Raw genomic sequence first — 67,677 nt, forward strand, 5'->3', positions numbered from 1 at the left:
TGTCATTCTCCAATTTTCCATTTTGTTTATATATTAATCTTTAGATCATCAGCTCCAAACGAGTTTGGTGTAGTGGGAGGGGGCTTAGGCCGCTACTCAGAGAGTTTAGGTTCAAATCTCATGAGCATCACCCTTGGAGCAAAACTGAAGCGTGCCAACTTCTTGAGGGCAACCATAGTTTTACTAGTAAGTATGGCAGGCAGAGCCAACACGGCTAGGTCTATGATCCTGAGGGCTGTTTCTCTGTGTAAATATCAAAAAATTGTCTATCATCATCATCATGTTTGCAAATTGGTTAACGTATTTCAAAGAGGTATCAAACTTTCCATGAAAAAATTAAAAAAGTTATTAATAAATTCTTAAAATCATATTTGGTATTTTGCCATAAATTCAATGACAATTTATTTGAAAATTGGACTTTCTGTAATTCCTCCAAAGACAGCAAACTGTAATTACTCGGCTAATATCCAAGTCACAAAGACACCGATACAATCCGTGACTCGATAAAAGTATGAACCCAAGTTTGCAATTATGAAAAACATTTTATTAAATATTAAAAATATCAAGAATATCTTTTTTCACTGTGTTTGTAGGCTGAATTTGGAGCAGATTTGAGATCCAAACGAAGCCCAATTTAAGTACATGACTATAGCGTGGGTAGTGTTTGGTTATGTTTATGTTTGTCATCTTTTTTGTAACGCCCCAAAATCTCAACTTGGGAAAATCCTTAGATTTTAAAAAAAATAAAAAAAAATTATTATGCAAACAGAAAAACCATAAGAAAAAAACAGTTGAAAATTTTGAGCGAGTTATAAGGTGAACAACAAGAAGAAACATTTCATTACTATGATTTTACAAAATAAGACAGAAGAAATTATACACAATTTCCTTTTACAAAAAGTCTCTCAAACAAGAGATTTTTCCAAAACCAACTGCCAAGATCACAAAGGTCTAAAGTGTGAGTTTAATTCTCCACCGTACATCGATCGCCATTGCACCACTAGCAATCATCACCTGCATCTCTATAAAACGGGGTCAATACTCTTGCGAGTTAGTGAGATACAATCCATAACTTTCCATTTATGAAAAACATAAGCAACAATCACATGGTACACTACTATCAACAATGGCTAATCACAAGTAAATCTAACATGATGAAACAATTAGAAATATTTGCAATAATCGACAAGTGCAACTATAAGCAAAAAAAATACAACTTTAGCAACATGATCAAAGGTAAGCAATAAGAACATTATCAAGCAACTAGCATGCTTACGTGATTGATAATTAACATTTCATTGCAACAGTGGATATTTCAACAATTATAACTATGAGCAGAGAAATACAACTTTAATCACAAAGTTAATACTATGCAATGAGCGATCTCATTGTGTAACAAACATGCATCTAGATTGATAACTCAATGTAATTAAGCAATTTAAGCAATTAAACGATTTAGCAATTGACTATGATAGAAACCAATAACTCATAAGCCAACGGTTAACGCATAAGTTTAATTGCTCTATCTTGATTACCGCTTTAGGTATGCAAAGGAACCTCACATTCTACGAAAAATATCACCGACATCTATTATTTCAACTTATGTGAATGTGCAACCAGGCAGTTTATCTTAACTATGCTTATCTAATAACATTTCCTCCATCTAAGGTACTTAAGTCCATCTGGTCTTGTGTTCTCCGCAGAGCAACACGAACAACATGATGAGGTCACACTTGTACATTCACGGGCTCTAGCACAACAAGCCAAGATGAACACTTTGCCGATGAAGGCGACATCAACATTCATCATTTAGGGGTGTATGACATTCTCAAACAAATGAGCTTGACTCATGAGGTGGGTCTATCGCCCACACATAACTCACCACAGAGTTTCAACATTCAACAAGTCTCAACAGACAATTATACCCCTACAATATGCCCCATATCCCCTTTACATTTTTAGGACGAATCAAGTGTCAAATGTGCATCATATGTCAAGTGTACATATACACGAATTCGTTTAAGCATTCATCGCATACTAGGAAACATCGTTAAATATAAGACACTTGATTAATAAGCATGCTCAATTCAACACGTTTTCGTTCAGTGACATGATGTTAAAGTGGCAAGTTTTCATTCATACTATACTATTGATGTTTTTATGTCATATCATGCTCATATGTATACTTGCAACCGTGTCAAGATGTGCGACAAGTGCACATGACATAAGTCATTTCATCACACATACTGTGCAAAACTATAATACTTGAATATCATATTTATAAATCAAAAATTTATAGTTGTGCTTAGAAGTGAGCGTGATATATCACATTCATGTGGTAATAACCTTCATTTGGGTTCGAAGTACGCTATTTACATGAAAATGTAAATGCAGCCAAAATGATGTCATAGGTGCAGTGAATTGGTAGCAACTATATGCTAACCAAGGTATAATTTAACCGCCACAACAGCGGCAACCAAGGTATTGTGAAACTATCGACATCATCAAGCATTCAGTAGTATATTTTCATGATTCAAAATACATGTACTATATCATTTTAAGCAAGACATATGGTTTTGCACATGCTTCTATAGACAATTCACATTTTGGTCGATGCAATTACCATCCGTCACATGTTATGAAATATCCGATATTTGTTTCAATGAAGTGAGCCTCATTCGTATAATTCATTCTAGTGACAAACTATGTGATTGCGTACTTTATTTCAATGGCATGTATGTGCAAGTACTGAAGGTATATTTTCAGAAATTGTCAAGCACGTGATATTTCGAGCTTGTTTTACACAAGTTACCATAAGTATTGAACCCGCAAGGGAAGATCAATATCGCAGTGAGAGAAGCACTGCCATACATGTGTAACACGCGGAAAAGATACAACAAGGACATGATGCCTTATATGTGCCAAAGTATGGGGAACAATACATTGTGCATAAGGTGCTGCCCAAGAGCTCAATGAAGCCCTCTACTGCAGGAAAATTTATAACAAAAAGGGGGCTGCCACGTAGCACCGCCATTGCGAGAGGTTGCAACCAACAATGTGTTGCCATACACCTTCAAGCATGCTGTCAATCGCAGCGTTCTACCTTCTGCAACGGTGCCAAAAATCATAGGTTTGATGCTGTGAGCAAAAAGTTGCTACAGGACTTGTTATCGCTAAAAATTTGTTGCGACTAAGTGTGTTGCCCTAAACTTTATTTCTGCTGAAGAATGGCATCATGCATGGTGCTGCCATACAGGGATTTCTTGCAAAAGATCGACGGCAAGCTAAGTGCTGCCCGATACACGTGCTTTCTGTAGTAACTGTGGTTCACATCCCCAATCTGCCTAGCTGTCGTATGTGAACAAACGCATTCGAGAAGCTTGCTTCATACTAGGGATCATATTTCACAAAAATGGCAGCTAATGGAATGAAAAAAAAAACATCTCACCGTGCTCTTTCGGAACTTCAATAGAAAAATGTCAATCTCCTCTTTGCTATATCGTGTAGGGTGGAGTCCCTATTTGTGGTACCCAACCCTATAGGCATCAAGTAAAGGAGAAGAAGGTGGGTGATGGAGGTACGGTTGGTGCCAATGGAGGCCTCACAGTTGGGAGAGAGAGGGGAGAGAAAGCAAAAATCGCCTCTTGCTTCTCTCTCTTTCTTTCTCAAAAGATATAAATATGTTAGGGTTTCAAGTGGATGGCTAGGATTTAAGATCCAAAATAGATGGTTTGGATGTATGTCACACCCTTCTAGGCGGTGGCATACTTGTAATATCTCATTCTAGCCTCCCACTTAGGGGTGGCAATCATGTCGGATTGGCGGGTCACCATGCCTCAACACGAACCCGATGTGGCAAACATGAACCCGACCCATTTATTAAACGGGTAACCCAACACGACACGGTTAACCCGTTTAATAAACGGGTCGGGTAAATAGGTTGGCGGGTTAGCGGTCGGGTCGGGTTCAGGTAAACGGGTTAATGGATGGGTTGGCGGGTCGGGTTCGAGTAAACGGGTTAGCGGGTCGGTAAACGGGTTGGCAGACAGGTCGGGTTTCGGGTAAACGGGTTGACCTGCCCACCTAACTCGTTATTAAACGGGTTGTCGGGTTGGCATACCCCAAACACGAACCCAACCCGTTTAATAAACGGGTTAGGCGGGTCCACCCATTTACGACACGAACCTGTTTAAGCCAAACCCGAACCCAACCTAATGAGACATAAATGTATATTTTTAGTGAAAAAGATGGACCATGATACATATTTTTTGAATCCTTAATATATAAAAACATAATTTTAATTATTTTAAAATATTAAAATATTTCTTAATAAAGTATTTAAAATTATAAATAATGTCAAACGCATGCCACAACGAGTTACATGTCTCCATGTTGTATCATGTCACCTAGACATGAGACCCCAAATACGTGTCCCCTGTGACCTAACATTTTTTTTAAAATAAATAATATTTGATTGTGAATAATGCTTACTTTATAAACAATAAACTAAGTACGAAGAATGGCTGTAAAATTCTAAACAAAAAAAGGGACAAAGTCCATCGGAATCCAAATATGAGTCGTATGCAATTTTGACTATGTGAAGTTGTCGTGCTTTTTGTGATAACCATGCTCTGAGTATGGTCATAAAAAATGCTGACCCTAATAATATCCGATTCAACCCGAACCCAACCTAAGCAATATGCGAGCCGGGTTTCGGGTCTGCTTTTCTTTTTTTTTTCAAAGGCAAGCTGGGTTTAGGCAGACAACCACCAGTTTGGGGTGTGAACCTGCGACGTCCCCACCACAAGGAGACGCGCACTGATAGCTCCTACCAACCATGCCGAGCCTCGTTGGTTTCGGATATGCTTTTTGCGGAGTACCCAACCCGTAGACAGCCCTACTATATCTAGGGATGGCAGTGGGGCGGGGCGGGGGACAAGGTCTCCACCCCCGCCTCCATCCCCGGCGGGGAATGAATTTTATCCTCCATCCCCGCCTTCATCCCCGTTTCATGTCCTCCATCTCTGGTTCAAACGGGGATGAGGCAGGGCGGGGCGGGGATATTGCGGGGAAAAGTGGTCGGGCGGGGATCATGGCGGGGACGGGGCGGGGTGGGGAAAAGTGCACATCCATCTCCGCCTCCACCCCCGAACGGGGATGGATTTTAACCTTCGTCCCCGCCTCCATCCCCGTTTCATACCCTTCATCCCCGGTCCAAACGGGGCGAGGCGGGGCCCCGCTTTCTCTGGGTCCACTGCCATCCCTAACTATATCCTACCTAAGAAACTGGATTGAAGCATGCTAATGTCAAATAGTTTTTCACTTGACATCTCCACATGCAAATTTCAGACTGGAAACTTAGTCAATGTCATGAAGTGAACTTGTACCAATATCTAAGAAAACGTTGTGATCAAAAGTAGCAATGCTACCAATGGGTGGGGGGGGGGGGCTCAGCTTGTCTGGTAGGAGCAGTTAGTGTGCGTCACCTTGTGTTGGGATGTTGCACGTCACCTTGTGTTGGGATGTTGCAGGTTCAAAACCCAATGGTATAGTTGTATAACTGGTAAGGGTCAGCCCAACCAGCTCGCTTTTCAAAACAAAAAGAAGTAGACCAATATTATTATTTTTCTTTAAAAAAAAGAGTAGCCCCAAATGTCTTATGTTTTGATGACGAGGAACCCTTGACAAAGCGAAAAAACTCCCGGTGGCTCCACAACGACGACCACCTTGCCTTACCTGACCTACCTCTGAAACCCCAATGTCCTGTTGTGGCGGCCATGTAATTTTGGGCTAGAAGGAAAAAAAAAATGGTGAAAATGTCTCAACTGAGATTGGATCCCAGTCACACCTTACGTGGCACCACGTGTTGCTGTGTCATAGTCGTTCCAGCAATGGGTGTCACCATTGGCATGCCTACCACCATTGAAATTTGAAACTATATATGTTGGCGGGTCAGCAGCAATACTGGTGGATATCTGGACCGGGAGGGCTGTCAACGTATCCGGCTCTAACCCTGATCCACATAAAAATACTCCCTCAGGCCACAATGCTACCTGTTGTGTCACAAAGATACGTAGACACAATGACACGTGATATGAGTTTCACTTGCAAGTTTGAAATGTTCTGAAAATAGGACACGAGATGTTTTAATTGTCAATATAATTTACAGACAAACTACAGGTTTTAACGTGGATCCGACGTACACTAACTCGAATCTAGGATCCAGATCAGAGCAGAAAACTGGAATAAAATTCAAACAGCAATTGGATTCTATTTTTCAAGGGAAAAAAAAAACGTCGATTTTAGTTTGGATATCTAACCGAAACCAATCCATTTCACCCCCTTTTCTCCAAAGCCCGTCAATCCCCGATTCGAGTCTTTCGAATTGTATTGGAAATCTCGAGCAGATACTTTCGCTTGTGAATCGGAGATGTGGGCCAGAGGGCAACGTAAGCAGGTAAACGACAACAAATCGCCATGTCATCTCCTCGCTTCCCGTGCGGGTTTTTCATGGTCTGCACCACTCAGTGGGGGCCCATCTAACAAGTCAATCGCCACGTGTCGATTATAGAATTCAAAGGATCATGGGACCACATCATTTGAAAGGCGTGGCGACAGATATGTTTGGATGGATTAATTTAGAAACAGCCTTACTTACTGGAAAAATTACTTGGTCACCATCCATTCAAACCTGAAATGTCCTAAATACCCTGCGTCATTTCTTTTCTCTGGTATTGTGGCCAAATTCACTTGTGGTCTTGTTCAAACCAGCGTACTTATCGGCAATATTTTGCTGCAAGGTGGGTGGCGTAGTGGGGGTGGGGGCCCTGCCCACTAGACGGGTGGTCAAGGTTAGATTATCAAAAGCATCTCTTCTTTTTCTTACACAGATAAATCGCCTCAAGCGCAGAGACCTAGTCGTGCTGGCTCAGCCTACCGTAATAAGGTCTCTATCCATGTCGACCTAAAACTCCGAGAGTTTACTCTACCCAAAAAGTCATCAAACTTCGGCTTATGCAAGGGGTGACGCCCATGGGATTAGAACCTAGACTGCCCATCAAAAGGTATAGGCCCCATCCCACTATGCCAAAGCATGTAAAATGAGAGTTGCATTAGGCATTGAAAGTAGCTCTCATGTTTTTGTTGCATTGATCAGGGGCCGCAGAAATGCACCTGCGAAAAATAATCCTCACTTTTCCGTGACATTCAAACGGGCCCTTAAAGTGGGTAAATGTAGGTTCATGGATAGATTTGATGTTCAATCATATGAGAATGCAACAGTGTAGATGTGAGTGAGGTTTTCGGAATACCCACGGATTTATTGGGAGGTTACGGTCATTTAGTAAAAGTAGTGAGGGTTCGGGAGATTGCGCTTCCTCGGGGCTGGTGACGTCGGATGTCAAGTCAAGATTGCAACACGTCAGCAGTTCACGGGATCAAAGCTCCAGTTTCAACGAAATTTGGAGCCCTCACATCAACACGTTCAACAGATGAAAGGGCCCGTTGTTTTCCTTAATTTCCGGTTATCGTATCAATTAAATTAATATAATCTAGCAAGACATGACATTAATTAGTAATTTTGGATAATCTATTAATTAAATAATTATGAGTTTCTTTCTTGTCTAATAAATTAGTTCAGCTAGCCAGCCAACTTATTTAGGATGCACTTGAATAATTTAGACATCAATCTTGAATTTTAGATCCCAGGATTAAAGATATACAATACTTTTGGAATACCATAGATCCGTTTATCTCTCTAAAAATGTGAATACCCAAAAAATATTTTGGTGTATTAAAAAAAAAATATTTTGGTGTGTATTTCAGGTTCATGATTTGTTTTTAACTGGTATCAGCATTGCCACCGCGATATACGCATTAGATATCCAAGATAGAGTATATGCGAACTGAAATATGAGAACTAGAATATAAGAAGACAACCCTTTTTTTTGCAAATCATATGTATGCGCTTGGCACGGTGAATTTTTTAGGAATCAACCATTGGATCATGTATTTTCGATGAAAAATGCAATATTTGAATGCTTGATTATTTATGAAGATTATGAGCCATTGATTTTAAAGCCTTAAAAAAATCTTGTTTATGCATTAAAATCTAACGATTCAAGAGAGAGTTCTTATAAAAACCGAGCATGAAATCATTAAATACTGAATATGTTATTTAAAAGGTCTCACATTCAAAAAGACAATTGAGAAAAATGGCATAAAAGAATGAGTCACAAAAAAAAAAGCTAAATAATACCTACGGCTTTAATTCGGTTTTAATTTTATAAAACTGGGTAAAACACAAGGACATATATATGAGATTTTTCTATGAGACACAAGTTAGGATGTACGAACAATGAATTTCAGATTGAAGAATCATCGTGATCTCAACCCAAGATCCGACCCAATTGGATCCATAATTGAGTTTTTTGAAATTTATTTTTCTTTAAATATAAGTTTTCGTGTTCTAAACTCTTCTAGGTGTCCTGCAGTGTTCCACCTCTCCTCCTCAAACAGTAGTATCCAAAACACCTGGGACAAAAACCAAAAAAAAAAAGAGAGAGCAGAATACTCGAGATAAAACTCTTGTTCAGACCACCTCTGCGCCCAACCAGCAGTATTCAAACAAAACTGTTTTACATAGTTCTGTCTGTGCAATAAAATGCCCCTTTAGGGTGCGTTTGCATAGCAGGACAAACACCACAAGCACAGGATACACAACATTGTCCTGGATTCAGCAGTAGCACGCAATGCATCCCATGTGGCACGTGTTGTCTAGCATCATCAAATGCGATACACACCGCATGTGGGACAGCTTTGTCCCCAGTGCAGGCTTGTATGGTGAATCTTTTGTGGATAGAGCACCCCCGGTAAAGCACTTTTTGAATTTGTAAAATAGGCTTCACAAGCATAAGCTGAAGCTTGATGACTCTCTGGGGTCGAGGGGTAAGCCCTCAGTGTTTTACTCTGACATAGACAGAGACCTTAAGTACAAAAGGTTGAGCCAGTGCATCTAGGTCTCTGCGCCTGGAGCGGTTTCTCCGAGTAAATATAAAAAAAACAAATTTCTTTTAGATATGTTCTACATAACTAAATGCAGTGCAGAACAAATGAATGAAATGCATGCCATACAAGCTTTAGGTTTTGATCTCAAATCTTTAAAAATGTTTTTTTTTTTTTTCTTTTGGTAAATGAGGCCGCTTGAATTCAGAGTAATAGGTCTAGAGTTCAAATCCTATGGCTTCCAGCTCTGAAGCAATTTCTTTTTTTTTCTTGTAAATGAGACAGCTTGGGGTCGTCCTTGCCTCAGCTTACTACAAGTAGTAACATAACTTGGAACACTTGGAGCTCGGCTTGTTAGGCTAAATTGTAACTCTTGGAACTGAATTGATGATGTATATAGGTAGGCCAAAAAAAGGCAAGTGGGTTAAGCACTACCTTATCTTGCTCCTGATATTGACACTGGATTATCCTGACTTGTCCCCTCTTCTAGATATGTGGGAACATTCGTATGCTTGCTAAAGAAGTCTAACTTAGATGCCTTCTCCAAAACAATATCCTTTGTGCTGGTATGTTGCCCTACTCCAAGATAAGGGCGGGTAGGTGTATGGCCCCACCCACCTAATCTAAACCACCATGAGTGGTGATAACCGTTCATCTCCATAGATGGAGGGCTATCCACGCCTCATCTGATCACAATGGTCTAAGCTTTGACAGTTTGATGAGAGGAAACAAAGGCATGTATCTTAGAGGATGAGGTTATGGTTGCCCCTTTTCTGTGCCAAGCAGGGTGGGACCCTCTTGTCCATAGTGTTGAAATTCTGGGAAAGGCACATCACGTGATCAATATTTTTTTCTGAAAGGGAATCTCTTGGGTCTCTGTATAGGACCAAACATGGGCTCAGATGATCAGATTCCACACCCACCACCCAAGACAAGGGACCATGGAGAGGGTGGACCACTTTTCACAGTCAGTGACTCAGTATCAATGGTGGGTCCCTTGTACTGAATGGTGGGTCCCTTTATACAATAAATTATAGTAGCCTGGAATCAGTCCCTTTATGTCCTACTGAAGACCTAAATGTGGGATCCAAGCATAAGTTGTAGATTTTTTTTTTTTCTGATTATCCAAAAAAAATTTGTTTTTATCACATTAATGTCATGATAAAATGCAATATTATTTCAAAAGTGTTATTTTAAAAAAATATCAATTTTTAAGTACTATCTTGGCCGTGGAAAATGTCAGCAGACTAACCATCCCCATAGAAAAGGAAATTGCAACAGTGGAAGGGTAATCAGGTTGAGTGGAATTCACATTTCACTGGGGATCCTGAGAAATCCTGTGTTTGGTTGTTTGGGTAGTTGGTATTTGTTCTCTTGCATGTTGTTCGAAATGCCAAAATACCAAATTGCTACTTGAAATTTTCCATCCAAACGTGCCAAGAGTTGGAAACCCTAATGTTTGCGAGACCAGAATCGGATTGGAACACCCCAAGTAATTTAAGAGCTCAATGGCTTGGGGAATCCAATTCCACAGGAATACCGAGTATCTGGATCCAAACAGCGGATTTTCTGCGACAGCCTAAAGGGGCATTAGGCCTATTTCTGCAGAAATGTGCACCATCTGTGTGGGCCCCACAAGGTGCTCCCAAACATGGGATCTGGTTTCCGACCCATTGCACTATCCCATGAAATTCCACGGAAACAAAGTCAGATAAGACGAGGACGGGTAGGGATGTAAAACATCCAGGGTTCGGGGTCGGATATCTGATCAAATCCCAGTCAATTTGGTGGAGATACTGGTATCTAATTTACCAATTGGACTTGAATCTGGTTAGAATATTTCTGCATCAGAATCTGAACCTGAGTCTGACTTCATATCCGATAAAGTCCGACCTGATTACACGTAAATATGAACATAACCTAATTGGATCCAGGTTTGGTAGATGCACTTTGAGTCCCAGTCCGATTAACCTGGATCCTACAATATCCGACCCAAAAATTCATTTCCACTGAAGGTATTCATGAGAATCCTTTTGCAGGGGACCACCTTGCACTCATGACAAACACGCCATATAGCATTTTTTTGAGACAATTGTGTCATGTTTTCTGCGTGCCGTATTGTGAGCAAACTGCGTGCAGCATGATTCGAGGAACACATCTTAGGCTGCATAACAGATATCGGCAATATTCTGAATTTATCACCATATATTTAATGACAATATCTTCATAAATTCAAAATATGAAAGAATTTCAGTTACAAATTTATCATGATCTTAATGGGCTTTGAGTTTTACTATTTAATTTTTGGTTTTTAATCGACCATGATACTAAGTCACAAGCAAAGCTTTTTTTGAACTCTTGGTACTCACAAGGATGTCCATGGACGGGTGGGTGCAGGGGACAAGCTCAGTCTTAAATTTTTTCCCTTCATCCTCGCATAGGTTTTGATTTTTACTTCCATCAGTTCATTCTCCATTTCATTTCCACTCTAAATGAGACTAGTTAGGATGGATCCCCATTTACTCTCGGTCCACTATCATTCCTATGCCACTAGGTTAGACTTGTTAGAGGAAGGAGAGATGAGAGAAAGGGGTCCTAGAACTTAAGGTTAGGAAATGAATATATATATATATATATATATAAGATTTAAATTTTATTTTATAAAATTTTAAAGGTATATTAGTAATTTTAATAATAGGTATTGGGGGTGGGGGCGGCAGGGGAAAGAGTAAGTCCACCCCCACCTCCATCTCCGCACGAGTTTTGATTTTCACCTTCATTCGCCATCCATTTTCGGTTTCATTTCCTCCATCCCCACACCAAATGGGGCAGGTTTAGATGGATGCGGTTTCTCCGTGGTCCACTGCCATCCCTACCTACTCATGTGTTTTGGTGCCAACACAAATCTAAAATTTCAAACTTTCCGAAATTTTGAAATCCTAATGCTCTTATATATTTGGAATTCTTGGTATGATTTGAAAACAAACAGAATTCTGGTCTGTGTGCTAGTCCGTAGACTTTAAAAGAATTGCATAAACCAGCCGGATCAATACATGCTTGGATCCGTATACTACCATTTGAAGTGAGTTTGAGAAGCCAATGTGTGGAGTGGAAGTAGGGAAGCGAGTGTTAAAAAGCAGTATGAATATAACGGTGAAGCGATTATGCAAGTACATGAAAAATGAAAAGGATACACATAAAAAATAATACGAAGTTCTAGCTAAAGCAAATAAGAAATGACGTGAAAACAAGTATAAAACCATATAAAATCAAAACATGCAAGTTTGTTATAAAAAGTATGTGATTTTCTAATATAAAGAAACATAGGAAATGAGGGAAAAGCAAATGAGAAGTGACAAGAAGCCATAGAGAAATATTAAGCCAGTGACATAAAATCGATTTGGGAAACAAGGGCAAAAGCGGGCTTCTTACTTAAGGCGAAACAAGTTTCTCAAGCTTTCCTTTCTTAGAGAAAAGTTATGAGGTTCCTGTTTTCTTATGTAGCAAGAAGCTTCGGGTAACTATGCTATAAACAATCCAGACTCAACCATAATTCCCTCACACCTTTGCTATAAGTCCTAAACCAACCTTAGAAAAAGATCCATATCCACTTTGTCCAGCCTAACTGCATAAGTGGGAACTCTTTTGAGTAATTCTATTAAAATATTATATTAAGTGATAAAAAACAAAAGACACTGGTATATTTGGCCTTCCTTAAAGAGATACCATATACTTTAGCAGAAGAAAATGTAAAGGCACGTAATATGCTGAGCCATACTTTTTGACTAAAGCAGTCAAAGAGAAATTATATAATGTTAATTAGTTGACCATCATTAATATACTGGTACATGGAAGAATATAACTACATTATGATGCTTAATCACTTTTTATTTAAAAAAAAAAATAGTAAAGAATAAGTAATAAATTCTCATTAACCCCTTGTCACCTGGTAAGGACAAGAATTAATTATTATACAAATTGAGTTTACTAACTTGTCCTGCTTTGTCGATTACGTGCAGCGATGGTTATCTTTGTGGACCCACGTGGGTTCATTATATAGTCCAATAGAGAAAGGACCCAGCCACAGGGCTTCAGCTTGGTGCAATGGTAAGGTGCTTGGGCTGTCAGCGTCGAGATGCTGGTTCGAACCTTTTTAAGGCCCATTTCTTACGGACCCACCCCAAAATGCACACTCGAGAATAGGAGACCGCAGGGAGTGTGGGCCTTTAGGGTGTGTTTGACTCCCTGTCCAGGTTAGGACAGAACTTGCTCAGGACACACTGTCCTGAACAGTTTTTTTTAAAGTGTACCATCCCCACCATTCTAGGTGAGAGGGTCAGTACACAAAAGAAAACTGTGTGCTGCAGGTCTGCGGTCTGATAGTAAGCGTGTGATGTGTGTCTGCAGTGTCCTGCCTGATGCGTGGGATGCACAATCAAAGATGCCCTTAGGGGAAGGATGGGCCGAGCTTGAAGAGCTCCAGCCAAGTTTGTCACTGCTGTTGAGACTTGTGAGCCTTGTGGACAAAGATGTGGATCGCTTAGGGCGTGTTTGAAACACAGGACAAGTCCCTCTTGGGGGTTTGCTTTGTCCCCACAATGAGATGTCCCGCATTTGAAACACACTAGTGTATAGGGTAAATGGTCCCACTTGGGAGGCTTTGTCCTGAAATCTCAGAACTCAAATGTCGTACTCATAGGGCTCCAATTTTAGGTCCAACTTTTGTGTTCCAGACAAATTCCGTGGGCGCCTTTATCTCCTGACGTTCTCCAATTCATATCAAAGATGTGTTACTGTTTGGGAACTGAACTGAATACTTATTATTTATAATCAGCCTATCAACCTTATTTTATGAGTTCAAATGAGCTCTTGATGAGCCCAGCGGCTCAGTTCGTTTCCCAGCCCCAGTGACTAAGCTCACAGATAGGCCTACTTAGCTGAGTCAGCAATCTTGGCATGGAAAATAAGACCAGTATAAATATCACAGGGTCCAGTGCCAACGGGATGTTGACAGTTTTGTACTCTGACTTTTTAAATGGCAAAATTGCCCTCCACATACATATGAGCTCCTTTCCCTAATAAGTTTTATGTGCATCTCGTCCTATAATATAAAAAAAAATGCTCTAAATTGAATTTGCCTTTTTTCTAAATCAACATATTTTAAATCATACTCGCAACAGCAAAAAGTGGCACAAACATTAGAGCTGCAAACGGATATGATATGGTTGGATATCTGATCTGAAATCAACATATTTTTTGGATAGGAATCTTTTAAGTAAAATCCGAATGTGGATTTGGGTCTGTTCAATCGGATCACTTTCAGTTTCGGATCAGATTCGAATCAGCGTTTTAAGTAGGATATAGAGTTGACCCAAATCAAAATCCAACCTGAATGCATTTTTTGTTGTTGCATGTATATAGCTTGCTTTGTTCGTTTTGGTTTTTTTCCAGATCCAATATTGCCACAGGTATTTCAGATTCAGTTTCAATCTAACCTCCACAGATTTGATTCGGTTATATTGTTTGCATTTCAGATTCAGATTCAGATTCAGATCTGACAGGATCTAGCCCAAATCCGATCCATTTGCACTCATAAATCTCCATTTTGGGATTTTCTGAGCAAGGGAAAATCTCGTGATGATAGTTGGTTTTTTTCTCAAGAAAATATCGGTTCATTTGAATTTTAAAACATATAAACAATAGAAGGAAAACATTAAAAATATGAAAATGTATAAAAACTTGTTAATATCGCAGTCATATCTTGTTAAAATAATGATATTTGGAAATAAACTATATTTTAAAATATCATGATTTATAAGATGTCTGGTTTGCAAATACCATGTTATTTTTATAATATGACCGATATTTATTATCATGGGTAGAATAAGTGATGCATGAACCATGAAGAGAGAGAAGCCAATGTTTAAGAAAGACCTTACTGCATGAAGACATATAAGTTTCTTGAGATAAAGAAGCAAGCTTATGAAATCATTAAGTGACCCGGTTCTTGGTGAGGGTTTCTGGCAATGTTGTTAGTATCGGTATCTGCCAAACGATTCAGGTGAATGGGCCCATATCGATTCTCAAGTGAATCATTTTTATATTTATTAAATAATAGCCTAATCAGGTTAGTATCTATCGATTTTCTGCCAATACGATAAGTATCGGTCGATAAAGGCCGATTCAGGCCCATACTGACAACAATGGTTTCTCATCATAAAAAAACAAAACAAAAAAAAGAAGACAATTATGTTCTAAAAGAAGCTTCAAATATGAACGGGACAATGGAGATAGCTAAGCGTATACTTGCAGGTAAAGTATACTCTTTGGTTCACCATATCTATTTCTTTGAAAATTACACTTAACCAATTTGGGTGCATCCACCATGGCCAATGTACTTTCCACGTAATAAGATAAAGTATAAGGTCATATTAATGGGATATGAGCTTATATATAGTCTTTACATCGGTTAATAAATGCTAAATCACGTATCTTATTGTGCTCTACTAAGCTAACCAAATTAGCAAAATGGACCTTGTTGTTGGTTCTATTGTTGCATACTCTACTACAAAATATCGCAATGTTATATCAACCGTTCAAATGGTCTAGAGAAACTTTATGATTTCATCTTCTTTTTTTCCCTAATTTTTATCTTTATTTTGATGTGTTTTTTTGTTTAAACATATTGATTTTCAATCTTTTTTAGATAGAAAACACAAGAACTATACAAATTTTGAGTTTTTTTTTTCAAGAGACACCAAAGGCCGTTTTATTCCTTTTGTCATTTACGAACCAGCAAGAACTAAATCACATGGCATGGTATAACTGCAAGACCAGAAATAATTTAGGGGTGAAATAGTCTTTTGAATCCCCCCTCCCAAAAGTCACGGGGCCCTCTTGTAACTATAGGCACATTTGGAAGTAGGGGTGGCAAAACCTGACATGACCCGCCAACCCAACCTGCCGGCCGACCCACCAACCTGACCCGCTAACCCGCCAACCCGTTTACCCGACCCAACCAGTTTATTAAGCGGGTTGGCGGGTCGTGTGGGGTTACCCGTTTAATAAACGGGTCGGGTTCGGGTTGAGGTATGCTGACCCGCCAACCCGACCTGATTGCCACCCCTATTTGGAAGTGGGAAAGATATAAGAGAAGTGATACAAGTTGGAAAAAAACGTCAGTTTTTTCAAACGAAAGAAATCTTCTCTTTTGAGAGAGTTTTTCTAAAACAGACTTTTTTTTATAGAAAATATTCCTCCACCTTGGGGGGTGGAAGAATATTTCCTATCAAAAAAAGCCTTTTTTAGAAAAACTCTTTAGGAGTTAATTTTTCTTTAGTATGGAAGAGTCGAAAAAATTGTACAATTTTTTTAACTTGTTTCAAGGAATCTTTTCTATGAGATTTTTTCTAGACTAGGGCACGAAGCCCTCTCTCACCCTTCTTTGGCTTTGCTACAGCCAGAGTGAGATGCCTCCTCAGGCAGCATCCTACTCCTCGCAGCATCCTCTTTCGACAAAGTCCTCCCCAGTCGCCAATACTCCCTTTCTTTCTTTTTTTTCTGTTGTCGTTCTCTCACTCCCTCTTTCTCTCTATGTTGTTTTCCTCTTGTAACATTTATCTGCTCTAATAATGAATAAAAATATTTTGTTATTTTTTTTTTAGAATGGAGAAAATTTTCTTTTCACTTCTTTATTCATGCTGATTAAATTTGTTCTAGCTATGCTAAAAAAACTCTTTTCTCCAAGGAATATACATATTGAGGGTTAAATTTGCTCAAATATGTTGATTGGTTTATATGCGAAAGGTATCATATATTTGATTGAGGCTTAATCTTAAAATTCTTTTCATTAAAGTATCTGTCAGCTTGATGCTTGTTCATGCGTTTCTTAAATCTTTAGAGTTGTGAATCGTGTTTGTTCTTTGTAGGCATCTCTTTTGAGATGCCATTGATGTCAAATAATTTGTGGATCATTGAGTTGTGAATCTTGTTTGTTCTTGGTAAGCATCTCTTTTGAGATGCCCTTGATGTCAAATAATTTGTGGACTATTGAGTTGTGAATCTTGTTTGTTCTTTGTAAGCATTTCTTTTGAGATGCCATTGATGTCAAATAATTTGTGGACCTCTGTTTGACAATTGCCCGGCTTGTTTTTCCTTGCTTCTTTCTTTCTCTTTCATTTTGTAATTTCAATTTTATGTTTTTCTTTTTCTACAACAAAAATGCATTTTTGATGTCTGAACTCCTCCCTTTGATTCATACCCAATTGTAATTGATGCTTTGCATAATCCTGTGCCCATAAAGTTATGCAGATTAATTGCTATATGCAGCTCTTTGAAATACCCCCACTTTGGTTGCCTGATCAAACCCGCCAAAATAAGCTATTATGACCTAAAACAAGAATATACATATGGACAAATTTTCTAAAAGCTAGAAAGCATTTTAAACCTTTTTTTTATATTTTTAAATGTCAAACTTAATATCATGCACTTGAAAGTTAGTAGATGATGCAGTGAATGACTCAAACAGTAATTTTGCAAATTTGAATGCAAAATATTAAAGAGAGAAAAAAATTGACTAGCAAGTTCAAAAACTTTTTAAAAAATATGATGGAGGACATGGTTTTTTTTTTAAACAATAAAACTAATATTTTGATAATTTAATGTTAAAAAATGCATTTTATTAGTGTATTTTTGTTTTATTAAAAAAAAAATGTATGCACAAACAAACAAACTATTTTTTTTTTTTTACTATTTTTCTCTGAACAAGTGAAAAGTTTTTTAAAAGAAAAAGTTATCATATCAAAACTTCTCATAGGTAAAATTTTCTTTTCATCTTAGTTTTTCTTGCTTCCAAACGTGCCCTATGTATAAATACCCCTAACCCCCTGCCACTCTCAACTTCCTCGGCGTTTATCTCTTCGAGTTTTTTTCTTTCTTCTTCCCTCTCTCTCTCCTCGCTTCCCTGCCGTCTCTCTCTTCTTGGATTGAGAGGGAGGAAGGGAAATCTCTTCCTCTCTCTGCTATCTCACTCGCCCTCTTTACGCTCTTCGAATCCTCCGTTTTTTCATCGATATTTTGGTTCGTTTCTAGGGATCCTTTCTCCCGCCATTTCTTCTTCCTTGGTTTGTTACTTTTCTTGCTTCTTTCTTTAATAGTTCTTGTTGCGGGAGGGAGGATTCCGTCTCTGGAGAGGATGAAGTACGTTCTGGTTTCCGGCGGAGTCGTGAGCGGGCTCGGCAAGGGAGTGATGGCGAGCAGCATCGGTTTGGTTCTGAAGGCGTGTGGTCTTCGTGTGACATCCATTAAGATAGGTCTCTCCTTCCTCTTCCTCTTCCTCTTCCTCTTATGCAAGGTTTTTGAAGGGGGAATGGAAACGGAACTACGGGGAACAGTCGTTATGTTTCGATATAAGAATCTTTTCCAGGGTTTTGGGTTTGAGTTTTCGGGTTTCTTGCGGTAAAAGCAAGAAAACTGTTAGGATAATGAACGTTTTGAGCTTTATTCGTTTTTTCTTTGGGAAGAAATCTTTTGAAAGGAGTTTTAGAAGATGTCGTGTTCTGGTAGTGACGAATTTCGAAGTTTTCAGTGTATTTTTTAATTTAGTTTTATGAAAATTTAAGACTTCTCTCGTCATTTTTGGTGAGGTTGGAGTGTTGTGCTCTTGCATGATGATGATGTTATTTTTTGTTCATTTGTTTTGATTTCTCTGAAGGATTTCAGTTATCAGAGTCGTTTGCGTCTTAAATCTCTTATTACCTTCCGTATTCTCCTTCTTTATTTCATGTCACGCTGAAAAGCGTTTGGTTTGATCGGGCCGATTAGGGGGGGAAATCTCTCCTTCTCGCTCGTTCGTAATCTTCTTCTAGGTTTTTGGAGCCTTTTGTTGGTTGAACATCTTTCAGTGTCTTGAATTTATTATATTTGGAAGATTTGGGTTTTAACCTGTCCAGAAAGGTAAAATGTCGTGGTAAAGAAACAATATCTCGATTCTCTAGCCTCGTTTTTTTATTTTCGGTTTTCTCTGTTTTGATCTGGTTGTTGAAACGTCCCAAGCGCGTGATTGCTTCGTTGTAAAAGTAGTCCAAAGGATATTATGCTTGTGATTCGCTGATGCGGTGAAGTTTTATAAGGAACATTTCTCAAAGTCTTTAAACTTTATTAAAGGGGCATTTTTCTTTCTATTCTTTAAGTGGCTAAGTCTATTCTGCATATCTTCGTCCGATTAGTGTTTGAAGATTTGAAGTATGATGCTATTAAGAGCTTTTCTTCTTTTTAAAGCATTTTACATGGCTACCACTCGTCTGTTTGTCATTGTCGTATTATTCCAAGTTAAGAGTCATAGAGTGCTGAGTTGATGAATGGCAACTTTTTATTGTTAAAGTTTTTTTAATTTAATTTAATTTTTCTTTGGTGGTAGAATATTTAATTAAATTGGTCAAATGGTATGGTTCGTTTTCGCCGCGTGCGTTTTCTTGTAGGCGATGTATGAACTTTATTTAAAAATTGTAAGGTTCACTACTTTCTTCTCCGTATAAAATTTTTTATGGGATTTCTCTTGTATCTTTATGTAATTATGTAAAAAATAATTTGTTTGAGCTTTACATTTCATATTTTGTTTCAATGGAAAATTACTCTGCTTTGTCTTTTTGAAGTTTTGAGAACAGTTGAACACTGTGATGACGTTGTTCCCTTTTTATAAATTCCTGTTGCTCTTCTGGGGCAATTCAATTCTAGTTTCCTTGCGAAAGAACCACAGTGGAGTGATGTGGTTTCTCTTACTCTTAATATAAGAATGTTTGGAATCTGAGCATAGGTGATAAGAATTGTTGCTTACCAAGCAAAATCTTTATACTTTTTTGTCAAGGTAGCCTTTTATAACTTTTCTATCCGTTTGGTGAAATAGTTGAAGTTTTTGAGGTTTTTCTTGGCTTCTTTAGGCAAAACAAGGACAGTCAACCCACCTCTACTTTCTGTTCCGAAGATGGACGTGGGGACTAAATCTTAACCAATTGTTTCACATGTCAATGGTGGTGGTCCCAAAATGCACCTTTTTAACCCTGCCATACTGTTATGTGAAGGTTGGTTGAGTTGTGATGTCAGATCTGGTTGGTCTAAACGTAAAGGATCAACTTGTTTCTTCACATGGTCTGGATTTGCGGGTGAAAATGAGTGATCAAACAGGGAATGACCATGTGCAATCTTTTTTACGGTGTACTTGTTGGGTCTTTGGTGAAAGGCTGGGGCCTTTACAGGTAGGTGTATCACTTTTGTCATTTGCTATTTCCCCTGCTGGTGGTATGCCTTTTTGTTTGTTTGAAAAATCAGGCAACCTGCCGTACGAGACTGGAATTTTACTTTGAATGGAACCCATTTCTTTAGTTTTCCTCTCACTATTTAAAAACAAAAAGTAAAGTTGGTATTTTTTTAGTGTCTTGAACTAGAAGTTTAGAACAAAGTGCGTTTGTTCATAAGGGACATCTCTTATGCTTGCGTTTTAAAAATCCATGCCCTTTATTACCACTTGACCTTTTACTGTTGATCATTAAATTTTCAAGTGCTTTCTTCACTTATGGTTTATGATCAATAACCTTCTTTTTGTTAACCGTCAAACAATTTAAGTGCATACGACTTTTACTTGTTCCTAGTTTGGTCGTTCCATGAGTCAAATTATTTATGCTGTTCCAAGATCAAGGGTTGTTCCTGTGCCCACTCTCGCTCCTTTCTTGCTCTCTGTGCTGAAACATTGTACCCATTTTCCTTTTTTTTGCCATGATTTACTGTGGCAGTATATTCTGCAGCCTGCTCGCATTATAAGTGTCTTATTTGTCTTCAAACACTTCTCATTTCCAGTTTTCTCCAGAGAAAAAAAATTATACAATTATTAGTATTTCTAAAGCTACGAGAAAAGAAAAAGAAAACATTCTTCTATTTCTCTATTGAAGAACTTGTATAATTTTGCCATGGTTTTGATAGTTATTCTGATCTTTCAGAAGTTGCTCTTTACATTCTGTAATTGTTTAAAAAAGAAAAAAGTTATGGTGTTGTCATTACTGAGTTTTAAAGTCTTCAGTTATTGGAACATCAGAAGAGTATGAAAACATGCCTGCGTGTTATTCCAAGTGAAATGCATCGTTCAATGACTGGGTTTTGCTCCATTAGAGTTGTGTTACATTGTGTGGCAACAAGGTCTGTAACTCTGTATAGTATCAATTGTTAGAAGCTTGAACTTACTAGCACATGGATGATTTTTGGAATTCTGCAGTAAAAAAAATGTTCAGTATTTCTCTTTGAATATTCATAAAACAAGAAACTAATTTAAATTCACTTCTCTAATATGACCGGCTTCTTAAGTGTACTTTTTATTTGGATTTTTCTTATTGTTTTATTGTTAGTTGAAAAAAAATCATTTTATTATTCTTGAAGGAATGCTTGTCTAATATTGACATATTGATGTTATTTTTGCAGATCCATACTTGAATACTGATGCTGGAACAATGTCTCCTTTTGAGCATGGAGAGGTGTTTGTTCTTGATGATGGTGGCGAGGTATGTGCAGAGAGAAATTTATTACTTTGCTATTTAGGTTTCTCATAAAAACATGATCATGTCTTTTATATTATGTAACAGCACTCCTCAAAAAAATTTTTTTTTTGAGACAAACATGCACACACACACACACACTCATATATTGCAAATTATTACTATTGGAACTGTGTCTGTGAAGTCAAGGCTTGTGAACTTGAGAAATTATTTCTTTTTTCTAGCCCGAAATGAGAACCAAGGAAACAAGAAGGATGTCACATCCTTTTTGTTGACAATCATGTAGTAGAATTTCAGGATTAGAGTCAAGAGAATGGATGTTTATCTGCTTTATCAGTTATCTTTTTGTTATATCTGAAATGCATGGAATTATAGTTTTTTAAGCCATATAATTATGCTGATGTATACTAGATTTTTTTTGAAATTCTATGTTATTAGCATATTTAGAAAGTATCACTATTTTAGGAATATTATGAACTTGGTTTAATTATAGAAAATTGCCTGTGCATTGAATGGGCTCCATCTGCATCATATGATGTTTAGAAAGAAGTATTCTTTTTGTTCCCTCTTTTCTGCAGAAGGAATAGGAATTATTTGTGGCTGTCATCCAATAAAAACAATGGTTGCGTCCTTTAGTTGGTTAGAACCTGCATGTGCGTGAGCAAGTGTGCATGTTGCTGATATTTTGAAAATACCATGATATTATCACACGATAAAATTTAAAAAACCTATTTAAACGGTGAAAGATTGGGATATTTCCAAAATATCAATAATTTAAGAAGAGCACTGATATTATAACTAGATATCAGTAATTATGTTCTTTTTTTTTATTTTAAACATGATTTTTCTTAATTCTTAGTTTCATCTTAAAAGCTTTTTAACCTTTACCTCACATTAATATCTTCAAATGTCAAAAAATTAAAAAGAGCAATGATATTATAGTAATACTCTAACTTTATTCCAGTAATTTTTTATGTTTTTATTTTAATCATGATTTTTCTTAATTCTTATTTTTATATCTTACAATTATTAGAACCTTTAACTCACATTTTGCAAAATAAAGTTTGCTAAAAATAGATCTTTATCTTTTGTATTACTTTCATATTTTTATGTTTTGTAAATGCCAAGATTTTCTGCAAATTTATAGAAAGTTTCTTTGATATCCCAGAAAATTGCCTTGCATAGTATAATTGAGGCTGATATATATATATATATATATATATATATATATATAGAGAGAGAGAGAGAGAGAGAGAGAGACTAGAACTACTGTTTAAAGTTTGAACCATGATTTTCATGGATTTTTTGTCTTCTCCCTTAAATCCAACCATACGGATGTGATCTACATGCTTGTTTTATAAGAACCAGCTCTTAAATCATCTGATTATGATGCATAAACAAGTTTTTTTAAGGTTAATGGCTCATAATCTTCAAGCATCCAAAAGTTTATATTTTTTCATAAAAAATACACAATCTAACAGTTGATTCCTAGCAAATTCACCATTTTGAACACATCTACATGGTTGAATTTGCAACAAAAGTGTTGGAAATGCTCAGTTCACATTGGTAGTTCTCATATTCTAGTGAATATATGTGTGCGTGAGTGCAGGTGAATATGTGTGGGCGTGTGTGCGTGTTTGTGCGTGTGCGCGTGTTCATGTGTGTGTGGGTGTGTGTGTGTGTGTATGTGTGAAAAATTGCCCATGAATTAGCTCACCATAATACTCTTCGAGGTATTTCTGAATGGAAAACATGCAAACCTTGATGTTTCATGATTTACTAGTAAAGATGGTGGTTACCTATGCTAGTATTTTGAATAGTTGCCTCCTTGATATTCATGTGTTATGACTTTCTGTTTTGAAGGTTGACCTTGACCTAGGAAACTATGAAAGATTTTTAGATGTGAAATTGACGCGTGACAACAATATAACTACTGGGAAGATTTACCAGGTATTGTTTGGTTAGTCTTGTTCTTCCAATAATTTATTAAACACATGCACCAACATTGCAAGTTTCTATGATATAAATCATACTAACAACTAGTCATATTCCTTTTCATTTGTGACTTCTAATTAATTGGTTTGCTTGTTTGCAGTCTGTCATTGACAAGGAAAGAAGGGGTGATTATCTTGGCAAAACTGTTCAGGTCTTGATTAATATTGTTCATCATGTTGTTATTTCAGTCAGACATTCTTTCCACACCATTTTCTTAGGGTATTCTGATAGAAGATCTTTCATTAGGCTGTTGCCCATCTGTTGGATCCTGCGCGTCAATGTTTACCTTGTTGCAGGTTGTTCCTCACATTACAGATGCTATTCAGGAGTGGGTAGAGCGTGTTGCCAGGATTCCTGTGGATGGAGAGGAGGGCCATGCTGATGTCTGTGTCATAGAATTGGGGGGAACAGTTGGTACGAGAGGATTTCTTTCAGCTATTTTAGTTCTCATTGGAACTTATAGTATGATATTGTCAACAAGTGCTATATGCAATCATTAAACAGCCTTGACAATCCTATTGTTGACCATGCTTATCTTCATAGTCTATTTGGACTTTGTGTTATATAAGATTTTAGATTTTTTCCTTTCCCTTAAGCTCATCAAAGATGTCATGGAAACGTTAGCAATAAGATACTGAGCTTTATGATGAGATGAAAAACACTAGGGAGAAAAGTGCACTGAAGCTTGGTTGTCATTATCTGTATCACCTCTAGTGGGTGGCTAACAAGATAACAGAGTGTTCTCTGTGTAGGGGATATTGAATCAATGCCATTTGTGGAGGCTCTACGTCAGTTATCATATCGTGTTGGTGAGAAACACATTATTATTTTTAATAGTTGCAAATTTTATGGATATAAAACTAACGGTCTCTTAATCATCTTATTGTCTTTGTATTGATTATTTTACAGGCCCTGGTAATTTCTGTCTGGTCCATGTCAGCCTTGTACCTGTTGTTAATGTTGTTGGCGAACAGGTAATTTGGATATAATAACCCTTTTGATCTGTATGTGGAGACTCAGTCAGCTCTTAAGTGTATAAATAAGTTTTGAGAATCGGCGGAGTCGCACAGAATATGTCAAACATTAATTCTCTGCGACTTCACTGATTACTCCTGTTATGTCAGTTATTGTGGGTCTTTGTGATTTCACTATTGCGAGCTGCCCAAGCCTTCAAGTTGTTTCTGCTCTTACCTTCGTTATGGAATCCTATAGATATGTATGTACTGGTGTAACCTAAGTGTGCATTTCGGAAGTTTTTGATTTAATACCTGGTATATTCTGACACCAAATTGATTTTTCTTCTTTAATTATGTTTATAGAAAACAAAGCCAACTCAGCATAGTGTTCGGGAACTAAGGGGGCTAGGATTGATTCCAAATATTCTTGCTTGTCGCAGTGCCAAGGTCTCTCTCTCTCTCTCTCAGGGTATAATATAATTGACAACATTTAATAGATGCAATTAGAGTATTACATCCGTGAAGCAGTTCTGTCCCATCCTATCCATTGTTACCGTACATGCCTGCCATTTAGTGTAATTAAAATGATCATATGTAATTATAAAGTGATGCAACTTGGTTATTGTAAAAAAAATTGATAAAATGATGATTTGTATCTATAAGGTGTTGCCACTTGGCTATTGGAAAAAAAATGATATATGTGATGCTTCTAAATTCTGACATGGGATGTTCCATGAGGTTGTCAGGTTTGGGCATCAATTGTTTGATGATGGAACCATCCACCTGTGCCATTCATATGTTTTTTCTGATGCTGGCTCATTCATGTGGGTTGGATTCTTATTCAGCAGGTGAAACGCTCTATTGAGCTCTGCCCTTTGATTCTGGAAGCATAGCTAAAGCACTCTAAGTGGATTTGCAACCTCCAGAGCATGCTTCCATTTCAAACACATCTGAACCTCACATGCATTGAATATGTGGACATCAGAGATGCATGAAGGGACATGATAGAATACAGAACTTTCTGTGAATGTAGTGGAGGATTTCAAGTGAGCTTATCATTTTTTTAGTATGGGAGGATTTATCTACTGGGTGCATTAAACATACTGAAATGATTAGATTGATTTGAAAACTTGGAGATTCCACTGTGGAACTTTTCTAGTAGAATTTTTGCTTAACTACCAAGCATCGTATTGGTGTGTGTGTGTGTGTGCTGAATGTTGATTGATTGTTTTGTACAGCCACTGGAAGAAAATGTGAAAGAAAAACTCTCTCAATTTTGCCATGTTCCGGTACAGTGCTCAGAGCCCTGATATTGCCTTTTACCTTTATGGCCAGGTTGTTATACAAGGGAAGATTTAGTTTTTTGTTGTTTTTAATTGTTTGTCTTAACAGGCTGAAAGTATTCTTACTATTTATGACGTTTCAAACATCTGGCATGTACCTCTGCTGCTAAGAGTACGTGAGATGATTTAAACTCTTATACTAGAATGAGTGAAATATGACACTTGTTTTATTCTCCATCTTCCATTTTATCTTTTATGTAATTTTCCATTTAGTGACGCATATGCTTAATGGTCCTATGCAAACTTTTTCATCTTACACAAAGCTTTCTGGATAAATTTCTTCTTCAGGATCAGAAGGCTCATTATGCAATTCTGAAAGGGCTGAACCTTCTTGGGTTTGTCTTCTGGAACCATTTGCTTTTTCCAATTAGTAGATTCTTTCTGTAATATTACATTCTGTCATGGATCTTTCATGCATTTAATGTCTGACACTCATCAATTCACAATTTGTTGGATTTATCTTGTTTGTACACAGCGTTGCTACGAAGCCTGCTTTGGAGCAATGGACTGCTAGAGCTGAACTGTGCGACAAGTTGTCCCATCCGGTAGGTTTTAACCTTCCAAGTTAATTGTTTTGGGGTACTCATTTCTTGGCTGGTGAGTTTAAGGTCACCTAACGTTGAACCTGTTTTGCAGGTTAGAATTGCCATGGTTGGAAAGTACACCGGTCTGTCAGATTCTTATCTGTCTGTATTGAAGGTAAGTGATATTCTATGCATAGTCACGATATTGTGTTTTGGAACATTTTTTCAAAACATTGAATACTCCAAAAGAGATTGACTCTTAAATGAAAGTAACACATTGATATCATGATAATGTTACAATATTATCATGATATTTTCTTGAATTCTTTAATTTTCAATAAAAAGTTAATATTTTTTAATGAATTTTGTCATTTTAAAAATATAAACAACCCTTGATATTTTCTTGAGATCTATGTCACCTGGGTATGGGTGCAGGTACAGGTATGAATGGTACAAAACGACAATTCCAAAAAATGTGGGTACGGGGACACGGATATATATACATATATATATATATATATCACATAAATACAACATAAATTCAAAATAAACTGAATATAATCTAAAAATATATGCTATATCTAAAATATATATAATATATTATATACTGAAAATATAAAGTTATAAACTGAAAATATAATTATAAATTATAAATTAAATACAAACTTGTATGTACTGAGGGTAAAATGGTGTGTCCGGGTGTCGATGCGTGTTGACACGGGTACGGAGGGCAAGTGTTGACACGGGTACGGAGGGCAAAATGGAGTGTCTGGGTACCATAGCTCAAGATGAACTGCTTATTTTTATGTTCTCCATAGAGATCAATATTTGTCATTATGATCCCATTTAGATTTAATTTGTATCTAATGTCAGTCACCTTATATTAATATCCTCTCAGCAAATGCAGTTTGAGCTGGACCAAACTGTCTTCTCAGTGTAGTTGACATTGAGTTTCATTTGAAGTTTTTCCTATTTCCTAATTAGACATGAGGAACTCTCATCTTCTTTTTCTTCTCTTGAGAACTTCTTGGTAATAAGTATACACCAGTACTGACTGGAAATTGTAGTTTCTGCAGTTGTTGAAGTGTCATTTGCGTGGTTATCCTATTTTTTCTTTATACAGGCTCTTCTGCATGCATCTGTAGCATGCTCAAGGAAACTGATAGTTGAGTGGATTGCTGCTACAGACCTTGAAGATACAACTGCCAGAGAGGTTTCTTGATTTTAATGTTTGTATTCTGCTCGTAATTTCTGTCTTTTAGATGAGCAGGGTAGCTAATTCTTGTTTGCAGGCCCCTGATGCTTATGAAGCTGCATGGAATGTGCTAAAGGTGAGGATTTTATGTTCTTTTATTCAGTGCAGTTCAGGATTTCTTCCCAAGATTGCTCACTTTCCTTTTTGATCCATGAATTAGCAAGACCAGTTATTGTTTCCTTCCTAACTCAGGAGGTAGATGGTATTCTTGTACCTGGAGGATTTGGTGATCGGGGTGTGCAAGGAAAAATCCTTGCAGCAAAGTATGCTCGTGAAAACAAAGTCCCATACCTAGGTATTTGTTTGGGAATGCAAACTGCGGTCATTGAATTTTCACGCTCGGTATGCACTGCTTGTCAGACTCAGAGTGATTTCTTGATACATTAAGTTATTCATCTAGTAAAATACTCATTTTGATTTCCTGTCTAGTCAATTAGTTACATTTTGAAATTTGATTGACCCCCGACTCAAATCTATTTTTATCTCAGATTCTTGGCTTGCAAGATGCAAACAGCACAGAATTTGATCCAAACACCAAAAATCCTTGTGTGATCTTTATGCCAGAGGTAGGGGCCTTGCAGGTTGATCCATCCAAGGATTATTGTCATTATAATTATTTCTATTGTCTTATTGGTACTGCTGCTGCTGCTACTACTATTTATATGTTCATTAAATTATTCTTTTTCCATGCAATAGGGTTCAAAAACTCATATGGGAGGCACCATGCGTCTAGGAACAAGGAGGACATATTTTCAGGTTGCTGACTGCATCACTGCAAAGTTGTGAGGACTAATACATCTCTCAACCCATTTTAGCTGTATGTTTGTTTTCAATCCTTAGGAAAATGGGGAAGCAAATTCGTTTGGGATAATTAGATATGTTCTCAAGTGAAATAGATACGAGGGAAACAATGATTACTTTACTGGAAATGCAACCTTTTAATATTCTAAATATTTTCTCATATATTCCTCTGTTGTTTAATGTTCCCTTTTTTCCCCATTCTTGGTGTTGTGGCACTCTCAGGTATAACAATGCCAGATATGTAGATGAACGACATCGACATAGATATGAGGTTTGTTTCTTATTGCATTAAGTTTTTTTATTACAAGACAAACTTGGGAGTAGTGATTTTCTGGCATGAATATATTGATAACTAGCATCAAGTTTGACATGGCACATGGGAAATGCTTAGGTCAATCCTGAAATGGTTGACGAACTGGACCGTGCGGGCCTATCTTTTGTTGGCAAAGATGAGAGTGGCAAACGCATGGAAGTATGAGCTTCTACTACCATCTTTAGTTACTGTTTCTGTCAGCTTTGGATATTTCATGTTGCATTAGTTTAGATTACAATGTGAATTGATTTTGGCCAGATTGTTGAATTCCCAAGCCATCCTTACTTTGTTGGTGTACAATTTCATCCTGAATTCAAGTCAAGGCCTGGAAAACCTTCTGCTGTTTTCTTAGGTAATCTCTCTTTGCATGGAAGTGAAAGAATCCACGGTGGGGTTTTCTTCATTATTTTCAAGTCTAGGGTTCATGATAAAATTTGATGTAAAAAATAGACACCAAGAAGCATTGGTGTCTCTCTCAGATATCTATTGCCTTTCTCCTTGGAGTTCTAGGCAATCTGTCAAGATGTGCTCAAGTCTAGTATCAGTTCCCATAATAACTCTATTTGAAGCAGCGATAATAGTGAGATGCATTGTGTTTTCTCTCAAAGAGGTCAATTGCCTCTTTTTTATTCGTTTCCTTCTTTCTTGGAGTTTTGGGCTATCAATCAATTGCAACAAGAGATGGTCCTACGTTATTAATCATTTCTGTTTTTGCATTATAAAAGATGATAATGGACCTTGTTACCTGACGTTCATAGATAGGGAATTTCTTGGAAAAGTAAATCTTTTTTATTGTGAAAATACTGGTAAAACTGGGAAAACAAAAATTGTAAAAAGGAAGAATATTATTTTATCAAGAATATTTCAGGATGATCTCATCAAAATGTTGTAAAAGCTTTTCGCTGTTAAATTTGTTCCTTTCATATCATGACATGAATTTAAACTTCAGTTAAGTACTGAGAAAATGTTGTATCGATTTTCTTGCCAATGAAATTGGGTGAAAGGCAAGCCCGGAAAACTTTAACTTGAATTTCATATAGTTGGTGTTTTAAACATGTGCTACAGTAAAATTCTTATGCTAACGTGTATAAGTAATGTCTTGAATTACCGTATGTTTAGCATTGCAGTAACTTGGTATTTCTGCTTATGAAATAGGGCTTATACGATCTGCTACTGGTCTGCCGGTTGCCATTATACAACATGCAAGCCAGATCAACAAAATGACCACTAAAAACAGCTCAAGCAACGGAACACCAGCAACACTGAAGGTGTTCATGAATGGTAGCGCAAATGGTTCACTGAAGACCGGCTTCTACTCAAACGGCAATGGCATACACATCTGAAAGGAAACTAGGAAACTTGATGTTTTGCAGTGGTTTCTCTAACTTTTTACTGCGATTTTACCAAGGGCTTTGTTTTTTTTTTCTTTTTTCTTTCCCTGTACAGTCAGCAGGTTAGAGTTTTGAACTTCTTGCTGCCGGATTCCAGGTTTTTTAGAAGAGGAACGGCGCCTCGCTTGTATTCCTGGTATCTTTTTTGGTTTTGTTGGGTAAGAATAATTATATTGTGATCAGTTCATATGTGCTGAAAAAAAATGAAAGGGAAACAGTAGTTTGCTTAAAGGATCATGTACTTTTAGTTTTTTTTGATCGGAATAGATTCATCGGTGGAGATTAGCGAGCTCTGAAATCTAATAGTTTGGAAGAGGCTGAGCGACCTCATCTGCTCAAAAGTTGGCTGATGACAGATTTCATGGTGTATCCGCTGGAGGATGCATTCCTGGTCCTGTGAGCGTTTGTTTTTTGTTTTTGTACTGGAATTTCATTTAAGAACCTCAGGCTTGAAATGCTTCGTTTGCTACTTTGTTTCTTTGGCAGAACGCTACTCTTTTATGTTCACATTGTGAATGGCTTGTTTATTGCTTTTGCTACGTGACAGCATCATGATCCTGTTTCTCTTCCTGTAAAAATCGCCAAACACGTTTCCCTGAAAGTATTTATATATAAGATTGTGTATGAAAATTTCTATATTAAGGGTGCATTGACGTGGAAACACCATTTTCATGTGTTGCCAAAGTATTGGTGTTGAAGATGGGGTTTCCCAAAAACATCCCTTGTCGATGGGGTTGAAATGTGGTGTTGGCATAGTTGGGTACAGGTTGCGGGATATGGGCATCGTACTCCAGGCCCTCAAAAGTTTCGGGTAAGTTTTCATTGAAACATGTCTCTAAAAATTTTGATGAGTTTTTAATAAACATTGATAGAGGTTTTGGTACATGGATGGGTTCTTTGATGATACAAATTTCTAATGAAATTGATACTAGTTCGCAGAAGTTAGATCGTGCCATTTGTGTTGTAAAATAGTGACATCATATATGTTGAGATAAAAAAAATACTAATAATAAAATCAAAAGCGGTAAATTTAAAAATAAAAAAATCACATAATTTCTCCATGTATAATTACAGTGTTTGGTCAATGTCTCAAGCTACGTGTAAAAGCCAAACTTTTTAATGTAGTAACCGATCTCAAGCTAATATGGTCAATTATACCAAGGCTTCTCTTGCAAGATTTTGTGAAAAGAACATGCAACTGTGCATGATATCTTGTGTGTCTTCTCAAATCTCAATCATGAAATTAATCTCAAATCTGGACTGTGCAACATGAGCTTAAACTACTTAGCAACACCTTTTTAGGCTAAACCTTGTATTTTTTGAAGATTAGCAACTATTCAACTTCATGAGTGTGATGGGCCCAAGCAGCATCATGCCGGACCCAGTCTGCATGCTATTGCCAGCTCCTCCATCCGAGCATTAAGGTGATGTTCAAAATCTTTTTGATTGTTTGATTTCCCCCTGACTGGACCCCACTTTGTTATCCTGATGACTAATCTATGCCCGAGCCTATGTTTCCACCCAGTTTTAGGGAGTAACAAATAACCTTTTCAAATAATAAGAGAGCATACCTTTCTCAAATAGGGAAAATTTCTCAAATAGGGAAAATGTTGAGGAAGATGTGGGAAAGTGAGGGTGAAGGGTGGAAATCCCATACACTAAGGTCACTAGCTAGTTGCTTTATTAGAGCCAATCTTATCTCCAAGGACTAGAGAGAGGCTAAAGTGGCTCAAGAGTCTTTTTAGATTCAATAATTGAATGATACCAAAAGGCTACATGGAACCTATTTACAGACTCTACATGTGATCAAAGAGTAAAATGCCCCTCAAACAACATGCCAAAGCCTCATACAACCTCAAGTGGGTCATGGACCCAAACTACAAAGTGTGAGAGGTCCAAAACAACAAAAGAGACCCCGCCACAAAAACAATTATGGTCCAATGTCGTCTCATATGGGTCGTGGATCAAATAAAAGACATGAGAGGACCCAAATAGAAAAATTATGCTATCAGATAAGTAAACTACTTCACAACAACTTTTTAAGCTAAAACTTATATTTTTTGAAAACTAGTAACTATTCAATTTCAATAGTGTAATGGAGGTTATTAGGGGTGTCAACGGGTCGGGTTTGGTTTGGACCCAGGTGGAACCAGACTTGTACCAGATTTTGGGGTATGGTATTGGGTCCAGACCCAAGTCTAATCGGGTCTACTATAAGAGAAACTATACCCAGACCCAATAAGAACTACATGAACCAGACCCGAACCATACCAGGTAAAGTATTTTTTTTATCATTTTTACATTGAAAATTTGTGGGTCTTAATCAAAACTCGGGTCGGGTCTGGGTCTGATATAAAATTTCACAAACTTTACTTGGGTCCATGTATTCATTGGACTTTGGGGTCCAGACCTGGGTCTTAATCTGGTCTTATTTGTCACCATACCCGGACCCTATAGAGTTTGGTCCGGGTAAACCCGACCGGTTGACACCCTTAGAGGTGATGGACCCCGGCATCATCATGCCAGACCCAGTCTGCATGCCATTGCCTCCCCCATCGGAGGATGACGGTGATGTTCAAAATCTTGTTGGTTGTGTGACTTCCCTTGATTGGACCACAATTTCTTATCCTGCTGATGAATCTATGCTTCCACCTTTTTCAAATAAGAAGAGATTCATGTCATGCTGCACACGACTGTTAGGATCCTGATGGTTAAAGGGCTTGACTTTACATACCTTAATCACTCTAGGGCCTTTCTGTTGGTGCCCGAGAGGTCGAGAAAGCATCAAGAAAGCCTAGGAGAAAGGAAGTAGAAAATGTTGGAACTCAATTTTTAACAACCTGGTTAGGAGCATTTGGTGTTTCTTTTGTTGGCAGTCGTGATTTTTCCGGTTGGGTTTTTGAGATTGAGGCTTCAGCCACCAGCTGTTGTAGATGGACACTCTCTCTTTTACTCTATGACCCTGGGGAGTTTGCTTGCCCCGTGATCAGTGTTATCACCATGGTTTCATTTTCTTTTAGGCTCTGTTTGGGATTTTTCTCAGTGCTTTCATGCACTCTGCTGTTTGGGAGCTGTGGTGTTGCTAAAACCTTGCATTGAGAATGGAGTTGGCCGCTCCAACACGACATTTCAACACCGCTCACAAGAGGATGTTTTTGGTAACACCATCCTCAACACTACATTTTGGCAAAAACATATTCTGGCAACATGGAAATGGTGTTTCTGTCTCAATACAAAACTCCCAAACATAGACTTACAAAAGATTCAACAGTTTTTACCTTAAAGCTGACATATAAGAAGCTGCCTCCATTTATAGTATATGTTGTACATTACTCTTATTTTGATTTGTGTTCTAACTTGGACTCTCTTCTTGTAAATGAACTAACTAGCCAAGAAAATGTCGTCTCAATCTTTATATTTTTTAGAATCAGCCAACATTATGGGTAATAAAATTGCATCTACTTCTCTATCATTTGGTTTCTTTTGGATCATTTATTTCTAAGAGAAATTGATTTCATAGGAGATATCATGCTTACAATATTATGATTTAAGGAGAGCCAAAACTTTCTAGATAACTTCATAACTACAACAGACAATATTTTATCATTTTTTCTTTTTTAATGATTTGATGGGCCAGACCAGCCTTCGGCTCCAGAAAAAATAATTAAGCAATTCTAATGAAGAAAATTTGTATAATTGAAGACTGTAATGCGGTTCCTTTCCTCAAGTTCATTACTAAAATATCATCTGGTAAACCTTCACTTTTTTTTTTTTTCATTGATATTGAATCAATTGAACGAACTTCTAATACTTGTTCAACCTTTGTTAGGCCATGAGTTATATCACCATATCTCGATTTTTCATGTATGTATGTATATATATATATATGTGTGTGTGTGTGTGTGTAACTAATGTATCTCCTTCATGAAAGATTTTTCCATAATCACCATGAATGGTTGCTCCTTGAGTGGAAAAATAAGGTTTAGCTGATCTTATTATAAAAGAGTCAACATGAACCATTATACCTTGACCAGATTTTATGCAGTTTAGTGTTCGGATAGACCTACATTTTCACAAATAAACTGTCCAAGTATTGTAGTTGTGGATGTCCCCTTCATTTTTTTTTTTGAAAGAAGTGGAATTTCATTGATAGCATATAGCGCAGAACAGCAGAGACAATGGCGAGTGATGAGGTATCACGACCACTGTTGGTTACAACCCAATACAGTGGATGTCCCCTTCATTCCGTAGTTTAGTTTTGTCAAATCTCCATTGTAATTCTTTTGAAGATTCTCATCCCTTAGAGTTTGAACCTTGGATCAAAAGGGTTGATTAGTAAGTAGAAACTGTAAGCATCTGGGCATTATATACTCACTATGCATGCGTCAACACATTATGGTGCAACAATTTGTAAGACATGGAGAGAGGATAGCAACTTATGGGAGGAAATCATAAAATCATGCAGTTGAACTAAAATGAAAATACAAGTGTGATTCAAAATGAATATGGCTGCAAAACAATAAGAAATTAAGCTCTTGCATCGTACGAAACCATATACCATATAGCAAGTGGATCAAAACCCAATGAGGCGTGTGGTTCTGTGTTCGGGACCCATCGGCCCTTTTAAGAAGGGGCCAGTACACTGGGGGGCGCTCCCTTTTTACATGGGGTAGCTCCCTAGTTATAAGTGTTCTGCCCCGAACACTGGATCTGCTTCCAAACGGGCATTTGAAATTAAATGAGCTCCAGCATAAAACATTATATATATCACGGTTTGACAAATACTGACCAACCCTAGACTAGGTATAATACTAGTCGTGCATATTGAGTTCCACATTACCTTTTAAAACAGTGCAGCAAGTGATCAAAGTTTGTATTCTAAAAAAATGGTTCCATGTACCCATTGCCCCAAGTTGGGAATACCCTTTCATCATCTATCTGAAATAGCATGCTTGGGAGGACCTCCACATTGCTTGGGCAGATATTTGTTTTTCTAGAGAGGTGCTGATCGCAGAGTACTTCAAAAATCGCCGCAATGAGTGGACCTATGTGTGGCGAGTTTGGTGGCTGAGGGCGTGGAGACTCACCTGGCTGGAACGAAATAACAGAATATTCAATGGGACGCAACGCTATCCAGAATCAGCTACTTTTTCTGATGAAATCTGAAATTACTAGGAAGGCACAAAGGAAATGACATCGCAAAGATTTCAGTTGGATGGGTCCACGGTGGATAATGGTTTAGTGGACAATACTTCAAGTTGCAGGAATTGGATGGACAGACACAGCTATTTGCTAATTATCCTTTCATTCTGTTTACTTGCAGTTTTTTATGCTGTCTCTCCTTCTATGTTTGTCTTTTATATCAGGATTGCATAACCGGTGGTGGGTAATATCTCATCACTCCCACTATCTTCTGTATGGCTGACAATCGCAATTTGAATGAAATTATTTTTCTTTAAAAAAAAAATGTATCCATTGCCCCAAGATTGATATCATGTCAAGTATTGACGTATAAATATATGAGTATGCATGCATGAGAGAGAGAGAGAGTCAAATTTCATCGATTTTCTTAATCAATGGCATAGAAAACATATGAAGAACTGAAGCTTGAAGCAAGTACAGAACAAAATCATAGATGAACATTCAGACAAGATGCAAGAGACAAAATGCTTAGTTCAGGCTCATAGAATGTAACCCTTCGTCACATGGTTACAAAATAAGTACCTCAGAAACATAAAGCCGTTGCCATAGGATTAGCAACTCTATTAGTTCAACACCAATACCATGAGAGCAGAAAGGAGAAAAATAAAAAGTCTCCAAACTGCTCCTACTCGGCATCTCCTAATTTGGATGACATCCTTGGACTATAAATAATTGCAAGCACTAACATGTCCTTGATAAACTCTAGGTGACCAGTTACTCTGAGATAGCAATCCATGCAATCATAGAACAATGCTACCATGCATCAAATCAAATGAAATCTTCAATCATAACACTACCAACAAGAAAATAACTCCTTGAAAACAACCTTTGTAATCTAATATATACAATTAGGAACTTAAAAAGTAAGGCACTCAAGAAGTTGATAAAAACAGAAGCTGCCCAAAATAGTGAAAATCTAGAACTAGTAATTTCCCTACTTTGAGAATTTTAGCATGTCTGGTTCACATCCAAGATACTGAAATGGGAACCTTTGGACTGAGGAGCTAGCATCCACAACCTGGGATGAAGGGGTGCACTTGCTTTGGAAGAACTGGTCTGGGTTCAGGTTGGATTGGAGAAGCCTATCCAAGAAAGACCAGTCACCATTGATTTTCTCTGCCTGCATCATTCCATTAGTGGTTAGCCTCATCAGGTTTTGGGAGCACTCAATGTCCATGGAGTTGAGAGAGAAAGGCGGTAGGAATGGTGCAACTCCAGACTCTGGGCTAAGGAGCTGTGGCAGATGCATGGAACCATCAAAGGCGAAGTCATATTGAACGGGGAGGTTTGGTTTGTGCTCCAATAGAGAATACCCACTTGGTTTTTGAACAGTTGAAGCCCCCTCCTCTTGATACGGGAAACATCTTTGATGATTCTTTTTCTTGAAAACCTTACAAACAACCCATCCATCTTCCTGCAAGCAAGATGGATCTCGAATGAATGAGAGAGAGAGAGAGAGAGAGAGAGAGAGAGAGAGAGAGAGAGAGAGAGAGAGAGAGAGAGCAGGTCACCTGAGCATCAGTGCTCTCATAATCGAGGCGATACTCATGCATGATCCAATCGGTTTTCTGCCCATGGGGAGCTCTGCCGGTGTAGAAGACAAGGGTCTTCCTCATGCCGATCCTCTTGCAGTTACTCATATGGATGGCCTTGTCCCTCCCCGTCGCCTTCCAAAATCCAGCGTTCGTTGCCCTATTCGTCCTTGTTCCTGTTGGATACTTCTTGTCCTTCCGACTGAAGAAGTACCATTCGTTCTGAAGACCTGTCCCAATGCTGCATTTATCTGCACCAAAGAGCAAAGGATAGCTTCATCAACAATTGAACCATCAAAGAAACTTAGAAAAATAAATAGCAGTGGTGGTAGCGGCTTCAATATTGACATTTATTTGTATTTACAAGAGATTTTTTTAGCTTTGAAACCTAGAAACGGTGAAGTGGGTAAGTTAGCAATTTTGTAAAAGAGATGATCACTTGCTCAATTATGAGACTAGACATGAATCCTTATCCACGTCCCACATAAGTGAAACTTCCAAACTGCATGGTAATAACATACATGTGCAGACATCTCCATGGCATGCATCTGTATGAAAGCACGATGCACATTCATGCGTGAGAGGATCGCATGATACATGAATGTGCACTACGTATCATCTCTAGAGGATCATGGGAAATCACTTGGTGGAGAAACAACTAGCATGATGTCCAAACTGCCTGCTTCATATGAGAGAGAGATATATCTAATTTTGTGTTTTTTTACCTTTGAGATCCCAAGGTTCAAGTTTATTAAGATCAATATCTCTGATGACATCCAAGTCAATTACTTCATAGGCCACCTTCTTCTTGAGGTAATAGTAGAGGAGCTCTTCATCGGTTGGGTAAAATCTAAAACCGGGAGGGACAGATAGCTGCACATTTCCAGGCATCATCCTTAACACCCAAACGCAAAGTCCTACACAAAGAAGAGAAAGTCAGACTAGTAGTGCTAGTAAAAATAACAACAAAAGGGCATCAACAACAGCAAGAATGATGAGGTAACAAAAGAGAATAAAGGGGTTAAGCTCTTCTTCTTAAGGTTCCATTCAAAACACTTGGACTAGAAGAGATTAGAGGAAATGGAACCCATGAGAGATTTGACGAGAAACTCTTATACCGATAAAAGAATAAGGATTCTAACAGACTCAGATTCATTGTAGGCTTATGTTTAGAGTTTTCAGAATATATTTAGGTGTGAGAAAACTAGGGTTTTGGGTTGCACTGACCTTTCTTCTTAACAAAATGAAATAAAAAAATCTCAGAAAATTTCCATCAAGTACTAGACAACTGAAAGAAAGAAACATCCAAAAAGCCAGACGCTCAGATCTATCCTGCTAATTCCAAAACCCTAAAAGACAAAATATAAGGATCCATCCTACTATTCCCCCCAAAAAATGAAGGAAGATAAAGAAAATCCATTTCTGCTAAACCCCAAAACCTGAAAGACAAAAGGAGAACTCTTACTTCTATATATAAAAAAAAACTCTTACCAAGCAAGCCCCAAAACCCTAAAAATTACAAGAAGCAAGAACTCTACTCTGGCGAGGCCTGCAATTCGACCCCCCTTCTTCCAGGCCTCGCAAGCTGAAGACTTACGACACACAGAAATAATAACACCCCACAAAACACAAATCGCTAATAGTAAGTCTATATGACCAAAGAAACCATGAAATCAGTAGCCGAGAGAAACCAAATAAAAGAAAACAAAGAAGAAGAAGAAGGAGGAGGATGTGGAGGAGGAGACCTGATGATCAGGATATTTTTGCAATACCCCCACAAGAGCAACAATGAAAAAAGGGGCAATATCTGAATCCTTTGCTTGATATCATGCAACCTGTATACGTATAAATCTATGAAAAGGAAACGGGGATTTTTTGATGAATAAAAATTACAACGAAAGAGAGAGAGAGAAAAAGAGAGAGAGTAAAATAAGTGGAGGAAAATAATCATGCAACCCGTATAAGAAAAAAAAAGTTTTTCTTTACGAAAAAAAAAGAATTAAAAAAGTTTTAAATGAAAATGGGGATACAATATGAATGCATGAACATAATTTAAAATAATGGGGGAGAGAGATTAAATAAGGTTGGAAAATTGTCTGTAGTGCAGGGGACCAGCCTGAAAATCGCCTCATAAGAAGAGTGAAAGAGGCAAGCTGTCATGAGAATCATCACCATTCCCTTGCAAAGTCAGAGGAGGAATGAAGGAATTTTTTCCATTCATTCCATTCGATCACCGCCTTCCCTCCCTACCCTTATCTATTTCTCATTTCGATTTAACTGATTTTTATGACTTGAAACAAGGTGCATTTTCTCATTCCTTTACAAAGTAGCAACTAAAATGCCCTCGTTTGGATGAGACTTACCAACAAGCCACTGGGTGAAATGTGACCTGAACATGACTAGCAAACTGGTGCCTAGTATTAGTTAATAGTAAACAAAGCCTTGCCAATTGTGGGAATGTATATATATCTTTTGCTATCTACTTTTCCATACTGTCTAATTAGAAATAATAGGAGCAAGCTTTGTTTAGTCAATCTGACCATATAGATCCGTTCAAAGATTGCATCTTTGATCGTGTTATTTTGACATAAAAGACATGTCTTTTTGAGCTGTGAAATTTTAGTGCACCGTGAATCTTAGATTTTTTAAACATTTGAAAAATATGTTTACGTCGCACAATTGCATGATATAAAACAAGTTTTTTTTCACTAAATAAACCATATGGATCACATATATAAGGTGAGATTCACACAAAAAAAATGTGAAAACATTTTAGTAGATTACACATACTGTTGACAATAACAAATATTTGCCCAAATTATATATATATATATATATATATAGAGAGAGAGAGAGAGGCCGGATCAGGTGCTACATTGCACAAATGCAACGTGCCGCTGCACCTGATCACCCTCCATCTCCTGCTGTACAGCCTGTTAGAGTGGGGCCCAACAGCAGACGGAAAGTGATCAGGTGCAGCAGCACACTGCATTTGTGCAATGTGATTGCACCTGACCCCAATTCCATTATATATTGCAACAAACATACTCTCTCTATATATTTGTATATACACAAACAAAGCTCCAACCTCGGATGAGAGGTGAACATGGAGACTAAATCAAAAGGGGGTAACTGGGTAAGTGTGAGACGTATATACTTGAATGGCAGTCATGTTGAATTTCAAAGGCTAGGGGGCTGATCCACTCTGTCTTGTTTGCTGTGCACAGGAGCACAAGTTGGTGCAACAAAACCCTCAAACTGCGTGTCTCTTACACGTGGGAAGCCCAAACACTTCACGTCACCCTAGGGCCTCCCCCTTCTTAATATGTGTGTGTGTGTGTGTGTGTGTGTTGTGTGCATTCCCTTCTTTAATGCAGTAACTGAAGGGATTCTCACGCAGTGTAGCTCCTTGGTCAACACGCACTGCTCCATTGACTAGTAAGCACAACTAAGTAGCTTGAGTTACCAAAATGCCCTTGGTCAAACCAGTGTTTCTTGTGGGGCCCAACCTTGCATTCTTGCTGGTTGTGTGGAAAAGGTCAGGTCCCTTGACAATCTTTGGTCCTTGAGGCTGGTCCTGTCTCAAGCCTGATCAGTCTGAAACAGGTGCCTTGGCTTGCCTGATATTGGGCATGCACCTCCCCCCTGTCAATTTAGGGTTCTATGGTGATGCTAATATTGACTTAAAGTCCCTGCCTGAGACTTTCTAGGCTTTAGGCTTTGTGCAACCTGCAGTAACTTAATTTCATTGAGCTGAAGTCAGGTGAATCAGTGCATTGTCTTTGGACTACAACTCTATGTGGCTAATCATGCAAGTTTTGCATGTAAAAGCACAGTTATGTGCTCCTATGTCTGCTAGGACAATTTAATTAACTAGGAAACCAAAATTAGGAGAAGTTTTTTTTTTTTATTGGGACAAGCAACTTAATCCAGAATTGCAAAGTTTGAGCATTATTTAATTATAGGGATGTACGTAAACGTTCATATTTGGCTCGGATGTGACCAATAACAGATCCTACTAATCGAATGTTGGCTAAAAGGATTCGGATACATATGGTGAAAAGCTCATCCAAATCCAAATTTTTACATGTAATCAGATTCAAAAATCTGTCAAATCCGGAGATCCATTGAATCCAGTAACCAAAAAATAAAAACCATATTTTCGTCCTACTATAATCAGAAATGATTTTGGCTTAACAAATTTAACTAAACAAGCTTGGATTCAGTCGGATATTGGATAAAGATCCGACTCATTGACATAACGGATTATTAATTTTTAGTTATACTGGATTCAATGGATCACCGGATTTGGGGCTTGGATTCAATCGGATATTGTATAAAGATCCGACTCATTGACATCACGGATTATTTAATTATGTAGATTCAAGGGTCACAGATGAAACAATACAAAGAGCTTCTTAGTGATCAGAAAACTTGAAAAACTAGGCACTTTATTGGGTAAACCCCAGTTTTCTTCCATACAGATACCCTTAAAACTAGGTTAATTTGTTCTTCCATTCCAATTTTAGGAGCCTCATATCAGTTTATATGTTGAACATAGGATCCAACTGAGGCATCACCAATCACAAGGGCAGTTTTGGTAAGTTAGAAAATTAAGCAACACGGTTCACTTGTGAACAGGGGACAAAGTCAGTGAAATGTCAAGGGCCCTCCCCCCTTCCTCGCCTACATTTCTGTGCTTGCGTTCCTAGGGAGCTGTGATGGAGGAATTGCATTAGGGATTTCACCCCCCACATTTTCCATGATTTCCAATACATTGTTCCTTCTACTAAAACTATTTAAAAAACCAAGAAGTTAAATCCCCATGTATTATTATTATTATTATTATTATTATTATTATTATTATTATTATTATTATTATTATTATTATTATTATTATTATTATTATTATTATTATTATTATTATTATTATTATTATTATTATTATTATCATTATAGTAGTGGTGGTGGTAGTAGGATGTGAAAGGCCTACAATTTCCGAAAGAAGACAATATTGACCTTTCACCCTTGACGAGGAATGTACCCCTTAAGCATGACAATCGTCCTGCCATTAATGAACTGGCAACCCGAAGTTGAAAAATTAATTTATGTGCCCATTAATTGTTATTTACAAAAGTCAATTGCTATATAGTGCTTCGATACAGATTTATGTCTATGATAAATAAGGTTATTGTTGGAAAGGTATATCATGGGCCCTTCTTTTTGAAAAAATTGAGAACTGTCTAATTTTTTTTTTGAGAGAACTGTCTAAATTTAAAAACATTTCCAAACGAGACATGTTCTTCACTAAATAGATTATAGAGAAAGATTGTGGAGTTTAACCTATAAAATATGCAAGAAAGTATTAGAAGAACTGATACTCTACTAGACAGTATGGTACTATTGGTAGTATCAAATAGATTTATGCCTTGAACAATGTAGGGCTTTGTCTTCATTACTTTTTTTCCCTATTGACATATATGAAATTAAAGGCCAGATCGATTCTAGGAAAGTTGAAAGGCGTTTGATTTGAAGAATTGAACCATGAGATTTATGATCAAGGAGAGAGAGAGAGAGAGAGAGAGAGAGAGAGAGAGAGAGAGAGAGAGAGAGAGAGAGATGTGTTTTGCTTTAGAATGAAGCATTCAACAGAATTAATCTATGGTTAACTGGAACATCCACAAGAAACCGATTAGGATCAGTTTCATTAATCACTCGCATTGTTGTTGTTAGGTTTGTCAACTGCTATAATGGTGATAAAGTTGATTGTTGCCAAAGATGAGAAAAGGGGAGTCAAAGGTAATCCTCAAGAACATCATGGGGCTTGGTGTTTAATTTGTTGTTTGATTTTGAAGAATTCCTCAGTATTGAAGCCTATGATTATCATATAAAAGATATTATGGAAGCCTATTATTATCATATAAAAGCCTATGTTTATGAACCCCAATATCTCTATTCTAACATGAAATCAACAAAGTTCATGAATTAAAATGTTTCTATCAGCAGAACTAGCGAAACGTTCCCATACATAATTACAGCCCTTGTGATGCAATTTGGTTCTGCTCAACTGCTATGTCGTCTTCCATATTCATACCTTTTTGAGATCTGTTGTTTTGAGCAAATCTGACCTCATAGATGGATTCAGCGCATGGTTGATTTAATAAGAATTGACCCTTGAAATGTACATTCTTTTATGGAAAAAAATATATGATTTTTAAATATAGAAAGTTTGTGTTTTCTCAAACATTGATTTTTGAATTACCAAAAAAATCCTGCAAACAAGTCAGGTTCAGTGATTCAAATATTAATCTTCACTAAATGAACAATGTAGACCACATCTATGGAGTCCGATTTGATTGAAACAACTTGCATCAAATAAAATCCAAAGAGGGGTATGAAGATAAGGATGACTTAGGGGATGTGGGACTAGGACTTTTGTCTCTTATCTTTCAAGTACACGAGATATCCAAAAGGGTTCATGCTTCCTTTTCTGTGGATCAGATTTATTTCAGAACTATTTTGTAATGGATCTTCTAATGTAACACTTTGGTTTAGGATATATTTGATGACTTGGGATGATGAGAGCTATTAGAGTGGACTAGACCATATGGACTTTTAAAGATGAGCATCTATCGAAAAATTTGGGAACATTTTTACTTGGCGGTAGATCATGCCACTAATTAAGGCCCTTGTACAACCATGGGACCCACTTGGCTGTCATGCATGTGGAGGTGGCTTCTGATTGGTCCAGGAGGTGAGTGGATTCCTAACTCAGAGACAGTGTACACCAAACAAAGCACTTCGGTTCACTCATCCCTGGGGATGGCAGGCCCGGACAGCCTCGCTCTGTTTGAACCGAGGATGGAGGACATGAAACGGGGATGGAGGTTAAAATCAAAACCCGTGTGGGGATGGAGGTGGGGATGAACTTAGGCATACCCCCCCTCCCATCCGCATCCTGATCCTCACCTTGCCCCGCCCCCGTCCCGTCCCGTCCCGTCCCCAATCCTTCTTTAGGGATGGCAATGGACCGCGGGGAAACAGGCCCCACCCCACCTCACCCCGTTTGGACTGGGTATGGAGGACATGAAATAGGGATGAAGGTTAAAATCAAAACACGTGCGAGGATGGAGGCAGGGATGAAGGGCAGGATTTTGAGAGGGGGCGAGGGTGGAGACCTTATCCCCCGCCCCCGCCCCCGCCTCTATCCACTGCCATCCCTACTCATCCCCCATTTCATACTTTTTAAATCTTATGATGCAAGTTGTATTGATCAAATCTGACCCTACAGATGGATTCAGCATGGCAGATTCAACTAAAAAAATATAATTTTTTAAATCATAAAATTTTGAATTTTTTCAACCAATGTTTTTTTATCACCAAAAAAATCTTGCACACAAGTCAAGGATTTCGGCAATTTAAATGTCTATCTTCACAAAATGTATGCTGTAAATCACGTGTGGAGTCCAATTTGATCAAACAACTTGCATGCATCAATGAAATCCCAAAGAAAGGTACAAAGATAGGGATATGACACAGGGGATGAGCAAAACCAAAAGCCTGACAATAGGTCCGAGACGTGCGAACCATAATGATGGTTTCTCTCAATGTTGTCAGTATCGGTATCGGTTTCTCTCAATGTTTGGCCAATGGTTCAGGTGCATCGGGGCCCGATACCGATACTCAAGTGAATTGTTCTGAATCGGCCAAAAAATAATTAAAAAATATTATGTGTCAATCAGAACTTGACACATGTTAAAGCTACTTTTTAATTATTTTTATATTTATTAAAAAATAGCCGATTCATGGGTGAATCATATCGATTTTCTGCCGATACTCACCAATACTGACAACATTGGTTTCTCCTTATTACGGAAAAAGATTTCCTAAGTCAATATCAAGCTCCCACTTAGCTGCCATGCGTGTTAAATAATGAAAGCCAGTCACAATTTTAAATTGTTGGCATTATCTGTTGCTTCATTTACCATCAATGAAGTGAGGATCTGTCTGCCCACCAGCTCTACTAGGGTGAAGAAAGAAAAACACATGATCATTAATGAACATAACTTTAGCTACAATTTACTCGTATACCGAAAAAAAAATAGAATTAACCATATGGAGCAACATTTGGTTGGATTTTCTAAGTTGTTTTCCAAGATATGGATGTACATTCCCTTGGTGATGAAGCAAAGCATCTTGCCCAAAGGTTCTTTTCTGCTCTACAAATAGACTAATTGCCAAAATGGGCTGAGTTTTCATTTTGGTGAGAAAAAAAATTAATTAAAAATTTCGTGTTTGTCATGCCTGACTAGTCGCTCCCACTTGTTGCACATGGCCTGGTAGCGGCGAGGAGGTTTAGAAAATGGGAATGATCGATATGCTCGGCTTACCATTATTATTTCCTTCAAAAAAAAAAATGCTCGGCTTGCGAGCCTTAGGGCCCCACTTCTGTTCTCTGATGGCCGAATCGGGAGCTCCGCGTGTCTGGTATGAGCAGCTAGTGCACGTCACCTTGTGTTGGGACATTGCAAGTTCGAATACCAATGATATCATTGTATAACTGGTAGGCAGGGACGGACATAGAAACTTTTATTAGGGGGTGAGTGGCGCCAAACATAAACAAAAAATTTTTTCTTAGGTGGATGGCAGAATATATTTTTTGGAGGCCCAGAATTTTTTTTTACCTATGTTGGGAGCAGCCAGATAAAGGTTCCAATATAAGTTTTAAATTCTTAGGGGGGCGCGGCCCCCTTCCTAATGTAGGTCCGTCTCTGCTAGGAGTCTGCCTAACCCCAGCTTGCCTTTCAAAAAAAATCACATGATATATATATATATATATATATATATATATATAGAGAGAGAGAGAGAGAGAGAGAGAGAGAGAGAGAGAGAGATTATTTTTCAGTTGCAGGGCAACTCATCACGGAGATTCCTTGTTTTTTTAAGTCGAGAAAACATAATGGTATCAACGATCATCATTTTCCCCACGGTTTCTTCGGTTTGGATATTAAAGAAGGGAACATGGTAATCGTGTCACCTAAGGAATGACTTATTAACTTAGTAAGCAAGTCATGGGGCCACTAATTATTTGATTATGAGTTTCAGTTAACAGTTTGTTTTTTCTTAATTTCTTGTAACTTTCGGGCCATTTGCTTGAGCATTGTCTTTCGATAATCGAGTCAATTTTGCACAATTGTCAGAAAATACTAAAAAGACGAAAAGCAGTAGGTTATATGCATAATAGCATTATAGCAATGTTATTATACTCACGATGTGAATGTGACAGTGATAGCTATACGTAATCAATTTAGTTTTTAATTATTTTTTACTGGCGCATATTTTGCGCCAGCAAAAGTATTTACTGGCACAATCGCTGTGCCAGTAAAAGCCTCTCCGTAAAAGGTTTTACTGGCGTAATTTACATTAGTCATTGAAAACTCGTTCCACTAGCGCAAAGCTTGCACCAGTGAAAGTGTTTCTTTGGTGAAAGCTCTAGTTTTCACTGGCGCAAAGTTTGCACCAGTGAATTTTATTGAAATTCTCAGCATCAAGCTTTCAGGTAGTTTAGTCTGGTAGGTCAAACACAATGTCAAAATGACTTGAGAGCCATGTGCAAAAGCATTAATAGTGAATGTGACCAGCACATTCTTCTTAAAACCTTGAGTGCTAACCCCTTTATCCACTAGGTACTGCTCAGTCAGACGTAAACATGAAACCTATCCAATGAGCCATATGAGATGTTGCTCAACAAAATCAAATCATGCAATGCATATACAAATTAAGGCAATGAACAACAAAAATCAATCCAAGTTCTGAAAATTGAAATCAGTTAGAGCATTCACACAGATTGAGGATAGAATTATTTTGTTTAAATAATGTAATTTTCTAGGAGCACCAAGAATTCAACTAAAATGTATTCTGACATTTCATAATCAAAGAACATATTGCAAAAATTCTTTGACATTGAAAGTCCATCACCAGAGGGTGTCACACGGTGGCCCAACAGGCTCAATTCTCAAACAACGCATACACATCATCTCAATAGTTGCTTTCCTGCAAGAGAGGGAACATGATACGCATCGCTAGATCTGTATATTGGTCTCATGATTTAAAGGAAACCCGTGATAAAATACCAAGGCAATTAATTTGGTTGGTAGCCAAAAATATCCTACAGATCTTGAAAAAAAAAGCCAAATGGGATGGTCAGCACTAGTACTAGTTAATCCTAGTGAAGGCAAATCTTCATACTCATGCATGTGCGTCTTTGCAACACACAAAAAAAAAACGACGTCAATTCCTTACCTATTCTTAGTCATTTTCCTATAAAAATTGCTTGATTTTATTCATCGTCCACGACAGTGAGTTCTAGTATTCACTCAGCATCCTTGTATTCATATATTGTTTCATTGAGATCTAAACCATGAATCTTTTTCTTGCTCCTGATGTGTGTTCTGTTACTAGAAAAGTGTTATGATGCATACATTATATGAGAAGGTAAAAGATCCACCCAACTCTATGTGAAGCCTAGGGCTGGGGTTCTAAATCTGTGCCAGTAAACCTCGTTTTATACTGGTGCACCAGTAAAAAGCAGATTTTCTGCAGTGAAGGGTTCGGCTCAGGTAGGGGCTACTTGTGAATGTCACCAAGTTGACAGGACGTCACAAGTTCGATTTAAAACCCACCTATGGGTGGCATCCCTTGACACAAGGTCGAAGCTGTGTGTACTACCCAGAGCCGTACCTGTGTTTTATGGGGCCTGAGGCGGAGGGAAAAAATGGGCCCCCTATTAATAGTAGGTGTTCGGGGGCAGCGCCTCCCAATTTTTCTTAAAGAATCAAAATAACAAAAAAAAATTGCATTCACATTAAACAAATATAATATTCCAAATATTTATATTATATTAAATAAAAATATATAAAATATTTATATAAAGTACCTAAACAATGGGCCCCTAATTTTTTTTTGGGCCAGGGGCCCTGAGGCCCAAGCCTCATTGGCCTCTTTACAGGTCCGGCTCTGGTACTACCTGGTGGGCAGGAGGGACCTCAAGGGTTTTACCAACCGGATACCAGTCAATCTGCAGTAGTAATGGGGAATTTTTCCCTTGGACTATAAAAAAAAAACCATGAACAAAAATAACTGGCGAATTCTTCCATGTATAAGCTTCCATCAGCATTTTGAGTCCACATTTGTAGGGATTGGAGAGTACAATCTTACAAAAGGTTCAATGGGCGAATTCAGTCTTTTCTTTTATTTTTTACAATTAAGTTTAATAATTATGTCTTTGAGTTGAGATAAGTAGTATTTGATTAAAGATGTGGTTGTGTAAAATGAAAAGGACTCTGCAAATATGGTCGAAGCAATTTGTGAACGATTACATGTAAAGAGATAAGAAAATAGGAACAAGACATTGTAATAACGTGGTTCGGCTATTGAAAGCCTACATCCACGGTGGAAATACTCTCTCTTCTTTCTTGTTTATTAAATGAATCTGGATCTCAATAAATACATGCCCTGACGATCAAAACGATAAGATAGGCCTAATATTTTCCTTAAGGTAAGGAAGACCCAGATTATACATAAACTAAAGAGAGAGAGCAAAATTGACTCATCTCCATTAGGTGACATTTTCAGCAAGAGAGATAGAGCAATCTCTCTCTTGATTTTCAGTTTCTTGATTTTTAGCTACTTGATTAGGTTATAAATTCCTTCCATTCGATCTTTCTTCTTTTTATTATCTTCAGATCGATTGGATGATGATTCTGCATGTTGCTCTGATCCTTCATGCTGATCTTTCTCCTGATTTTACTGCTGTTAAGATTGCCACCAATAATGTCTTTACATTTTCTTTCACTCCCCATCAAACTTAGTCGAGAGCATAGGCCAAGTTTGTTTCGAAGACAAGAAAACTAAGGCTTTCCCAAGGGCTTGGTGAAGACATCGACTACTTGCTTATGAGAGGGAACAAACTATGTGACTAAGAGCTTCTGAACAACCTTTTCACGCACTTTATGTTAATCAACTTAAATGTGCTTGGATCGGTTGTGGAAAACAGGATTGATGATTATATATAAGGCACTGAGATTGTCACAATGAAGAATGAGAGATTTTTTCAAGAAGACTTCAATATCTCTTAAGATATACAAGATCCAAGTGAGATCAGCAGTGACATAGGTCATAGAACAATATTTTGCTTCAGTACTTTACCGTTAAATGGTCTTTTGCTTTTTTGAACTCCGTGAAACACAATTACTTCCAACAAAGGTGTAAAAGTCGGATGTGGATTGGTACATGACTGGGCATCTAACCCAGTTTGCATCTGAAAAGCAATAGAGATCCAAAGTACTCTGGGCGAGAATCCTTAAGCCAAAATCCAATGTGCCTTTGTCAGATCTGAGAATGTGCTTTACCACTTGATAATGACTGATTGTTGGAGCATGAATAAATTGACTGACATAATTAATGTTGAAAGATAGTTCAGAACGTGATATCGTCAAGTATTGAAGAGCACCTACAAGACTACAATAGTGTTTATGGTCTTCAAAGGCTGCATCATTAGCATTAGAAACTTTAGAGGCCACGAAGGTAGATATAGGTTTACAATCTTGCATATTAGCACGTTTTAAAAGGTCTTGGGCATATTTAGATTGACATAGAAATATACCATCTTTTGTATGTGAAACTACAATCCCCAAAAAATAGTGAAGTTGACCTAGATCTTTCATGGCAAATTCTTTTCCAAGTTTCGAAATGAAACTTTGCAAAAGTTGTTTGTTGCTTCCCGTAAGAACCATATCCTCAACATATATTAATAAAATAATAGTTTTCCTGTTGTGATGTTGAACAAATATGGAAGGATCAACTACACTACAGAAAAATCCTTCATTTATAAAAAAAAAAACTCAATCTGTCAAACCAGGCTCATGAGGCTTGTTTGAGGCCATATAAGGCCTTCTTTAAGTGGCAAACATGATCGGGATAAAGAGTATCCTCAAAACCTAGGGGCCGATTCATGAAAATAGTTTCATTTAAGTTTCTATGAAGGAAAGCATTTCTGACATCAAAGTGTCTCAACTCCCATCCTTTGATAGTGGCCACTGTAGGAATTGTTCGAATGCTATCGGGTCAGACAAGAGGAGAGAATGTTTCATAAAAGTCTACCCCTTCAACTTGAGTAAAACCCTTAGTGACTAATCTTGCCTTTAAATGATCTAAAGTTCTATCAGACTTTAATTTGGTTTTATAAACCCATCGAAAGCCAACTATGTTCATGGTTGGTTCTCATGGTACCAAGTCCCATGTATTGTTGACAGCAAGAGCTTCAAGCTCTTCTTTTTTAGCATCTCGCCACCCAGGATGAGCTAATGTGGCTTTAATATTTTGTGGTTCTTTTGGAATCTTGATCTCAGCTTCATGCATCAAAACATATCTCGGTTTTGGTTTAAAAAGTTCAGACATGCTTCTAGTAACCATAGAACGAGATGTTTGAGATGGACCCTCGACTTGAGTAGAATCATAGGAACTATTAACATCATCAATATTATTTAAGACATGGTGTTCACCTGAGTCATCTTCTGTACCTATGACCGACCAATGCTCATCACCATTTGAACATTGGTTGTCATCATGCTAGCTAACGTGATGTGTGTTGAAATTATAAGCTAGACTCTTCGTATTCCTCCCTCATTTTTGGGAAACTCATTTTACTTTAAGGCTTGTTGGAATTATAAGCTAGACTCTTCGTATTCCTCCTTCATTTTGGGAACTCGTTTTACATTAAGGCTATTTGCAGTTTTCTATGCAAACTCTTTGGGTTCCTCTCCCATTTATTTCTTTTCCTTGAAAATGTAATAGTATTTTAGTTTTTCTATGGTAGAAATTTATTATGTAATTAAATTCTGGTTGAGCTTGAATGTTATATATATAGCAGTCATGTATCATCATTTGGACAAGTCATTGGAATGTATTGAAGCCTTTTGTAGCTTTCTCCTTCTCTTGCACCATTTCTGTGTGTTTTTCATTCTAGAGAACAATCTTCTTCTCTAGTTTGTTGCTTTATTTCCAACATAGTGGTATCAGAGCTAGGATGACTTCCAACAATATGGTGCAACCACAAGTTCCTTGCTTTGCTGGAAAAAATTACAACAAGTGGAGTATTCAAATGAAGGCATTCTTTGGTTCTCAAGATCTATAGGACATTGTTGAAAGTGGCTTCGATGTGATGGACAATGTGGAGGGCATCACTCCACGACAACTAACTGAGTTAAAGGAAAATCGGAAGAAGAACAATAAGGCATTGTTCTATATGTATCAAGCGGTTGATGAAGGCATTTTCGAAAGGATATCTACGGCGGAATCGGCAAAGGAAGCATGGGATACTCTCTATACAACATATAAAGGAGAAGACAAGGTAAAAATGGTGAGACTACAAACTCTAAGAAGTGAATTTGATTCTTTAAGAATGAAGGAATCTGAAACGATTGAAGCTTTTTTCAATCGAGTCTTCTCCATTGTTAATCAAATGCGAGTAAATGGTGAAAAACTTGAAGATCAAAGAGTTGTTGAAAAAATATTGAGGAGCTTAACTCACAAGTTTGAACATATTGTTGTTGCTATAGAAGAATCCAAAGACTTATCCACCTTGTCCATTGATAGTTTAATGGGATCACTTCAATCTCATGAACTTCGTATAAAGCAATTTGATTCTCTTCCAATCAAACAAGCTTTTCAGACACAACTCTCTATTCGTGGTGGTGCTCGAGGACGAAGAGGATATGGAGGTGGTAGAAATCAAGAAACGAAAGAAGATGATTGTGATTCATCTTATTCTATGCGAGGAAAAGGTCAAGGTAGAGGTCGAGGTCGTGGTCGCTCTCTCTCACAAGTTCAATGCTTTCATTGTCAGAAGTATGGTCACACCATAAAATTTTGTAGAAAGCGATTGGCAGAAGAAAACCAAAAGGAGGTAACTTTCATGCATGAGAAAAATGAAATTCATGATGATGATATTCTCTTTCTTGCTTGTGATACCAAAGAAGAAACACATGATGAAGTATGGTATATTGATAGTGGTTGTAGTAACCACATGACTGAAAACAAAAAATTATTTGTGGACTTAAATGAAATGGTTCAAACTGAAGTTAGAACAGGTGATTATAATAGGCTTGCTGTCAAGGGACGTGGTGATATTCTTGTTAAAACTAACCATGGCAGCAAGCATGTCACCGATGTTTTCTATGTTTCAGGCCTCAAACACAATCTTTTGAGTGTTGGGCAACTTATTCTAAAAGGATATGATCTTCATTTCAAAGGAGAAATATGTGAAATCAAGGACAAGAAGAATACTCTCATAGCCGAGGTGAAAATGACTCAAAACAAAATGTTTCCATTTACATTTCAAAGTGTTATTCTTCCTTGCTTCAATACTATTATTAAAGATCCATCATGGTTATAGCATCTTCGATATGGGCATTTGAATTTCAGTTCTTTATCTCTCATGTGCAAAAAACATATGGTCAGAGGTATGCCTAACATTCATCAGCAAGACAAAATTTATGAAGGTTGTGTTCTTGGAAAACATCACAGAGACTCTTTTCCTGGTGGCAAATCTTGGTGAGCATAAAAACCACTTGAGTTGGTTCATTCTGATCTATGTGGCCCTATGCGCACCACATCTATTGGAGGTAATCGTTATTTTTTAACATTCATTGATGACTTCAGTCGAAAGACATGGGTTTATTTTCTAAAAGAAAAATCTAAGGTGTTTAAATATTTTAAGCAATTTATGACATTTGTTGAAAAGCAAAGTGATCTTTCTATTAAAACCTTGCGTACTGATCGTGGGGCTGAATATATGTCCAATGAGTTTGAGGAATTCTTGAAAAAGAAGGGCATCCATCATCAGTTGACTACTCGGTACACACCTCATCAAAATGGCGTTGCGAAAAGGAAGAATCGCACGATCATGGAGATGGCAAGAAGTATGTTGAAATCCAAAGGTATGCCTAACATATTTTGGGCTGAATCAGTGGCATGTGCTATCTATCTTCTTAATCGTGCCCCCACTAAAAGTGTTCAAGACCTAACTCCTCAAGAAGCTTGGAGTGGGCAAAAACCATGTATTGCTCACTTGAAAGTATTTGGCAGCATATGTTATTCTCATATTCCTGATGAACGAAGGAGCAAGCTTGAAGATAAATCTGAAAAATGTATCCTCGTTGGGTACAGTGAATGATCAAAGGCTTATAAGCTTTACAATCCAATCACCAAGAAAATTATCATAAGTAGAGATGTAAAATTCAGTGAAGAAGAATCTTGGAATTGGGATGGCGAGAATAAAAATAAAAATTCACATTTCATTAATAAGGATGAGAGTCATGAACCAAGTGGTGATGGAGATACTTCACTCTCCTCTCCATCTACACATTTATCACCATCTTCTTCATCTTCAAGGAGTTCTGAATCTCCTCCTATGAAGACAAGAAGTCTTCAAGAAATTTATGAAACAGCAAGAAGAAATCTTGAAGAAGACTTGGTGAATTTTGCTTTATTTGCGGACGCCGATCCAATTACTTATGAAGAAGCATCTCAAGAAGAGAAGTGGAGAATTGCTATGAATCAAGAAATGGACTCCATTGAAAGAAATCATACTTGGGAGTTGACTGAGCTCCCAAATGGACACAAATCTATTGGTGTCAAGTGGGTATATAAAACAAAATTCAACTTAAATGGAGAAGTTGAAAAATGCAAAGCTCGGCTTGTGGTAAAAGGTTACAAGCAAAGGTATGGCGTTGATTTTAATGAAGTCTTTGCTCCTGTGGCTCGCCTTGAAACAATTTGCATGGTGTTAGCTTTGGCTGCTCAAAGAAAATGGAAGGTCTTTCAAATGGACGTAAAATCAGCATTCTTGAATGGTCTCCTTGAAGAAGAAGTGTATTTTGATCAACCTCTGGGTTATGTAAAGAAGGGTGAAGAAAACAAAGTGTGTCGATTAAAGAAGGCTTTATATGGGATGAAACAAGCGCCAAGGGCTTGGTATAGTCGCATTGATGGATACTTCTTAAGGAATGGATTCAAATGGCGTCCTTTTGAGCATACTTTGTTCATCAAAGAAGGCAATCAAGGAGAATTCTTAGTCATATGCTTATATGTTGGTGATTTAATAATTATCGGCACTAGTGCAAGCATGTGTGAAAATTTCAAGAAGGATATGATGCACGAATTCGAAATGACTGACATGGGGCTTCTCCATTTTTTTCTGGGCATTGAAGTAAAGCAAGTCGAAGATGGAATATTCATATCTCAAAAAAGGTATGTTGAAAATATATTAAAGAAGTTCAGAATGGAGGGTGCTACACCTCTTAATACTTCTATGGAAGTTGGACTGAAACTTAGCAAAAATGATGGTGAGAGAAAGATCGATGCAACTCTCTATAGAAGCCTTGTTGGTAGTCTTATGTACTTGACTGCTACAAGATCTGATCTTATGTTTGCTGTCAGCATGATTAGCAGATTCATGGAATCTCCTTTTAATACTCATTGGGACATAGACAAAAGAATTTTGAGATATGTGCGTGGCACTATCAATTATGGAATTCATTATAAATGTGTCGAAGATTCAAAATTGGTGGGTTTTTGTGATAGTGATTGAGGTGGAAATAGAGATGATAGTAAAAGCACTTCAGGTTTCGTTTTTCACATTGGCTCAGGTGCAATCTCGTGGGCATCGAAGAAGCAAGTTGTTGTTGCTCTCTCCACAACCGAAGTTGAGTATATTTCATTGGCTCTTTCTAGTTGTCAAGCTCTTTGGCTAAGGTGGATTCTTCATGAGCTGAAGCATCCTCAATGGAAAAGCACTCCTTGTTTTGTGACAATAGTTCAGCCATAGCACTCACCAAAAATCCAGTTTTTCATGGCAAAAGCAAGCATATTCGAATCAAGTATCATTTCATTAGAGACTTGGTCAAAGATGGAGATGTCAATGTCAAGTTTTGCAAGACCCAAGACCAAGTGGCTGATATCTTTACAAAAGCATTGAAGAGTGAAACTTTCAATAAATTGAGAGAGAAATTAGGTGTCGTTATAGTCTAGCTTAAGAGGGGCGGTTGGAATTATAAGCTAGACTCTTCGTATTCCTCTCTCATTTTTGAGAAACTCATTTTACTTTAAGGCTTGTTGGAATTATAAGCTAGACTCTTCGTATTCCTCCCTCATTTTGGGAACTCGTTTTACATTAAGGCTATTTGCAGTTTTTTATGGAAACTCTTTGGGTTCCTCTCCCATTTATTTCTTTTTCTTGAAAATGTAATAGTCTTTTAGTTTTTCTATGGTAGGAATTTATTATGTAATTAAATTCTGGTTGAGCTTGAATGCTATATATATAGCAGCCATGTATCATCATTTGGACAAGTCATTGGAATGTATTGAAGCCTTTCGTAGCCTTCTTCTTATCTTGCACCATTTCTGTGTGTTTTTCATTCTAGAGAACAATCTTCTTCTCTAGTTTGTTGTTTTATTTCCAACAATGTGGTCCACTACTATTCTCAGTTTGAACGTGACTCTTAGGGGTGGATTGTCCATCACCATCGTGTTCAATGTGAGGTGTATTTCTGCAATCTATGTGCCTGGGTCCCTCATGATCAATGTTGGTTCGGTTCTTGTCATCACGATGATGGGTATTATTGTGTTCATCAATGTTGTTTATGTTACCATTCAAACTTGTAACAATAGTTCTCATGCTCAATGCATTAGATGAACACAAATTATCAGCAATCCAGTCATAAAAAGAGGTGGCCTCACCCTCAACGTTACTAATTTCATAGAGAGATGCAGGTCTTATATAAGGCAGATTGCTCTTGTCGAAGATGACATGTCAAAAAATAAAATTTTTCTCATGACAGGGTATAAACATTTGTATCCCTTGTATTTAGTGTTATAACCAATGAACACACATGGTAACGATTTTGGATTAAACTTGGTTTTGGCATAATCTTTGAGATATGGAAAGCAGCGGCAACCAACAACTCTAAGAATAGAATGCTCTGGATCTTTTCCAAAGAGTTTTTTATATGGAAAATCCATTTCTAGATTTGATTATGGCAATCTATTGATCAAAAATACCGTCATGGTAAAGACATCGACCCAATATCACATAGGTAAATTAGCAAGGAACATCATGGTGAGACTGAGTTTTGTGATGGATCAGTGTTTTTGTTCTAAAACACCATTTTGTTCAAGGGTTTTTGGGCATGAGAGTTGATGTTTAATACCGAGATCATTTAGATATCAAACAAATCTTGAATCAAGATATTCTCCACCACCATCTGACTGGAATATCTTAATATCAGCATCAAATTGACACGTAACATATTTGTGAAAGTGCACAGAAGTTGTAAAAAAAGATTGATGTTTTCTTATTGGATAGATCCATGAAAAATGACTAAATCTGTAGACAAAAATAGCGTAATATTTATGATTTTCATGCGAAGAAATGGGGATTGGACCCCATAAATCCGAGTGAACTTTCTCAAATGATTTAGCACTTGAGTTTTCAAAAGCAGAAAATGAAAGCTTACATGACTTCCCAAGCTGACAACTAGAACAAACAAATTCTTTATTTTTTGAATCAACCTCAATGAGCTTTTTTTGATGAAGATATCAAACCATGCTTATCTGTGTGTGCCCAAGACATTGATGCCATTTATTCTTCGAGACTCTTCTAAACCCATTTGAAAAATATGCAGCATGATTTCCTTCTAGCGCATATAAATCACCTCTCCTGCTTCCCATCACTATTGTTCGACATGTCCTTATGTCCTTTATCACACATACATTAGACGAGAATTCAAAAACATACGGTAAGTCGGAAGTGAGTTGGCTAACAGAAACCAAATCCTTCTTAATCTCAGAAACACATAAAAATAATCTAAGATGGCTTAGAATCAATTTTTGCATCCCCAACATGAGTAATGGCCATCTTATGTCCATTTCCTACCATAATAGAATTTAAGCCATAATAAGGTTTTAAATTGAAAAGCTTACCCAAGTTACCCGTCATATGTGAGGTGGCACCAGTGTCAGTGTTACAAAACCACTCTGAATCGTGAGAGTTAAAGATATTCATAGCTATGAGAGCTTGGGGAACATCCTCAGCTTGGAATGAGTGATTAAACCGATTAAAACAGTTTATTGTTAAATGATTCTTTTTTTTGCAGATTTGACAAATTACATTCTCATACTTTTCTTTAGAGCAATTTTCTTTGTTGACACGGGAACTGAAGTTGGACTGACCTTCTTTTGGCTGACTTTCTTGCTGATTTGACTGTCATCGATTTTCATTTCCACCTTGAACAAATCTACGACCTCTAGAACTGAAGCATTGATTGTTGCTGCCTCAACATTTTCCTTGATTTTGCTAATAATAGGCCACTTGAGGTTGGGTGTAAGCTTCAAATTGATTATGAGTTTCATAGCTCTAGAGAAGAGGGACAACGTCCTTGTAGGAGGGAATTGGAGGTCTACGCATTGATGAGACAAATGGCTCGTAACCTTGTCTGAGGCCTTGCAACAACCAGAAGATCTTATCTTGGTTCTCAACTAGCTTGCCAATAGCGACAAGATCATAACAAACACTCTTGAATTTTTTAATGTACTAAGGTAAAACATCTAATCCCTTCTTGAGAGATGTCATATGTTGAGTGAGGTAAAAGCCTCTTTCTCGTGAATCCTGGGTGAAGGCATCCACAAGGGATGTCCAAATCTCTTTGGATGTTTCCAAACCTACTACAATACTGAGCACACTTTTGGATAGTGTTCCAGTGATGCAACCTATCAGCAATCTGTCTGATCGATGCCAAGCAATATGCATCAGATTCAAAACTTTCTTCACGACCTCAGTGCCACTGGCAATAGATTATGTTGGTCTTGGGACATGTGTCTCCCAGTGAGTAAACCATGCATGTCTTAACTCTACGAGGGCCATGACTTGAGTTTTCTATTGCAGGGGGTCGACCCCCTGCCGGAACGGGGGTCGACCCCCTGCCTGTTCCGGTAGGGGGTTAAACCCCTGCCTGTACAGGCAGGGGGTTATCCGGCACGGGGTTAACCCCCTGTCTAGAAAGGCAGGGGGTTAACCCACCCAGTGCCGAAAAGGCACGGGGGTTAACCCCCGGCCGGAATCGGCAGGGGGTTAACCCGCTGCCTTTCTCCGGGCTAACGTCAGGAGCGGGCGTACCTTTCTCCGGGCGAACGACGGAAGCGGCGACAGCGGGCGAACGACGAGAGCAGGAGCAGGGAAAGAAGAAAATGAAAAGAGGTTTGGGATTAGGTATATCGATAATTAGCGATGGATTAGCGACGGATTAATCTGTCGCTATGCCGTCGTACACGAAATTTACGAACATAGCGACGGAATATATTTCGTCGCTCATTCCGTCGCAACATAGCGACAGAAATTTGTCCATCGCAAATTCGTCGCTATGTTGCGACGGAATATATTCCGTCGCTATGTTCGTAAATTTCATTGATTATAGCGACGAATATATTTCTCTCGTTTATCCGTCGCTAATTAGCGACAGAGTTAGTCCGTCGCTAAATTTTGTCGCTAATGACCTATTTTCTTGTAGTGATGCCCAATACAACTGAGGCCTCTTAGGTCCCACTGGTTCATGTATTCCCACTAGGGGTCAAATGGATCATGTTAGATCCAAATCCAATTCAAAATGCAAACAGCTGATCCTAATCCAGATCCAGATCTGGATCAGATCTGATGAGGTGGAGTTGAGTCCAAATCTAAAATGTATGCGGTAATACTGGATTTGATTTAAAAAAGAATAAAAAAAGCTCTTTTCACGTGAAAAAAATGCAGCTGGATCGGATTAATTTGATCTGACCTAAAATACTTGTCCAAAATCTGATCTGAATCTGAAAATAATATGATAAAATTAGAATCCAACCTAAATGCATTCCCAGATCTCACTTTAGGGATATTCCAAATTTGGAGATAACATGACAGACTTGGATTGGACATCCAACCATGACTAATTTGTTTGTGCCCCTAAATCCCAAGCATTCTTTGACAAATCATTGAATCAACTCAGGGCTCAGCCAACTTCCATAGGTCTGTAAACTCCAAATTGGTTTGGGTATGGACCCAGCATAGGTAGCTAGATTGCCTCCAAATTGGTTGGGTATGGACCCTACCCAGTAGTTTTGGTCAAAATATCCCTTTTACATATGCTTTCTGGCGAGGTTGCCTTTGAAGACTTGGGAGAGCCAATTGAAACTCGGTCTATGACACCAGCATGCTGGTCGCGGTCTTTGACCATGCGAAATTGACTAGGTGTTCACCCGATCTGGATTGGATCCAGTCAGTTCAGATCGGTAGGGCATGTCCAAGTGGGTCAGATAGTCACGCAGTGGATGTTTGTTATAACATCTGCGCTATACCACTGCTAGGCCTATTTTTGCACCTGCTCAATCCAGGGCTATCAAAAGGCTGAACTAGGCCTAAGCGCAATCCAGGACAGGCCGGGGTGAAAAGACCCAAAACCCTTAGCCCAAGCCCAGCCAGGGGTCTGGGTCAGCTTGGCTAGCCTGTGTCTATTTTGAATGGGCTGATTGTGAGGAATGATCAGGTGCAATGTGATTGCACACTTTTAGTGTGCTGCTGCACCTGATCACCCACCAACTTTGGGATACATCCTGTCAACTGTGGGGCCCAACAGCAGATAGGGGGTGAACAAGTACAGCAGCACACCTAAAGTGTGCAATCACATTACACCTGATCTGCCCTCACCCTGCCAGGCCAAGCCAATTAATGTGCCAGTCTTAAGCCTGGAATGGTCTGGTCTGGTCTGGTCTGACTGGGCTCAAGAAACACCCAGGCATGGCCCTATGCCACCGCGGCCTAACCAATTAGAATTCAGATCAATTTCTTGGTGCAGTTCGTCTTTGTTTGGATATGGGTCCTTATTATGATCTAACAATGTATACTCAAATTGGTTGTATCCATATGCATTTCTTGCATTTTTTTCTTGGGGAACTGCAATATCATGATAAAATCACAAGAAATATTTTGTGTGTTTGTGTATATATATATATATATATGTATATATATATATATATATATATATTACAATTTAACATGATTTATCATGAATTTAATTGATTTAAAAATGTTTAGTTTTTTTGTGTTTTTATTGTATTTCTTTACTTATAAATTAAAGATTCTCTAAAAAATTCCAAGTATTTTTCTTCTTAATTTAAACTCATAGATATGTCTATCATTTGATTCACTCCAAAACATGTTACAAATTGAATTAATTTGACAAAAAAACTTGATTTTTCATCATAAAGCTTGAATTCAATATGGGCCGTTGATTTTTAATCCCTATATATATATATATATATAAACTATAGAAATACCTATATACGTTTTCTACTAAGTAAACTATACAAAATACATCTTCAAGTTCAAATCAAGCAAACACCTCTAATTTTGTTTTTTTAAACCAGTTGGGACGGTTAGGAGATTAAAGTGAGTTAGGACAACCAATTCCTCATCTCTGCTACCAGAATTTGAGGCCTAGCACATTTTGCCTATGCTTGGTCCGTTATGTTAAATGAGCTGCTCATGGCTTAGCTTGTTGAATTGGGCCCACTTTATGCAAAAGGATCCTATCATATCCTTTGACATATGATAGAGAGGATCACATGTTAATCTTAGCCATTGAGGCTAGGATCAGTTTGCATCCAGGTGAGAATGTAGCCATTGGTTGGACCCCCTAAGCATGAATGTAGGACGGATCCCATCAGATGTCAAATGATGGGATCCGTACTCCACTTTATGAGCCCGAAGGAGAATTCAACAGGGCACGAGCAGCTCGGTTTGTTTCACAGTGCCCAGGTGGACCAAAATCACACGAGAGCGGTCCATCTCTTTCAAGCAAGTCCAACCCATAGTTTGTTTTTTTTGAAAGCCAAGCTGGGTTAGTTAGATAGACCCGGCTACCAGGTTCCATTAATTTTTAAAAGAACAGCCGTCCCATGTAGCAGAGGGATTCGATCCTGGGCCTTCAGCTCGACACATGACCCTGCTTACCACATGGGATACCACCTCAGTGGTTGAACATATAACTGATTGCGGATTATATTCAATCCCTGCCGCATATCTCACTTGGGATGCACGAGAGTGGAGCCCACCCACACCTCCATCAAGTGACATGTGTCATGATGATGGAATATAACGCAAACTTACGTTGTGCCGTCGCACGCGCGAGACCAAGTACCCTGGGCACGTGCCATTCTTTGACCGGATGCCGGCCCCATGCGGCAGGCTGCCTTGCCCGGTCAGGCTCCGGCAGCCCTTCTTTTGGTCAAAACGGACTGCTGTGCTGCCCCAGCAAAAAAGCATTCCATCTTTGACCGCATGGAATGGTCAGCACATACGTGCGAGACATTGGACACTAACGAGCTTATAACAATAGCCACGGCTTCAGCATAATTTTCCAAAACGCCATTCTGTCCATTGAAGCCGCTCAAAGAGAATATCTCCGCCGCACATCTGATCTCTTGGAGAGAGAGGACTAACTAATGGTGCTAATGTTGGTAACAATTTCTTAACTCGTTTTTGTAGTTTATAGTCTTTCATACATGCCATGATTATATTGTATCTAGAGCTGTCAATGGGTCGGGTTTGTGTGGGATCAGGGTTAATTACCCGATATCGTCCAAATAACGACCAGTTCGGTCCTCGGGACTGGACCCAGATTACGTCCCATTAAGAAGATGAATCTCAAACATAACCCATAAAAGTTAAAGGGTACTTAAAAATGTTTGTTTATACTAAGAATACATATATAAAATGATCGGGTCAGCTTGGTGGGTCGAATATCTAGAATCCAATCTACATGCATTTTACTTGGTTGGGATCAGATAACATTTGAGTCTGAAACTTTCATGCCCATACCCTGGTATTTGAGTTTCGGGCAAGGCTGGGTATCTAACACGTACAAACCCAACCCATTGACAGCCTTAATTATGTTGCTAATTTGGCAGAAGATGGACAAATGTCAAACTAAAACTTGCAGATGGTCTCAACATATAGTTGATTGTTGCATCTACCAATGGGATCAAGCTTCAGCTTATACTTCATCGAAAATAAGTCCTACGTAGGCTCTTAAGACGTTACGTCCTCAGTGTCTTCCAATTTCTCATTTTATCGAGTCCAAGTAACTTATGTCCACAATTTCAGTCCAAGTAACATATGTTCACAAATTCTTAGCCTCATAAGGGTTTGACATAGTGGGATAGGTCCTAGGCCGCTAGGCAGGTGGTATAGGTTCAAATCTCATGAGCATCACCAGTTGTCCAAGCCTAAGCTTGGTAACTCTTTAGGGGGTATAGGATAAGCCCACTAAATTTTATGCTGTCAAGACATTGATCGTAAGTACGGCAGGCAGAGTCACAACAACTAGGTCTCTAATCTTAAGTGTGGTTTCTTCGCGGAAATATTTAAAAAAAAAAAAGTAAATTTCTAAAAATTAATAGGATAGAGCGGCATGGGTTTCTAAAATTTTAATTAATAAGTTGCTAATTTTGATCTTTAATATGTAATTATATATTTTAATGAATATATTATTAAAAATGTATAATTAATTTTAAAAAACATTAAAATAATGTTTTCTACCTGTCCGAGTCGTGTCGTAGTGTGTCCAACTCGTGTCGTAGTGTGACATAAATCTAACCTGTGAAACAGTGAGACCGAATAAGTAAGTGATAACCCAACCAAGATCAAGGACTTGACTAGCCAGGAGCATAGAGATGTTTTTGGAGACGCAATCCACAAGTCAAGTTTGTCATTTCATGCGGACAACTTTGCAATCTTTTAGTGCCTTTTGGATTTAACAAAGATAAAGAAATTTTGGGGCAGAAAACTTTGATAATTAGGGATAAGGCCGTCTAAGCTCATGTTCGGCTCGTAAGGAGTTCGTTTAAACTCGTAAAATAAGCTTGTCAAGTTGAACATATAGGTATTCGGCTCGGCTCGGCTCAACTCGTACAAGCTCGTTAGGTAGTAAAAAATATACTTTAGACATATTTTACATCACATATATAGTAGATGTGAAACATACTGTAAAAATTAGGTTTAGTGGTAAAATCTTATCAGTTCTACTTTTGAAAGAATGCATTTTTCTGTAATCCTATTTCTTCCATCTCTAAAACAATGTATTTTTTTATGTGAAGAAGCCAGCTCGAGCTCGGCTTGGCTAGTCACAAGAATAAGCCAAGCTTGAACACTCGCTCAGCTTGTTAATCATCCCTAATTAGGGCTAAAAATGAGACTAGGCACATCCAAAGCTCATATTTTTAGTGCTAGCTGAACTTAAAGTAATAAAATTTTGTGCAGCGTCGAAAGGGCCCTGGTGTGGTAGAATTGTTCAGATTGTTACAACCTCTAGCAGATCGATGGCTCAAAATTGATTCTAAAAGAACCTCTTTTCCCAAGTAGTGCAAATGTCGATAGACTTTAGAAAGGCCAAAGAAAAGAAACTGAACACAGCTAGAGCTCCGGTAGACAAACTTTCTAATTGGTTCAACGTGAGTTTCGATTGAGATATGTAATCGTTTTATTTAAAACATAAAAAATTCCTATTCTATTGGGCTTAGTCCGAGTCTGGTTTATGTTATCTCTATAGGTTTTGCCTATGATAAGTCCAGTCAAACTCAGACCCGATACCCGCACCTCAAAGTTGGATCCCAAACAAGACCAACCCAGATCCGATGAAGGCCCAACCCGCTGACATCCCTACTCCTAAAGGGATGGGCAATCATTTTCTATTAAACGACCAAAGAGAGAGATGGTTCTTCCTGGTCAGAGTGGGTTGCTTGAAAGATGACTTCCTGGTCAGAGTGGGTTGCTTGAAAGATGGTGGCGGAATTGTAATATTTTGAGTGTACATGGTCCCTTTTCACGTCAACCAAAGAGAAAATGAGACCAACAGAGAGATGGTTCTTTTCTCCTATAAAATGAGAATGGAACAACAGCAATTCACAGCAACAATACATATGCATATATATGAGCTCTCAGAATTGAGCAGTAGGCTCCTTTCATCATTGGTGGCAAGGGGGGTAATGGTAAGCTCACGGAGTTTTACGTTATCAGGACAGTGATCGTAAGTACTGCAGGCAAAGCCATAAGTCTCTGATCCTTGGGTGGGTTTTTCGGTGTAAATATATATAAAAAAAAAAAAACTCCTTTCAACCCACCTCCTTGCAAAAGAGCAACTCTCTCCCACAGCCACTCCCTCTGATCTCTTTCTTCTTCATAATGTCCAGAAGGGAAAGAAAGCCCACTTTGGTTAAAGTCATCCACACTGAGTTCGTGCAAACTGATCCACAGAATTTCAAGGCAGTCGTTCAGAATCGAACCGGAAAAGACTCGAGGATTCCCGGGGTTTCGGCCGAAAAACCGGTGACTATCCAGAAAATGGCATACTATGAGGAACCTGGCCAACAAGACTTGATGAGGGTGAGTGAAGATGATGGTGGTTTGAAGCCGTAGACTTGGTTGATGGAGGATTTCAGGTGGCTTAATTATGGAGTTGCCACCGTTGGATGACCAAGAAGTGCGGAGCGGATCAGGTCATGCTGAACATGAGCGTTTTTGCTCATGCTGACATCGTGGCCGTCCGATTTGCATTTTAAAAAGCTCCACGTGGCATTCATCCAAAATGCAAACAGACGGCCACGATGTCCGCATGAGCGAAAACGCTCATGTTCAGCGTGACCTGATCTGGGCCCCCAAGAAGTACGAAGTCATGACAGTTCACATCAATTTTTACTTTTTCTTGGGCTCTTTGATTCGTTTATTTGTTAAAGTCGGTTCCGAGAGTTCTTATCTTATAAATGACTTGCTTCTATGGCACCCATTCCAAGAAATGAACTAAGGGTGTTTTTTCTTCTTCTTTTTGTTTTAAGAAAAAAAATTTATTTGAAGGAAATGTTGCTTAATTTTTCTCTTTGATGGTCATGCGATTGATTTATTTCTTTAGTTGTACATTCTAAGCATCAAATATTTATCAGATTCGACTCAAAATAGTTCGAGAAACGACAACTCTGACCAAACTATTTCTACCATGTGTGTTCCACCAATGATGTGGGTTTAGGACCCAGTATCGCAACAAAAGGGCTTCAGGGCACAGTCCAAGTGCACTCACCACCCAGTAAGTGGCAACAATATCACACTCCAATGCTTTCTGCATATTTCAGTGCTTTGTTTTCTTCCTGCTTATATATATATATATATATATATATATATATATATATATATATATATATAGAGAGAGAGAGAGAGAGAGAGAGAGAGACCTAACAGCAGGAATGTGACAAAGAACGAGGGAGGGACAGAGAATGATTTGAGAAAGGCAACCACATGAGAAGAAAGTTTTGGAAGATCTTTGTGTTACTGCAAACACGTGACAAATAAGGATTTAAGGAAATGAAGATCTCAAGCCTAGATGCACGTTCTTAAGATCTCTATCTTTAGAACTTCAATCACTCCACTCCGAGAATTCCGAAGATGTGAAAAGAGATTTGTTACGACTAAGTTTCTAAGATACAACTAGGCTTGAACTGCAAGAGAGTCACTACTTCGCAAGAACAGATGACCTCTCTCACACTTGAACTCTGCAAGCTAAACCGGGAAGAAAAAAAAGAGAAAACTGGAGAATCAGAAATTAAAATACCTCAAAAGATGAAAACGGAGAGATTTATAGACTTTTAGAAAGGCCAAAACGTTTTGCGATAAATGAGATTAATGACCATAAATCTGACGATTTGAAATTAGGACGAAAAGGTTCCTGAACGGTCACCCACTAATTTGACTGTTGATTAAAGGCCTTCAAAACCATTCAAACATTTGCACCTCATATGCACCTCGCGCCGTTGCGAGCGTGCAAAGTGTGCCATCAAAATGCCACATTGCGCTTCAAGCGCACACACGCGCGCGTATGCGCGGCAACGTCAGCAAGCTACCTAAAAACTCAAGGATTACCAAAGTAAAGAATAGAGAATAAACCCTCTATTTAAACCACCAGAAAAACTTAGATATAAGACTAAACATTTTCAAAGCACTTTTGGTGGAAAACAATAAATCACCAAGATTTTATAGTTTACATTTTAAAACTTTTCTAACACTTTGTATATATATATATATATATATATATATATATATATATATATATATATATATATATATATATATATGCACGGTGGACGGACGCATAAACAAACTTAAACCTAGAGTCATTGTTGTTTATGTTGATATTGATTATGGTGATAATTCCATAATTCAATTCAATATTACCTAGAGCCAACGTCCCCTAATTTATAGCCCAAGAGACAAAAAAGAGATGGGCTCCATTCCCTACTAAGAAACTTATCTCCAAGAATTGACTTTACTAAAGTGCTCAATCCCCCAATAAACAAGTCTATTTGAACTTGGAACTTTATCTAACTTTTAACATATTTTTACAGAGAGCTAGAAAGAAAAACCACTCGCTTGAGTTCATGAAGGTGGTCTGGTAGAAACATTGGACCAGATAACATTCTCAATGATGCCAAAGGTGTGGATTGGACTTGGTTGGACTTTGATCCAAATCAAACAGAAGCTGATAAAAAATCGTCTGTGGTGAAGTCCATGCATGTGAAAGCAAGTTGACTTAGTTAATTACCCCGAACACCACCTAAATGGGGTTTGGGTTCAGCGCAAATGAACCAAAGATGAGGTCAGGAATTATTGCAAGGTCCGCACCTGGCTATAGAGCAGGCAACCTAACTCACAAAAGAAATTGCAAATCCAAAAGCCCACATTTTCTTCAAAGGCCCTTCTTTGCCCTCACCTGAACACTAACATGTGTCCAACGACCATCGCTCAAATTAACTGATGTTATTGAAAAAAGTTTTTAAGCGCATTTTAGAGGGTGCAGGCATGAATTCTAGCAGCCTATTTCATTATGAACTTGGCTAGGGGTGCACATATCCAGGTCCATCCTTGTGGGCTATGGAGTCAGTATCTGCATTTGGTCCACTGATCCGACTAGGGGTGTCAACGGGTCGGGTTTGGTTTGGACTCAGGTGGAACCAGACCCTAACCTGATTCGAGATACTGGTACCAGGTCCAGTCCCGAGTTCAATCGGATCCACCATACGAGAATTAAACCATACCCGAATCCTATAAGGATTACATGAACCAGACCCGGACCATACCTGGCAAAATAATATTTTTTTATCCTTTTTACATTGAAAATGTGTTGATCTTAGTCGAAACTGGGGTCGGGCCCGGGTCTGGTATGAAATCTCACAAACCATACACAGCTGGCTCCATAAGCGGAGCCTTCAGATCTGACCCAGATCGTAATCTGACCTTCTTATCCCCTATAGGGTTTGCTATGGATCGGGTCCGAGTCAAACCCGACCCGTTGACACCCTATATCCGACACATAAGTTCACAGCCTAATTAAATATCATATTATATTCTGATCAACTGATTATGTGGAGAGATGTGCAAAAAACATGGTGTTCAACGGGTCGGGTTTGGTTCGATCCCAGGTGAAACCAGACTTGGAACAGATTTTGGGTATAGTATCGGGTCCGGACCTGGGTCTAATCGGGTTCACTATAAGAAAAACCCATACCTGGACTCGATAAGAACTACATGAACCAAACCCGGTAAAATCATATTTTTTTATCATTTTTACATTGAAAATTTGTGGATCTTAATCAGAACTCGGGTCGGGTATAAATTTTCACAAACTATACCCGG

At 38.1% G+C, this 67,677-nt stretch overlaps 2 protein-coding genes across 5 annotated transcripts; one reads left to right on the forward strand and one right to left on the reverse strand.

Moving 5' to 3' along the window:
* Positions 1-17,914: 17,914 nt before the first annotated feature.
* LOC149836888 (uncharacterized) lies at positions 17,915-30,344 on the forward strand. Of its 4 annotated transcripts, XM_090005633.1 has the most exons (23): positions 17,917-18,081; positions 18,159-18,314; positions 21,469-21,548; positions 23,406-23,492; positions 23,638-23,688; positions 23,834-23,951; positions 24,290-24,346; positions 24,447-24,511; positions 24,857-24,940; positions 25,732-25,782; positions 25,886-25,948; positions 26,125-26,171; positions 26,312-26,381; positions 26,473-26,535; positions 27,484-27,573; positions 27,653-27,691; positions 27,808-27,957; positions 28,104-28,181; positions 28,312-28,397; positions 28,639-28,687; positions 28,808-28,888; positions 28,988-29,081; positions 29,885-30,344. In XM_090005633.1, exons 2-23 carry the CDS (start codon positions 18,197-18,199, stop codon positions 30,070-30,072), a joined length of 1,809 nt encoding a protein of 602 aa, XP_089861759.1. In that variant the 5' UTR covers positions 17,917-18,081; positions 18,159-18,196; the 3' UTR covers positions 30,073-30,344. The 4 variants fall into 4 exon arrangements, with proteins under 4 accessions (XP_089861761.1, XP_089861760.1, XP_089861759.1 ...); XM_090005635.1 differs by lacking the exons at positions 28,988-29,081; positions 29,885-30,344 and having other exon boundaries at positions 17,915-18,081; positions 28,312-28,371; positions 28,808-28,838; XM_090005632.1 differs by lacking the exon at positions 24,857-24,940 and having other exon boundaries at positions 18,050-18,314.
* Positions 30,345-36,256: 5,912 nt separating this feature from the next.
* LOC149836889 (protein SOMBRERO-like) lies at positions 36,257-37,748 on the reverse strand. The gene is made up of 3 exons (XM_090007177.1): positions 37,580-37,748; positions 36,834-37,105; positions 36,257-36,736 (listed from the first exon to the last, which is right to left on the reverse strand). Exons 1-3 carry the CDS (start codon positions 37,746-37,748, stop codon positions 36,257-36,259), a joined length of 921 nt encoding a protein of 306 aa, XP_089863303.1.
* Between the last annotated feature and the right edge of the window lie 29,929 nt (positions 37,749-67,677).

The sequence above is a fragment of the Nuphar pumila genome, chromosome 5, assembly GCF_984573655.1.
Source record: "Nuphar pumila chromosome 5, dmNupPumi1.hap1.1, whole genome shotgun sequence".
Lineage (NCBI taxonomy): Eukaryota > Viridiplantae > Streptophyta > Magnoliopsida > Nymphaeales > Nymphaeaceae > Nuphar > Nuphar pumila.

Coding starts and splice junctions, on each gene's coding strand:
- LOC149836888 (XM_090005633.1), top strand. CDS start 18,197: ATGAAGTACGTTCTGGTTTCCGGCGGAGTCGTGAGCGGGCTCGGCAAG. Junction 21,549..23,405: donor TTCTTGATGATGGTGGCGAG/GTATGTGCAGAG, acceptor TCTGTTTTGAAG/GTTGACCTTGACCTAGGAAA. Junction 24,347..24,446: donor TCAGTTATCATATCGTGTTG/GTGAGAAACACA, acceptor ATTATTTTACAG/GCCCTGGTAATTTCTGTCTG.
- LOC149836889 (XM_090007177.1), bottom strand. CDS start 37,748: ATGATGCCTGGAAATGTGCAGCTATCTGTCCCTCCCGGTTTTAGATTT. Junction 37,106..37,579: donor TGAACCTTGGGATCTCAAAG/GTAAAAAAACAC, acceptor TCTTTGGTGCAG/ATAAATGCAGCATTGGGACA. Junction 36,737..36,833: donor ATGAGAGCACTGATGCTCAG/GTGACCTGCTCT, acceptor TCTTGCTTGCAG/GAAGATGGATGGGTTGTTTG.